General features: G+C 34.8%; 2 protein-coding genes and 2 long non-coding RNA genes across 7 annotated transcripts; 1 reads left to right on the top strand and 3 right to left on the bottom strand.

Moving 5' to 3' along the window:
• Nucleotides 1-7,001: 7,001 nt before the first annotated feature.
• LOC127835118 (uncharacterized) lies at nt 7,002-20,346 on the bottom strand. 3 transcript variants are annotated; one of them, XR_008028359.1, is made up of 7 exons: nt 19,859-20,346; nt 15,333-15,427; nt 14,911-15,105; nt 13,801-13,970; nt 13,197-13,297; nt 12,375-12,495; nt 7,002-11,745 (listed from the first exon to the last, which is right to left on the bottom strand). It is a non-coding gene; the product is annotated as an uncharacterized LOC127835118 (long non-coding RNA). The 3 variants fall into 3 exon arrangements; XR_008028358.1 differs by having other exon boundaries at nt 13,197-13,970; XR_008028360.1 differs by lacking the exons at nt 14,911-15,105; nt 15,333-15,427; nt 19,859-20,346 and adding an exon at nt 18,260-18,332 and having other exon boundaries at nt 13,197-13,970.
• Nucleotides 20,347-30,548: 10,202 nt separating this feature from the next.
• LOC127835126 (uncharacterized) lies at nt 30,549-42,648 on the bottom strand. The gene is made up of 4 exons (XR_008028367.1): nt 42,310-42,648; nt 39,580-39,645; nt 36,734-36,842; nt 30,549-30,744 (listed from the first exon to the last, which is right to left on the bottom strand). It is a non-coding gene; the product is annotated as an uncharacterized LOC127835126 (long non-coding RNA).
• Nucleotides 42,649-42,680: 32 nt separating this feature from the next.
• Nucleotides 42,681-68,407, bottom strand: LOC127835494 (uncharacterized). The gene is made up of 3 exons (XM_052361936.1): nt 67,805-68,407; nt 44,844-45,826; nt 42,681-42,694 (listed from the first exon to the last, which is right to left on the bottom strand). Exons 1-3 carry the CDS (start codon nt 68,278-68,280, stop codon nt 42,681-42,683), a joined length of 1,473 nt encoding a protein of 490 aa, XP_052217896.1. The 5' UTR covers nt 68,281-68,407.
• LOC127835100 (uncharacterized) lies at nt 55,820-60,190 on the top strand. Of its 2 annotated transcripts, none has more exons than XM_052361364.1 (2): nt 55,820-57,661; nt 58,880-60,190. In XM_052361364.1, the coding sequence occupies exons 1-2, from the start codon at nt 56,402-56,404 to the stop codon at nt 59,873-59,875; spliced, it is 2,256 nt and encodes a 751-aa protein (XP_052217324.1). In that variant the 5' UTR covers nt 55,820-56,401; the 3' UTR covers nt 59,876-60,190. The 2 variants fall into 2 exon arrangements, with proteins under 2 accessions (XP_052217324.1, XP_052217325.1); XM_052361365.1 differs by lacking the exon at nt 55,820-57,661 and adding an exon at nt 57,677-57,779.
• Nucleotides 68,408-72,089: the final 3,682 nt, after the last annotated feature.

Here is a 72,089-nt window from a genome sequence, read left to right as displayed (position 1 = left end):
CATATTACCTCTCGTAGTAAGTTACATTGTTCAGTCCTCAATCTGATTAAACAGTTCTTTGCATTTAAAATCAATGCCAAAACAATTTGCTAAATCAAAGAAATTACGTTATCTTTCAATGTAAATGCGAAAACATCGCCCCTTTATTATGGCAATATGTGAGCTACTTAACCCGTAGGCTTAAATAGAGGAAATAATATCACACATAAAACACACACATGGATTCTTCACGTGAAGATTGAGCACAAATCGCCGATCTCTTCTTTATATAATACGTTCAATAGACACAACTGAACCTTAACCACCTATCTACTTATTCTTTACAAAAACATACTTTCTTAAATGGACATTGTCACGTTCTGGAAAATTGACAACATTAAAAAACAAGTGTTTCAGACTCGCACATTTTCGTTGTAGTTATGAAATTTGTGAGGAAACATTAATACTGAACATTTACCATGCTCTAAAATATCCAGTATAGGCATCTTTTGACGATTTAAAAACCTGAAAATTATGAAGCGCTGCAACATCGATCAAATATAGTTTTTACTGGTTCCCGCTATCATACACTCTAAGGCAACACTTTTATAATATGTTCGTTTTTACTAAGATCCCTTCTAGGGGCGGCGGGGGGGGGGGGGGGGTAACTTCCTACATACGGGTATGTAGGAAAATATGGGGTGTGTTTTTCGACTACAATTATAGATATGGGTATGGTTTTGAGTATCTAAGTATAGATATGGGTATTGAAATCAGAAATTTGCTTGTATATTAATGCATAACGAAATTTGCTTGTACATAAATGCATATAGATTTGAAAGTATCGGTATCAAAATGGATATGATAAATTTTATTATTGTATATAAATGGGTATAAAAAAGTAAATTTCAGTAGCGAGAAAGATGCAGAAACTTGACTGTTTTTATCGGTTTGTACAATTTTGACGGACGGGATTGTGTGCATATCATTTCCTGTCGAAGAATGCAGTTTGATGGTTGACGGTAAGACGGCCTCACTATTAGGCTGTACAGATCGCCCAGGTTGGTCGATAAGCTTCGGGGCGCAGGACTTCGCCACGCCGTCTGTATCGCTTCCATTGGTTTTCTCTGAAGTAACGATTGGGGAGGCTATAGCTGCGTTTGAGTCGCAATCGCCGCGTTTGGTGATCCCTGATTTACTAGTGGCAACCTCAGATGGATGCAGTTTTGACTGGTCAAAATTTCCTGGACTTAACGGGAACAGTCAACAACGTTTGAACCAATGGATCACGTTCTCAATCTTTGTGACATCTTCCCAACATTTTCGGAAAAAAACTGGAATTTGCCTTTTAGTGAAACTTTGGCCCAGATGTTCTGTTAGCCAGTACTTCACTTTTCTTGTATTGAAATGGGTCCGCTTTTTCAAAGGTATCGTATTCAAATGGGTCTGCTTTTTCAAAAATCTTGTACAAAAATGGGTCACATTTCGGAAGTCTCAGTGAGACACCCCTACCCTAAAATTTGGGTAGTTACCCCCCCGGGCTAAAATCGTTTAACAATTTGTGTACGTAGGTCGGCTTTTGTTATGTTATTTTTAAGGAATTTTTGTCCCGACTTCAATAAAATTGTTCAATGACACAGATGTTTTAAATCATTTTGTTACATTATTTTTTTTATATGAAAACCTTTATTGAAAAAATACAGCGGTTTAACCTGGAATACCAAGTACCGGCACCTACAATTAAGTTTGGTGGACTAGTTTGGTTGGTAACTAGTGGAAACAAACAACACTTTATTTGCGTAATGTTCATTTCACCGTATAAAAGCATTATAACCCTTGACTAAACAATGTGTCGCTATCTATTCCCGTGCTCGTCTGTTTAAGGTCATCCTCTAAATTCAAGGTCAAGGTCATAAATTTTCGTTTCAATACGTCACTTCGTCACGCCTGGTTGAATTGTTATTTACCTTCGGATCAGTATTCCACTCGATGACTTATGATGGTAGAAATACTAAAGAACTGTATGTTTTGTGGCTAGAATTTGCTAACTTTACATGATTCAATCATGCACAATACAATTCGGCAATGTTCTTTTTTTTAATTTTTGTTTCAATACGTCACTTCATCACGCCTGCTTGAATTGTTATTTAACTTCGGATCAGTATTTCTCTTGATGACTAATGATGGTAGAAATACTAAAGAACTGTATGTTTAAGTGGCTAGAATCTGCTATATTTGCATGAACAATACAATTCGGCAATGCTTTTCATTCAAGTGAGCCTTACTCACAAATGTTTTTCTTACGCGTGGGCCCAGATAATGTATCACAATAGCTTTAGAAAACTAAGAAAAAGCACCTCTCTAAAATGCGCGTCTTTCTCTGGCTTTGTCTCAGAACGCGTGCATCGCTGTCGTATTCCAGAAAGAGGCCACCGGTAAGCTCAGAACCGGTTCTTCATTGTCTAGTCCCAATTCGCTCTATCTGGAAGACTGGTGGATGTCACTAAACATTCTAAGTAAAACACAAATACAATGAATCCTCTTCGGGCGCCCTCTCATGATGGCGTCTGGGGCAAATTTCCCCATCCACTGCCCTTCCCTCGCAACGCCTCTGCTTATCTCCCCAATTATACTTTGTGTGGCTCATTCTCAGGACAAACCCATTCAGAGAGAAGCTACAGTGTAAAAAGAACGCTGGATTTGACAATTCTGGCTGACCAAGAAATGTTATCAGTTAATATAAATAACACTTCCAGTTTAAAATACATTGTATATCAAATATGACTGTATATCAAATATGACATTGGCTTACAAAGAAAATAATACAAAGGTTGATATTTTCAATATTGACTGTTACAATTTGATACTGTTAAAGCTTCTCAGTATACTGTGTCTTAGCCCTTTACCACTTAGATATGTTTTTTTAACACATTTGTAGTCCCTAAACAAGATAAATTTATTTAAAGACCGATCTTATTAGATTAAAGTTTTAAAGACTTTATTTCCAATAAATACATACTGCAGCAAACAGCATAAAACCTGAACAGTTACTCGCAGGCATTTTTACTTTGCTTCTGAGTGGGAAAAGGTTAAAATAAAAAATCCTAAATTATGCAGTAGAAACATACATATTTTTATTACTAGTTTTACAAGTATATATTCATATATTATATTTTTATGAATGGTCGATCAAATTAAGTTTACTGATAGATCTATGGTTTGATTTGAGTTTTTTCCATTGGAACCAAATTTACATCACATTAGCTAGAGACGTAGACATCTATGTATCTGCATAAGCTACTTGCTTGTCTGTAAGTACTTTATAAATCATGGATTACTATTTTACTGAGTCAGCCAACATATTTATACTAATAGTGTTTAAACAGAGATTTGCTTGTGTACATTTCAACTGAAGATGCAACAATATTATAAGGATAAACGTATAAATTAATAAAGAATCAATAACAAAAACAAATTGTGCATTTTTTCAGTTTTTTGTGAAAGGATTTGAAGTAATTGTGTGTTTGTGAACTATAATTTATGAAAATTTGAATTAATAGATCAAACTTTGAATGGGCATCATTTTGTTGATTTTCTCAGACAAAACTGTTAATTTCCTATTCAGAATGTATTATTGTAATAGTCATTCTATTATTACAAGAAGTACAAAAAGCTATATTCTATGACTTTTTAATTAATAGTATTTGTAATGGCATATTTTATCATTCGACTGAATTTATAAACTGTGTCCATGCAAGCATGGACACGGTTTCATTTTTTGACTATTTAAAAATCTTATTAAACATTAAATTTTGATGTAGCATAGGTTTTATATGCAAGTGTCTATTACACTTATAAATTAAAATAGCATATTATACATTATTGAACAGATTATTCCAAGATTGATATCTTATTCTGACTTCGCACAGTGCAGTTCAACATTTGAACATTGTATTGAACTGTATAGGAAGCTATAGTTTTGAAGTACAGCGATACAAAATGCATAATGCCTATCACAAGTAGACCATATTAGGCCTAAATCATCTTGCCATAACGTTTTTAAACCATATTACATGAGTGGTGTCATATTACAAGTTAAGCCTATAATTTACCTTAACAATGTGAAATGTCATGTTAATATTTTTTTTTTACCTTTAAGTGGTGAAAAAAGTAAAAATGCAACATAGTTACTGTAATTAAGTAAATTAAGTGACAGTTAGTTTAACTGATGTGTTTGTTTGGATGCGCATGTAGATATACCATGTTTTATGCAGAGAAAAATAGCAAGAAAAGGAGTTTCACATTGTTTTAGTAAATAAGAAACAAAGTTTTTGGACAGAATCATCAACTATTATACTTATTGATTACCTATACAAAAGGTTTTGCTGGCATATTGGATATGGTGTCCATCTACCTATAAAATGGTCCCTGTTTGATCCCTTCTGGCACTGAGTTAGAGTTCGCTAAATCACCTTTAAAGAATATGCACCAGTAAAGATAGGACCATGTAAGAGTAGCAGGGTTTGGTGTAAGGAGAACTTATACTGCCTTGCTATATGAGCTAGCTTTTATGGCAGCGTGGTAGAATGTCTGCCTGATTTGGAATCGGGCGATCCCTTGTTCAAACCACATTTTGGTTGGGGATTTTTCTGGCTGGGTTACATTGGCGCCCAACAAAAAACATATAGCTATATAAGGAAAAATGCCCCGCCCCTTGGAAGCCATGTTTTGCAAGCAAACGTAACCATTTTCAAACTCATCCAAGATATCATTGAGACAAATCTTCTGACCAAATTTCATAGATTGAACAATAAATGTGGCCTCTAGAGTGTTAACAAAGTTTTACTAAAGCCATACATAGCCATATCAGCAAAAATGCCCCGCCCCCTGGTGACCATGTTTTTTAAGCAACCTTTTCAAACCCAACCGTCGTATCCAGAAAACACATGTTCTGACCAAATTTCAGGAAGATTGGACCAAAAATGTGACTTCTAGAGTGTTCATATGTTTTCACTTTACACATATAGGGAAAACTGCCCCGCCCCCTGGCGGTCATGTTTTTTCACCGATCTGGACCATTTTCGAACCTGTCTGAGATATCAATGAAACCAATGTTTTGACCAAGTTTCATGATTATTGGGCAAAGATTGTGACTTCAAGAGTGTTCACAAGGTTTCTCTATAGCCATATAAGGAATACTGCCCCGCCCCCTGGTGGCCATGTTTTCCAACGGACCGGAACCATTTTTGAACTCGACCAACATATCATTTAGACAAACATTTTGACAAAGTTACATGAAGATTGGGCATTAAATGTGACTTCTACAGTGTTCACAAGGTTTTTCTTTTTTTTACCTAGTGACCTAGTTTTTGACCCAGCATGACCCAGTTCGAACTTAGGCGAGGTATCAATGGGACAAATGTTCTGACCAAGTTTCGGACAATAAATGTGGCGTCTTGAGTGTTCACAAGGCAAAATGTGGACGACGCACGACTCACAAAAAGGGATTACAACAGCTCACCATGAGCACGTTGTGCTCAGGTGAGCTAAAAAACACCATGTGTGTCAGACGTCCCACAGATGTCATGGCAATAGGAAATTCCTGGAAAAATTTCACACTTGGAGGAGGTGTATGTAGAAGGGTTCGGTATAAGGAGAACTTATACTGCCTTGCTATATGAGCTAGCTTTTATAGCGACACAGTAGTTTCTGCCTGATTTGGAACCGGGAGGTCCCGGGTTCGATTCCCATGGTGGTCGGGGATTTTTCTGGCTGGGTTACACAAGTATTGTTGATTTGGGGCTAATAATCCTGGAGCCAAAATTGACCCAGGTTTAAGGCCGAGGCCAAATAAGCATGATCCTGCTATACACTGAACAAGTATTGGTTCTACCGAAGAAACAGGATTGAGTGTTCTAGTAAGCTTCAGCCTTTCAGTGCAAGTTATCTAAAATTAATAACTACCGGTATTTGTTGAAATAAACATTCTGCACAGATTCAATTATTTATTTTACCTGTATGTAAGAATCTTTCCAATCCTGAAAGTCAGTTAACTATTTCAAAAGCACCATAACTATGAAAAAAAAAAATATTGTTTTGAATATTGCATTCTTCAAAAATGATGCCGATGATAATTCGACACGATTAGGAATGATAAGATATTTCTAAATTTCATTTTCGCTAACAATTCCAATACCAATTCAATTGCTTTGAACACAGTTGAAAATAACACTCTTCTCTTACACTGTGGAAACGTTCTACATACTATATTTCCACTGTTTTTATCCCAGGGATTTAAACATTTTCTCTGACTTTTGTAAATATGCAGCCATATTGAAAATAGTTAAAAAGGGCGACCATTAGACCAGACGAGACAGATTCAAGCGATCAAAAATATAGGTCATGTGATATTTGAGAAAATACTTGATGCAATAAAAGTTCAGTTTTTTACATCCATCATTTAACCAGCTACTCTCCATTAAAAGAAATGCTACCAACGGTTAAGGTCTCATTATAAAGTGTCCAACATTAAAACGAATCTGTAGTACACAACGATGCTTTTTCTACCAAATTTTCAGATGAATATTCTACCCTAAAGTCATGGTAACAGTCCTCTCGGTTACTCCTTTCTCCATAGATTCAACAAGAATAGGGCTAATCTATTTAACTGTTCAGGGGTCATTATCAAAGTGGTGTGAAACGCTGATCACTGTTAGACATGATAACATGATGGTGGCCATATCTAATTTCAAGATACTGGTGTAGAATGCTGAGAATTCAGAGGGTTAAACATTGCTCACACACTAAATGAATAATTTGATTGTAGAAAAATACAGGGGTATGCAATTTAATAGGTATCAAAAAGTTAATATTAATTAACTAAAGCACATTTTAATTAAGAGCATTGTGCTTGTATTTGAATGCTGGATTAAAATATAAAGAACAGATCAGAACTTGTACATAGTTTATTATTGAATTGAACAACATATTTATTAATATTAATTAAACTATGTTATGGAAAGTATATATATACACACTTGGGGACTTTTTTAACGCATCACTTTTCAAACTTGAATATCTAAGTTATGAGTAAAGATATTGATTCAAATTTTTACAATCATTTGACTAAATAGTCTACGCAAGCTCACGATAAAATCATTCATCCGTGACGAATGGACGCTTTGGCACGTGGGGTAGGTGTGGTTCCATATTTTTGCACGTGGAAATGGTGAAACGCGATTTAATTCTTGTTTTATTTCAATTGAATTAATTTAAGTGGATTCTTACACAAGGAAAACATAGAATTAATTTACAAAACAATATAACTTGTATGAATATTCAGGAGCGCAATCGCCCACTTTGCATTTTACAGGCTACCTTTACCACTTGCTAAAGCGTCCGATCGTCACGGATGAATGATTTTATAGTTAGCTTGCACATATTGTAGTCAAATGACCACATATGCAATTTTAAATAAAAATATTTACTCATTACTGAGATATGTAAGATTTAAAAGTGTTGCGTTAGAAAAATCACCAAGTGTAGTAAAAGGCGATATACATGTTATTCCAATTTGATTTCAATGTCATAATTCTAGGTAAGTTTTTACACATGAAAAACATAACATCAATTAAAGAAAACAATATGGCTCGTATGAATATTCAGGAGTGAAACGGCTCAATCTGCATGTTGCAAGCCGGTCAGTTATTAATACGTGTAAGTTTTTGCGTTTTACTTTTCACATTGTTATTATTTAAAGTTGTACGAGTTTGCGAAATTGACTTTGAAGTGACGTATTTAATTTGTTAAGTTTTAGATTTTGTTGTTTTTCAATTTCAATTAAATTTTCAGGAATAATCAGAGATGTGTTGAATTATTCTTGGTCTAAACACAAGCCGTTCAAATTTAAGGGAGATATATATTGATCTGATTAGGTGATGCGTTAGAAAAGTCTCCAAGTGTATGCGAACAGTATACATTGATCTCAGAGCATAATTATAATTATGATATATATTATCAAATTATTCAGAAGTAAACAATTGAATATTCCTTATTTCAATGTACAGCTATAAATGTTCATATAAATAAGTTGAAATAGCATAAATAGTATGGCACATAAATTTTATAGAATTCTTGTCAATTTATAATAGAAATTTATAATTTTTATAGAATGATAAGCTGCTATATACATGTATATTTAGTACTGTCATGATTGTAACCCAAACTTTTCTAGCAAGGAAATTTCATGGAAAAAACATAAACTTTTACTCCAAATACTTCACCTTTGTAATTCACATAACAAATGTTCACATAATATACATACCGGGTAACTATGTTACTAATCAGTAAATTAAAAAACAAATTTTTTAACAATCGACTTTACAAGAATTATCAACATGGGTATCCAGCATGATATTTGCTAGTGGAGTGTTGAACTGGTCTTAAAATACCAAAATGTCGTCAACATGAATTTTCCAAATATAACACCTGGGTTCATTTATTATCGCCAAGTAGGTTGTTGTCATCCTGACAGGGGAGTGTGCTTTATGACCACAGAACAGTTAACACTAATTAGTTCTGCTGATAAGCTGATGGCTTAAATCTAGCCGTCCTGGGAGTAACTTGGTAGGGGTGGTAAGTGCCCATACATGAAATTATGTCAACCAATAAATGGTGTTGATTTATTTAGAAAGTAAAGCATATTGCATTGCACAACTGCAATATTAAGTATATTGTAACTTCTACAGACAAAACACTGGTTATAGAAATAGTGGACGAAAATAAACATGAAAATAAACATGAGTAAGGGAATGTGCTTTGTCTTATAACAACAACAATGCGAGACTATACACAATATTTCATTTAATTAGCAATACAAAATTAACAAATCACAATAACTTAAACAGACACCCGTTTACAGTTTAGAGAAACATGTACATGTTTACTATAACAAGAGCACCCAATAATGGGTGCCGCACCCAATAATGGGTGCCACGCTCGGATGCGGGTGCAGTTTTGAATGAATGAAAGTTTGTACGAATTAGTTTTTTTCAAGAGGTCACTGCAACCTTGACCTTTGACCTAGTGACCGCAAAATAGGTGTGGCGTGTAGAACTCATCAATGTGCATCTACATATGAAGTTTCAAAGTTTTAGGTGGAAGCACTTTAATTTTAGAGCAAAATTTAAAGGTTTTAGCACGAAGCGGACGTCAGACGACACAACTATGACAATACATGTACCTCGGTTTTTTTCCGAAAACAACCGAGCTAAAAATACCCTTAACAGTAATGTCAAATATTGAAGATATTTACAAAAGCAATTAAAAAGAAGTCTACATAAGAGTTTATACATCCTATATCTACTAATGAAAAATGTTTATTTAACGTAAATGAAAAAAATCACACATGATTGAAGCATTTAATCTTAAATTACAAACATAGTCCAATACCAATAAGCTTGTTTGATAACATTTTTGGGGGCTAAGCATGCATACAAATTATTGCAAATTTTGTATTTTGTTTTCTATTTATCAATTTGATATATCTAAACATGACACACAATTTATACATATAGTCATTTTCAGTCGTTCAACAAAAGAACAAACATGTCACATGCATTCAATAAAAGTTCAATATAAACAACCACAATTTTAGGGAAATCTGGATTTAAGACATACGTGTATGCTGAAGTTTTAAACTGGAAGAATTACGGAAATTGAACCCCAGTGAATTCACTCCACTGACAGCTATGTTGACTGGTCAACGTTACACAAACTGTAACAAAACTAGTTAAATGACACAATTCTCTAATAGCAGTAGATCTACGTCAATACTTATCAAGTACTTTAAATACAAGTATAATATTATTGTTGAAATATACACATTTCATAAACGTCACATTTACACAACTTTACACATTGTGTGATCATGCAAATGTAATTTTTCAAATAAAGTCATTACTGATGCATTTTGTTATTACACTTGGTGTTTATGTAACAATAAGTATCACATTTTACCTAAACTATTACTTCCTGAAACAAGCATATATTTTCTAAAGTGTTTATTCCACAAAACCCTTTTAGACATTCACCTATAGCCGAGTATATAGTGCGAAATAATTAGAAATGTATTTACTTGTTATGTAGAGTTGTAAAACACAATTATTATTTAACAAAATAGATATCTTTTGCAAACAATAGTACTCGCTTATATTGCCAATAGAGGCCATTGCAATTCTTGGCAATTGTTAGCATATGACATCACTCTCCCTTAATTTTAATTCAAATTTCAAGGTATTATTTTTTCTTTAGTTTATGTAAAAAAATACATTTTAAATAGTTGCTAAAATTCATTCGATGAAAAACATTGCATATAACAAGGTGTTTATATTGCCTTAACTATCTTTTTCTCTTCAAAATATGTCATGCTGCATTATTTAAACAGTTTAATACGTATATGAGCATTTACACAAGAAATGTTGTTTTAGAACAATTGTTCGTACAAATAAATGTAAACAGTGAGTTTATCTTATAAAAATGGCAACATTAAATAAACAGTTTACACTGAACATACAATTGTTTCGCAGTTGCTCTATGTATACATGGCAAAACATACCTATATACAGTGATCAGAAATCTTTGTTAAGTTACATGTGTACTCACTGATTTAAGAGGGTTGTCTAAATGTGCATATACAAATATATGGCATTATAAACTAATATGTCCAAAAACAAACTTTAAAACTTACCAGCATGTAAGTCTATGATATAACAACACAAACTAACAATCATAACTTTTGCCATTTTTCATAAAATACTTTCATCTTTGTTTAATTCTCATTTACATGAAAAGCTTTCCCAATAACACAAGAGTCATGCTCTTATCATTTAATAAACCACAGGCATTGAAATCAACCAAGTACTGATAGTAAATACAGAATCAATTATGTTAGGTACATTAAATGATTTTTCCCAGAATTTATTTATACATGTATTCCGATGAAATATTATGCTACTAAACAAGATTCTTGATCGAATACTGACCCGGGTGAGCCAATCGACTTATATTGTTTCAGAAAGATTGATAGACAGACAATTCCGATATTTCATAACTCTCAGCCTTTCTGAAGAATTTGTTTAAGTAGCACATCTATATTACTGGTAAAAACAGAAAACATGAACATGTTTCATTACAGGAAAATACTTAAATATTTTCTCAATTTTATCCAATTTACCACCATCATTTAAACAGCTTTGACAATCTTTAAATAAAATGTTATCATTATCAGGATCAAAGTCTGTAGTGAAAGTTTCATAATACAGACAAAGACATTGGATAGACTTGTTATATGTGTGCTTATGATAATAATGTACATACTATATTTCACCAAAACTTTCAACATAAAATGACTGACAGTATCATAATTCCCATAAAACATATACTTGTGTTTTCCTTTGAATACAACTTGGCTGGTCACATACAAAACGTGGCTGTCCACATGACTTTCTGGCTTTCCACTTCAATTGTTGTGATATGTCATTCTGCCATTTCGATGTGAACAAGCTCATTTATTTTCCATCCGTCACAAAAGTCAAAGATAAAACCTGTCAGAGTAAGTGCTGAACATACCAGGAGGTATGTAGAGTCTAGCACATCTTAAACAGTATATATCTCTGAGCTTCTCAGGTTTGACTGAGGAAAATATGGTAACAACTGCTGCAACAGGCTGTAATTCTGATTGGCCAGTTGTCTTTCTTCCATGGGTGTCTGATAAAAGAAAGACACATTACTGAAAAGTCAGTTTTTTATTATATTTTTGATACAGATGAAAAAAATTAACAAGCACTGCCTGCCGTAGGGTGTTAAAACATATCTGATTTGAATCCAGAGAGGAAATAATGGTCCTGAGACTATTGATAAAATAACAATCGACTATACATATTAAAGGTGAAGTGTAACCTCTTAATATACAAATACTATGGGATGGGATTTGATAAAGATAATTTTTTGCCATTCGAAAAATAGTTAATAATGACAATAAGCTGATGGCCCAAAACACGTGCATTGAGCAAGAGTTTTTATGAGAAAACTCGTATCTCTTTTGTGAAGTAGGAAACAAGAGTTGGTCACCATGGTCACGGACGCATCCACATTTTTCTTGTGTCACAAAACTCCACTAATGTCATAGAGAGTGAAAAAAGTTACACAGGAGGGTAAGTTCATATGATGGAACATATCTTTGATTTCATCACATAGGACGCAATACTCTTAGTAGACAAACAAATCCGTTAGCTGATGCGAAAGACGTATGGACGGACTATGTTAAATCTACATTCAACCACCCATCGCTTTAATTGGTGCCATGCAAAAAGCATGCACATGACTTGAAAACTCACCCAAGGTTCTCTATGTTCATAGACTGAGGGTCGTGCACCATGGCGATGACAGAATATCAAGACGATTATTGCAGCTGATGTTTGTGCCTTGTGTGCAAATGCTTCCCGAGCAGACTCTACGCTTTGGAAATAAAGTCAATCATGTGTCAAACGAGACAATACTAGCATGATTTGGACATTTTTTTTCAAGACTCCCAAGTACTGGTTCAACCCGGCCACACTTGTGATTTTCTTAATAAGCCATAAGCTTTCATATAAACAAGGTAAAATAAAGAGGCTTAACTAAAGCCTTGTGTCCACGAAGTTCCAGAGTTGGAAAGCCTCTTAAAACTTAACATACAGTCAATGCAATCACGCCAAATATTATAAATTAGTTTAATTTTTTGTTTGTTGGTTATGACCAATATTTTTTGAAGAGTTTTTATATAAAAACTAATAATATATTTTTTCTGAAAAAAGTGGTATATATATTTGATGATTCACTAAATACAACACATTTTGAAAAAGTTGATTTACATAAGTTGGGGACAATCACTCAGAGGTGGTTATCACGTGATAGTTAAGATGGTCGCGTCCATGCAGAGTAATTAGCGTTTATTTCGTATTAATATTTGCTCTATATCTCTGCTTTACTCGCAACAAAATTTCTTAGCTCACAAAATTACAGCCTCCGCTAAGAAAATACGCAGCGAGTCAAGTCGAGATATAAGCGTATATTAATACAAAACAAATACTTATCACTTTTTTCCTGTTATGACTGGAAATAAAGCGGCATTTAAAAATTAATAAAACTAGTAAAGGCTTTAAAACAGCGAACCATACCAGTCTTGGCATGGACGTCGCCATCTTGATTTGCACGTGATTACCCCCCCTGATCACTTCTTCCTTGCCATTGATGCCATGTTGTTCAGTCATCTTGTTAACTGCAAATGACGGAGAATACTGCAGGAAAATGTTCAAAGATAGATTCCAGTTCTGTAATAAATCCGTTTGCAGTAAAAAACATATTGAGATTTCTTTAAAGGGAAAGAGGTTATTCTTTCTGCAGACGTGTTTACTGAGAAAGATAGTGACATATTTAAAGGAAAATGTTTAAGACCTGTTCTGCAGTCATTTTGTTTTAAGATATAGTCGTCATCGAGTTCTCAATATATTTTTACAAACATTATTAAAACCAATAAAATACAGTTTATGGAATAACCTAAAATAACTATAATAATAAAAATTAAGGACGTAAAATAAAAAAAACTGCCTTTATTTGGATTCCAAACTGGGGTAATTTATATTTGTATTCAAGGCAGTAAAAGCATATTGCGATACTATACACTATGTACCGCAATATATTGGTATAAGTTGTAGAATTATGTTTATTCATTTAAAATTGTTGCCATTTTTTTAGTAATGCAAATGAGGTCTGTCAACTTACCCACACAATCTGTGAACAAGTCCCTTTAAGATCTTACATTTTCTTACTGCCGTGAACATTTAAGCTGATGTGACCTTAAACCTGACTCCCAGGTGTGTACAATAGTCAGGTCAAGGTGGCAGCTGATAATTTCATTGCTTGGCACCGAGTGGTTTTTGGTGATCCTCGACCTAGTAAGGAGAAGAGAAATCATAGGAAATATAAATCAAAGCAAAGTCAAATATATCAATATGTTTAGATATTTCCTGAAACACATGTTATTTAGATATATTTTGAAACAAATATAATGTGTTCATCATAACGTGTTTGAGGCAAAATGTTAAGAAATACATGTTTTGATGTTTGCCATTTATATAATAGTTATCATGCATATGCATCAGTGGTGTTAATATATTGTGCTATATAACGCTCTCACATTGAAATTAACAAATATTTTCAATAACTCAATTAGGTTTTATTTAAAACAATCCATATAGAGCGGACGGTGCAATAGACTGCGGTACATATTTATTTGTAATATAAGTTACACAGCCTCTGACATCCCATGTATGATGAGATACAGAGACAGTACATTAATATTGTGCAAGAGAGTCGTGACTGGGCCAATGATAAGTTAGAGCGTTGTCACAAAATGTCAACTAACCCTCAACCCACACTCCATGGGGTTCACACAATTGAAGTTTCATTATAATTCCCTTGAGAAATATGGACGTGGTTTAATCAAATACAATACAATCCTTTAACATTATATGCAGACAAAGCGCCACTCTGAATGACTAACCTTCAGAAAAATGACTCCATTAATATGACTCTGTGAAAATTTAGTAAAATGTATGTGTGAAATGTATCCACTTCGATAAGCCTGTGCAATCTGCAAAGGCTAATCATTGACAACACTCTGCCTAAACCAGATTTTTGAAAGAAGAGACTACCTAAATACACAAAAATACCATTAAAGCGGAAAGTGTCGTCCCAGATAAGCCTGTGTGGACGACACTTTAGGTACATGCGTTATTTTAGAGAAAAGCTCCATTTTAATTATCCAGTCAACAATTAAAGAAAACATTCACCAAAGGTGAGTCTCAATATAAGTTTTTCCAAGCCTCATACATTTGAAAGAGCTCAGCAATGGCACTGTTGATTGTTGAATTGTGGGTGTTGTTGCTGCTTTTGCTATTGCTGCTGCTGCTGATGTTGCTATTGAGACTGAAGCAGCAATATCTGCATGTCTTACTGTTGTGACCTCTATTTCTCTCTGTGGCCCTTCATCTTTAGCTTCGGTTGTTACACAAGAGACTCACGGACCTTTAAACATGAATGAAAAGAAAACATGCATATTTGTCTCAAATTAAACGCCACGCGTATTTCAAGTTCACTGACCAAAACACTCTGTATTCCTTAAATGTTAACATTTTCTTTTGAAACAATCTCAAAGTTCCTTAGAAGAAAACAATCTAAATGGTTCTGCATTGAAAATCCTCTGAAAGTTGTTAATTGAAACAAGAGGTTCATGATGGCCCTAAAGCGCTTACCTGAGTTAAACGTTAAACGTTGGTAGAAGACTCGACCTGGTGCAAGATCGGAATTCAATTTTGAACTTTGCTTAGATATTGTCATGACGAACATTCTGAAAAAGTTTTATCAAGATTGAGACATGTTTGTGACTTTTACTGCGAAAACAAGGATTTCAAAAGATTAACTAGTTTTGGATGCATGTCACATAAATTAAAACTAAGCCTAATTTGAAAAGATAAACATTTTGACAAAGTGTCATCAAATCAACTCATAAATGTGGCATTTAGAGTAGCAAGAAGATTTTTCTACCATAATAACTAGTGACCTAGTTTTTGGACGCACAATCCCTCATTCCAACTTGCCATTGTCAAGATATGCATTCTCTCAAAGTTTAATCAAGATTGAGTCATAAATGTGGCCTCTATATTGGCATCAAGGGTTTCTGAGGATTTGACCTGGTGACATAGTTACATGGTTTTGGGATGCAAGTGACCTCGATACAAAATCAGCCTAGATATTGTCCAGATAAACATTCTTACCATCTAATGCAAAGGTAAAAATACAAGTAACCCCTTCCCATATAAATGGCAGTTTTATTATGATAATTACCTTTTATATGGAACTTGATTTTGTAAAGAGATAAAAAGTCAGTTTGCTTGGTGCCTATAGATAATTTGTATGTTGTGTCTCTTGATGGTCAATTTTAATTTTAGGGTTTAGCGTGAAACTGTTGCATCTTCTTCACATTTCTATATGAGATGCAATAGTTTCAAACTTATTGAAATAAGATATAATGGTAAATTGAGTGAAGTGCAGAAAACTGAGTTTGCATTTGGATTTTACCAATTTGTTACAGCTTGATTACATCAAAGTTTTTTAGTTATAAGGGCCACATTCTGTGAATGTTGGGCTTAATGCACGAGCAGTCTGCACAGGCTATTCAGGGACAAAACTTTTGGCCAAGACAGGATTTTCATGTAGAAGAGACATCCTTAAACAAAAAAATCCCCAAAAATGGAAAGTGTAGTCTATTATAAGCCTGTGCAGACTGCACAGGCTAATCTGGGGCGAGACTTAAACCAGCATGTGCATTAAGACCAGTTTTCCCAGAACTAGTCTTATTATGAATGGGCCTCATGGATAGTGGTCACAGCTGTGCCACAGTGATCCCTTTTCCAATGGCATGGGACTTACCTCAGTTTTTTTATATATATTTATTTGGGGCTGGTATTCAGCCCCTTTTAAAATGTAACAAAATATAGAGTTTTCCAAAATGACTGAATAAAATTAACAATTGAAGGATTCCAAAACAATTATTATTTTTTTTGCAATATTTAGCTCATTTTCCTAATCAGCTCTACATGTTGAACCACAGCAAATATAATATTGAACACACATTTATCCTCACTATTAAAGCAATTGTTAGCAAAAACAACCACAACACCAATTTCTCCATTTTACTTAAAACAACACAGTTTTTCAGAATCCAAAGGGCCCCAGCCCCAATCCCAAAGTGGTGAAACAAGCAAATGGTTGAATTTATATCCCCCGCCAATATCAAAATTGTGACAGAGGGATGGACTGACAGACAACACCAATTCTATATCCCTCCACCTTAAGTGCAGGGGGGTGGGAGGGGGGGGGGAGGAATTAATGTAAATGTACAAGAAACTAAGAATGGTTGTTGAACATGGGCCCAACATGTGTGTATTATTAGTATTTGGGAAAATCAAAAACTTACAAAATAACATTTTAGGCATAAATTTGTTATAAATAAAATGCATTTATGTACAAACAAGTTTTATTAAAATGCTCAAAAGAAGTTCCACAATATGCTTCTGGACACAAAAGTTTTCTGGACGGACAACGCCAAAACAATCTCATCCAGATAAAATTATGACAGAAGGAAGGACAGACAAGTCAGCAACAATATGCTCTCTCTTGTTGGAGCACAAAATCTATAACCTGTAATTTCTAAGTACAAAGATGTATACATAATTCTGGAAAAAATGCTGGTCAGTTAAGGGGTTTAGCATAGGACCTTACATGAAGCATTTGTGTAACCTTGACCCTTGCATATAGTATATTGTGTGACGCTGACCTTAACCTTAGACATGAACCTTAACCCTAGACATGAATCTTACATACGACACACAGCAAGGAAGAAGAACGAAAAGAATTATAGAAGGTCAAAACAGAATCCACTGAGCATAGTAAAATAATGGCTAAGCAGTAAATATTTCTACAAATGTGTGACCTTTGATGTGTGACCTTGACTTGGGTCACAAACGCATAGGTCTTGCACTGCCTGATATTTGAGGACAATTACATCAGGCCATTTTGTGAATCAATTTAGTATGGCAGAATCCTTACCAAATAAGGCATATTTAATCAAAATGTGTGATTTTGATCTTTGTGTGTGACTTTGACCACGGGCCTAGCAACCTGGATCTTATATTTGACACTCAGCTAGATACTGGAGAACAATTGGACAGTTATTACAGAATCCCTTGATGCATAGTAAAGAAATGACTAAATAATGTGTAACCTTGACCTTAGCCCCTAGCATTATAAGGGTTGAATGTGAAGCACCTCCAGATGATTGGCAACAACTATGGCAAGTTTCATGGCTCTGGCTCATGTGTTAAATAAAGATGCAGCCCTAAGCTTATATTATAAAGCATTTTTTTCAAGATACAAAGGGTCATAACTCCATTATTAACAAATAGTGTACAATGCCCATTTGGGGTGCATCATCCTCTTATCCATATACATACTCATACCAAATTTTAATGAAATCAACCAAAGCACTTCCAAGATATAGCTCCAGACACAAAAGTGCCAGATGGACTGAAGGACGGACGGAAAGACGGATGGACAGACAACGCCAATACAATATCCCTCCGCCTATGGCGGGGGATAACAAACTATTACTGGGACTTACCTGTTGAGATGTATTGCCTGTGTTGCAGTTGGGTAACATTTTTCTCTGGGACTGAACTTGTGAGGATAAGGCCAAATATGAATCCAAGGGGTGTTGTGGTTTAACCAAATGTTTTTTCGAAGGTTTTACCTATATAAGTCAATGACCACTAGGGCCAGGTGCATTAATCAAACAAACTCTGTAGAGGACCTCTAGATTATGCTCCATACCAAATATGGAACACTTGGGCTTTGAAGTTGCAGACAAAGATTTGTTGTCCCTTAATATGTTTATGTGAAACTGGGAAATCCTAGGGCTAAGCCAGTTGATCCCAGAGACATAATTTGGTAATATTTTGAGAGGACTCACTTTACACTGTTGCACACCAAACATTAAACCTCTTGGCTATGGGTTTCAAAAACGAAGACAACAAGATGTGTTTGTGAAACACAATGTCCCCCTATATGACGTTTTAACTTGAAGGATGACCTTGAATTTGTGAAGGATGACCTTGACCTTTCACCACTGAAAATGTGCAACTCCATGAGATACACATGCATGCCAAATATCAAGTTGCTATCTTCAATATTGCAAAAGTATTCATAAAATAAGTGATTTGGGCCACATATATTTGACCTCTGACCTTGAAGGATGACCTTGACCTTTCACAACACAAAATGTGCAGCTCCATGAGATGCACATGCATGCCAAATATCAAGTTGCTATCTTCAATATTGCAAAAGTATTTATAAAATAAGCGATTTGGGCCACATATATTTGACCTCTGACCTTTAGGGATGACCTTGACCTTTCACCACTCAAAATGTGCAGCTCCATGAGATACACATGCATGCCAAATATCAAGTTGCTATCTTCAATATTGCAAAAGCATTCATAAAATGAGCGATTTTGGCCACATATATTTGACCTCTGACCTTGAAGGATGACCTTGACCTTGAACTTTCACCACTCAAAATGTGCAGCTTCATGAGATACACATGCATGTCAAATATGAAGTTGCTATCTTCAATATAGCAAAAGTTATTGCAAAATGTTAAAGTTGGCGCAAACAGACCAACAGATAGACCAACAGACAGGGCAAAAACAATATGTCCCCCACTACTATAGTGGGGGACATAAAAATGAACACCCAAGAAACATTCCTGTGAGGTTTCATTTAATTCTTTCATGTGCTTCAGGAGAAAATGTCCCTTGACAAAAAGTTGACAAACAGAAATACATCGCAAAAGGATGGACAGCAGATACCATGGTATCCAAAATGCATCCACAGTTTCAGGCCTCTAGTAGCAAAAAAAAACTGACAAAAAACATCACTTCGATTATGTCAAAGATATCAAATCAAAATATGGAGGTTCCCAAGTTCGCATGCTTTTTTAAATAACTGCAAAGTTTCAATCCCTCTTGCACAATACTTTTTTTAGCTAGGGCAGCCACACAAGGGAAAGAGATGGACGAAAGGATGGAAGGACAGACAAAATCACAGATGAGGGCAAATCTTTATACCCCCCCCCCCCTTACCTCATATAGTGGGGACATTAATATCCATACTCTACCAAAAATTATTTGGATGACTGTGAAACTGTTTGCATAACAACCTACCTTGTAGATGAGGTAGTCTTGGTCCCTGAGCAGGGAAGTTTGGAGTCCCATGGATAGACTGGCTGTACCCTGGGGGTAGGAGCTTTACCCAAAATTCCTGACCCAAGAGCTTGACACCTTTACCAAGGCATTGTCCTTGGATGTGGGGGCCCAACTGACCAGAAGGCCTGTTGTTGTTCAGCTGTGTAAAGATGTGTATTGTATGGGGTCCTGTAGGAACCAGAAAATCTAGAAAATCCCGGAATTTTATCAGTTTTTAATAGACCTCTACACAAACAAGAGCTGTCAGAGGACAGCACGCTCGGCTATTCGAGTGCTTGACAGTATAACGTAATCCATCAGGGGGAAATTGTTCATATTCAATAAGGTCAAGGTAATATAGTCATACTCTAAGTGGAAGAGGACCATTATTGAAACATATTGATCGCTTATGTTTTAAAGAAGTTGTACTTTATAGACGATTCTGAGTTCAGATATATTTTCTACAATCTCTTTAACATTTGTAAAGACATAAAACAAACTAATAAGATTTAATTTTAAGTTTGATAGCAATAGCTTGGGTGGGATGATTTGACAATCCTTCCAAAATAAAGTAAATAAATATTTGTGGATTTTTTTTACTATGTTTCAAAGAAAAAAATCTTTTTGGGTGTGGGGGGGGTTGGGTGGGGGTAGAGAGAGAGGGTATAATGTGGGTGTGTGCTCATTTATTAGATGATCTTTCAAAAATAAAAAAAAGGAAAAAAATATTATTTTTTTTATTTATTTTGTTTTTTTGGGGGGGGGGGGGGGGATTCTGGGGTGCGGCCTGGGAGATGGTTTTGGTGGAGTCATTGTGTTATGTCAGGTAAGTGTTGTTATGTCAAAGTATGAATCAAATCTGATCCTTAATAAAGAAGTTATGGCAATTTAATTAAAATTTATTAATTTGACCTTGAGAGTCAAGGTCATTCAAAGGTCAATGTCAAATTCAACTTGCCAGGTACAGTACCCTCATGATAATTAGAAAGTATTTGAAGTTTGAAAGCAATAGCCTTGATACTTAAGAAGTAAAGTGGATCTAAACACAAAATTTAACAAAAGCGCCATAATTCCGTTAAAATGCAAACCAGAGTTATGCAACTTGCCCTGTACAGTCCCCTTATGATAGTTTTCCAAGTCTGAAAGCAATAGCTATGATACTTAAGGAGTAAAATGGACCAAAACACAAAACTTAACCAAATGTTAAATTATCTAAGTATAAAAGGGGCAATAATTCTGTCAAAATGCCATTAAGAGTTACATAACTTTGCCTGCACAGTCCCCTTACGATAGTAAGTGAGTGTTGCAAGTATGTAAACAATTGACATGACGCCTTATCAGTGATCGCTCCGCCCACTTAATCACGTGGCTCAGCGGGAAGAAAACCTAGACAAGCTAACACCAAAATGGCTTCTTTGCCTATAGACTGCATATAGATTTACGCGATATTCCGGATGATTTTATGGACTTATTAAACAACATATTACGCTTGTAAAGGGGTTGATGCCATTTAGTTATTCTGTAAATGCAAAAAATATACGATTTTTTACAGTGTTGACGTTCAGTTGTTCGTGGTGACAACCGCATGCATTTATACATGTCTTACACTTCTCAAGATATCTTTTCGGCTTTGGAAACGATATAAATTCAATGTCACCAACTAATCTTTCAGGATATCGATTGTCTGAGTTACATAATCCCCATTGACACCGTTTAACCATTTTTAATCGTTTTTTTTAAAGAGGAAAACAAAAGAAACTTGTTGGAATAAACGTGAACCAAAACATGTAGCTTGTCTAGAAAATGGCTGACAGGTCGTTGCTAACGAGTGCGCCCGATTAATCGATCGCTGATTGGTGGATCAATTCTAGTATTTAAAAACACAAAATTACAAATTGGTAATAGGAACTTTTCTTCAGAAAGGTCAGAAAGGAACTGATGTTACGTAAACTTAATGTGCAACTCAACACTCTTTAAAAACCGGGCTAAATGCATAAGCGTAAAAAGTTGTTCAAGATTAGCCTGTACAGTCTGCACAAGCTTATCAGCCATGACACTTTCAGCTTTTATGGAATTTTCATTTAAAGGCCTATTCGGAAAGTGTGGTCACTGATAAGAGCGACAGACTTAACACCTTTATCTGGGACAACACTTTAAACACATGCATTAAGCCCTGTTTTCCCAGAGTGCAGCTGAAATACTTCCTGTTTTTGTTGTTGCTGCTGCTGCGATAGGGCCATAGCCAGAGATTGTGTGAGATTTGACGCCAAAGTCACCGCCCTGAACAGGGAATGTAGGACAACACTTCTCCTCAGTCAGGTTCACATTTGGAGAGCAGCATATGGAGGTCAGTCACGTAAACAGGCGAGTCACTCAGCGCCTGCTCTATCTGTGGATCAGATTGTTTCACCTCGAGTGACTCGCCCGATGAAAGTTGAACTCACCAAGGCTCAGCTGTTGGAAGTGTTGCCATATTTATCTGTACATTAAAAAACAGGAATAACTTAAGCACTTTTAGACGTGACACTTAACCACTTTAAATATGACGCAATACAACATTTTGCTAACGAATACTTACAAATTTAGAATCAGTGCTATAAATATAAATTGTACTTATGTTCAACTTATAGAGCTGAATAAGGAAATGAACTCAATGTCACAACCTATTAAAAACAGTATTTGTTTTTGCAAACATTTAATTGGGAATTAAGCCAGTAATTATCGAAAAATATGGAATAGACTTATTGAGATTAGGAATGCTTTGACCAAATAAATAACACTGTAAGGTCTCACCTGAAGCTCAAGATGCAGAGATGACATTCTAGCCTCGCTGATATTGCTAAGGGCCCAGTTTGAGTTCTACCTAACATCGGGTTGAGAGCCAAAGGGCATACTGGACCACACAACAAAACTGCTGTCATTTTTCAACGCCTTCTCAAGCGCCAACTCAATGCCAGGCTGTTTAGGATTGGAGTGGGTAGTTACAAACCCTGATGGGTTCACCTTTAGCACCTTGTTTCAGCTGTTGGTCTAACTTCCCGCCTGAGACATGGCCATGGATGCTATGAGTGTTCACAACAAAGTCGGTGCTGCCTTTCTTTGTTAGCAACTGCGTCAAAAGTGCGTTCTCTTTGGCCAGTTTGGACACCTGTGAGGACAAACCGGGACTGTCCGTAAAGTTACGACTGTCCAGGAGTATCCCAGTGGTAAGCATACGCTTCCGACTAAAACTACAAATATTCCTTGATGTTCTCTTGTTACTTTCCGTTGTATTGTTTGTCCGAAAAAGAATGGAACGAGTTATCCTACTTTGTATTTATCGTGATATTAGTTGTGAAGTCCAACATTGAGAACTGACTGTACATGTTGCCATAACTGCTGCAATAAGTCCTTGTGTCTGTAACCGTTGTCCCATCTCCGGCACTCGGGTCTAACAAACCAATCAGGCTCAAGTGCGGATCACTCGACACGAAAATTGTGGTTGATGAGAACAATGTGTGAAAACTCTTTGTGCTCAAAATTTTCTATTGGAGGAATTTGTTCAACGATGCTGACCCTTTGAAGCTGGATGTAAAATGGGAGAAGCTAGGGGTCAGGGGAGAGGTCGTGCTTGACTTGAGGCTTCTGCGGGCCCGACTGGTGCCGTTGCCGTACCAACTCTACATCAAAACCGGGGCTCTCCTAAAAACATGGAAAATATAAACTAGTAAAAAAGGTTTATATTACAATCTATAACAAACTATGTCTCTTGATAAGCGTTGAAGTTTTTCATAGGCAAAACTTCATTCTCATGAATTTTGAACTTGGCATTTCACTGGTTCCTTGTCCAAAATAACATGACAATTGATTCAATCAAACCATATCGTACTCAAACATCATTTAAATTGTTGGTCAATACTTTATTAATCTGTCAATGCATAATTAATATTTTTAACTTTTTTTGTTAGTGTCCGCTACAATGCAATCCCCAGACATGGAAAGGCCGCGTCCCCCCACATCACTGGACTGTAATACGGCCAGCCTTTCACCAGACAGTTGTCTTCTTTGCTGAGGAGTAGCTGTAACGTTGAGCGAACCAATATGGAATATGCAAACTGCACAGGCTAATCTGGGACAACACTTTACACACATGCATTAAGTCCTGTTTTCCCATGCAACCTTACATTGTTGCCATTGCATGCATGAAAACTAACTCTAAAACTTTTATTACACTGTTCTGGGAATGAGGCCGGGGTCCTTCTTATTGAGAACAAATGCATTCCATGGAATCATTATTATAAGCTTAATTAAATATCTCACAACTTTATAAAAACTCAAGGCCTTGTGAGGATGACAGAAATTCTCGGGGTGTTGTGTAACTAAGGTTCCTGTATGATAAGTTGGAAAGCATCGAGCTGAAGAAGAGTTTGAGTTTAAAACAAGTCCCGCTGTAAACATGATATACACAATAAAAGACGACATTTTATGTTTTGTTAAATCATATCATTCTTGTCAATTTCATCTTCAACATTCTCAATACACAGGTTACACTGTAAACCATTATTATTTGAGGGACATTATTTTTGTTGATTTTAAGGTTTGACTGATCCACAAATTTATCACACACAGGAAAATAACTGACACAAGTTCATCATTTATTTTTCTGAACTGAGAAATCCACAAAATTAACAAATATGTCCGTAAAAGTCTTTTTGACCACGAAATTTCGGATGAATATATATATGTGTTTACACTATACAAACAAGTAAAGAGGATATTTTATCTTAAGTAAATTCATACTGTTCTTTTCCACCTCATCTTGTTTGCATTCTGATTACATAGGGAATACATAAGGTCTTTTCCTGGCGTATTGATGGGTATGTGAAACGTACCATTACGCAAAGCGTTTTTCTTTCTTTAACAAGGGCTGTTTGTAAAACATGCATGCCCCCAATATGGGCTGTCAGTTGTAGTGGCTTCCATGGCGTGAATACGTTTTTTGTCAATGTGACCTTGACCTAGTGACCTGAAAATCAATAGGGGTCATCAGCCAGTCATGATCAATGTATCTATGAAGTTTGATGATCCTAGGCCTATGAGTATTCTTGAGACATCATTCGGAAACAATTTTACTGTGTCGAGTCAATGTGACCTTGACCTTTGACCAAACCACCTCACAATCAATAGACCAGTTGACGGGTGACGTCACGCGCACCTGCAAAGTTTAGACTCCGCCCACTGGTTGGCAAAAAGAGGTAGAATTCATATAAGCGCATACAGAGAATGTTGACAAAATCATCGTTTTTAGGGATAATCATGCACAATATCAAATCAAATTTTACTAATTATGTCTGAATACATTAGCATGCAAGAAAATGCATATTCGGAACGATTATATTGTTGTTGTTATTTGTTTTTACTAATAACTGGAGTGGAACACAATCTTAGAGCTCGATATGTGGTAACCACAAAAATCTCTCTACTTGGCATTTCTTCGCGACCATTTTCAGTTGAAACATTCTCAGAAATTGAAATTCTTTCGAATTAAATTTAATGAACGAAAACAAATAAGGATGATAACATACAACCAATATGTCAATTTTATGTACACAAAATAGGGTAACTGATTTGAACCTTTATATGTCTGAAAAAAAACAAAGACCCATAAAATGTATTTAATGGGTCTTTGGAAAAAACTTACCTTGTTACACATTAATTAAATTCTCTTGATTCATGTAATTGTTTGATTTAATTGTTCACACTAATTGTTACACTCTTTGTTGCAGCATTTATATCCCAGTGTTTAATTGCACCTTTGTTCATCACTTCCCGATTATCTCGTTATGATCGGATACTGTCCAAACAATTACAAAGAAAACATTGTGTCATAAACCCAGGGACCTATACTTGGATCCCTGCATAAACCACATGTGGCAGATCAGTGTCTGGTCATTCAACACATGTTACGATACCTCCATGTCATCTCATGGCATATTGAGCAGTCATTTTAGCCAAATTCAGAAGCTAAAATACTGAACAGTTGCTTCAATAAAATATTTTAACATTAAAAAAAAAAAGACATTTGTCGGAAATGGATTAACAGGAACTTGTGTATATATATTAGCCAGTTTAATCATAATAATACATTGTTTAATAATTATACATTTAAAATATTGTGCAATTTTACTGCTACGCAATTAAAGTATTTAACAGGAACCGGCAAAAGTAAACTCCACTATTACATGTAAAGATTGTTAATTACTGCAGTGTACAAAACACCATCATGAACACAAACAATCACAAATTGGTAAAAAAATTGCGTTAAATAAATTACATATATGCATTTTTCATAAAACGCAAAATTTGTATCACTCCTTATTACTACTCAAGAGATTTAAATATACATGCAAAGACAGTTAAATTTGCATAATATGCAGGGGTTTTTCGTTTGTATGCTAAATTATATTAATATTGCCATTCAATGAAAACGAAACGAAAATTCATTCAATGTAAAATAAAATTACCACAATTTATTTAAAAATTGTAATGTATTCCGCTTTTTAGGGCTTTGTTTTATAATTCATTAAATGCACCGCTGACACTATCGATCGCTGATAAAAAATAACACTATCCACACCACTTATAATTATAATACAATTAATATATGTTTTATTATTGTTAAAAACTAATTTGTTTAAGTCTCACTATCAGAAAGAATACGGCTTATGTATTGTTTTGTTTTGTGGATTGTCGGTATTTAGTCTTCCGATCACGTTTACTCTATGCTTATATCTACTTTGTATTTTTATGAAGAGGAAGTTTTATTTGTGAATATACATTTATTCGGTACTAAATATGATATATTGGCACTATTTTTTAATAGTTTTAATGTTTATTTCGGTTTTATTACCAATTTATTGACTAAACAAAAGCCCTTTATACATGTTTTACGTTACTGTAACCAGTGTTTTTTGCCAACCAGTCAGTGCGCATGCGCTGAAAATCCCGAATGCAAACAATAACATTCAACTGGTCTATAGGAGTCAAGTGCCAATCATGATCAATGTACCTATGAAGTTTCATGATCCTAGGCCTAAGAATTGCTAAGAATTGTTAAGTTATCATCCAGAAACCTTTTACTGCTTTGAGTCACTGTGTCCTTGACCTTTAGCCTATTGACCTGAGAATCAATAGGGGTCATCTGCGACATATGACTAATGTACCTACAGTACAGCTCACGCAAAACCAACAAACACATTCTTTTGTTTTCGAAGTTACTCCGCATGCACAACGAGTATTCCCTCGGCACTACGGCGCGTCTGTTTCTGCCTCGGCATCGATCCGCGGCATAACACCGCGTCTTTACACGCGGAGGTTCGCCGAGAAAAAAATATACAAATATTGATTTTATACTATAGCAAATGTTAAATAATTTATAATTAAACGATTATTAGAAACATATACAAATAATACGTTGATGTTTACTTCTGCGTGATTGTGTAAACCTTTCGTCAGCTTCTCTGCATACGGAACTTCATACGAAATGATTGTGTAGGTCATTATAACCATATCAATGAACCTTACACAGTTTAATCCCATACATGATATCGAAAACGAGACTTGCTTTAAACATCGAAAACAAAATATTGATTTTCATAAGATTTGCGAAAATACATATGAGAACCAAACAACTATACACATAGAAAACAAATATAAATAATGTTGACAATTTTAATAAAAACATATGTTGGTTTATATTTTAAAATGATTACTTTCACTTCGTCCCGATTTTCAGAAATGGACATGTACATGCTGCATCTAAATTTAAATTTACACATTGCATTAGGTGATATACGCGTGTAAGCGTAGTTTGATGGAGAATGTAAAACGTTTGTCTTAACACACTGTTCAACAATATTGACAGTTTTTGCTTTTAAAAATGGCAGTCGTAATGAACGGAATTATCGGGCAATATATTGAAACATTAAACGCGGCATAAATGTGACTACCAAAATAATATTGTGACGCAAAACAGTATCATTATTGTGACAATTAAATACACTTGTAAATCTGCTGTTCTCTTAGAATTTGCGTGAAAATAAAGATGACTTGTGTAATATCACGTTATCCGCCTGGAAAGCGTGAGCATTTTCATTGTAATTTTATGAACGCATCCTGCACTGTTCCAAACGTTCCAATACATTTAATAATTATGTAGAGAAGTGTGCGTGGTCCCCGATTTAGAGCTTGGAGTTTAGACAATATTCAAAACCGGTAATCAATATTTATAATTTGTATTGATGAATGCTAACGATGGTTTATACATAATATTACTTTCCTATCACAACTTTGATATCTTGCATTGTCATTACTTATTTTGTAAATATAAAAGGATGAATAAAATACTAGTGTTGTGTTTTTGATTTCAACAAACATTCCCATAACATTCTTCGAGCGAATTTTTAGAATCGCCGCGTACAGAAAGACATACGTTTACTATCCAGGAAAATAACAACAAAGTCGTTCTTTTATAATACTTATATTTGTTCAACAATCAACACATATAAAATGAATACACTCATAGCCATGATTTCTTTTCAGCAGTATGAAAGAAAATAATGTGGGTTTGAAGTCAAGTATATACTGCTTTCTAAAATTTTGTTTCTTTCAATGAGGTGTTGAAAAACTTAATTGAAGGAGATTTTTTTTTTTATTTGTCGGCATTGTGTTTCATTTCAAACTCCATGCAGTTTTCAGATCAAAATCTCTGTGCTTTATTACTCGAACTCGTAAGTTTCTGAACACGTTTGCTACTGAAATTGCCATCAGAATTGCGTGTTATGACCTAAAAAAGCACAAAATGTGTAGAACCCATGTTTCTTATCCCTAAATGTTAGATAAGCACGTGCGCTATTCATTATTATGATGGTCAGTACAAAAGGCATATTGAAGACCGCCGACTGCGTCTTTGTTTTATTGCCCAATCAAGCACCGATAATCCAATATCCTGTGTATTACGAAACAAAAACTTTAGATAAGCACGTGTCGTTTGTAAAAACAGTGATTGTACATGTCAGTAAACATATCGAAGTAATTATCGTATTTGATCTAGGAAACGGGACTTACTTTAAACATTTACGATATAATGGGATCAAACAACAATATAAGAATGAAATCGATTTACACCCCAGTCATATAATGTCCCTATGGAACGTGTTTATTTTCACGGCAATTCATTTTTAACGAGTTCTTAATACGTTTTCGGAAAATGTCTCAAATTAAATACGGTTCGAGAATGGCAGTTATTTTAGAACATTATGAAATGCCTGATGCGCGCTCATCCCGGAACGTGATTTACGCATGTTCAAATGGAAAACCCTCATCTTGATTGGACGTCAATTGCATCATAACTTTAAATTGCAACATAACCGAATGTTTAATCAACAGTTTAGAAAAATGATGATCGCATGTGTGCATGCAATTCTGATACACTTAAAACGTCATTTTTAAGCATATAAATAGCAAATTTAATCGTGCCTCGTAAAAATGCGTATATATCAGGCAGTCAAGTCATTGTGACCTTGACCTTTGACCCAGTGTCCTGAAAATTGATAGGGGTCATCTGCCAGTCATGATCAATGTACTTTTGACGTTTCATGATCCAAGGCCTAAGCGTTCATGAGTTATCATGCGAAAACCATTTTATTGTTTCGAGTCACTGCGACCTAGACCTTTGACCTATTGACCTGAAAATCAATAGGGGTCATTTGCCAGTGATGATCAATGTACCTGTAAAAATATGTATTCCTAGGCCTAAGCGTTCTTTAGTTATCATCCGGAAACCATTTGGTAGACGGACGGACAGAGTGACCGACCGACGGACAGACTGGCCGACATGTGCAAAACAATATACACCGTCTTCTTCGAAGGGGGGGGGGGCATAATAATAATCATATCCAATTATATGTAAAATAAATAATTGTTATAACGCCAACTTCAGAATAGTAATACAACTTAGGGAAATAAGCAAATTAAGCCCGTTATTTTTGTCAAATATTTTAAAATGTGCTAGAACTAGGGACTAGCTATGTGCAGAGTTTATTTTAACCAGTTTTGGATTGAGACAATTCGGAAAAAATCATGCTGTTTGAATTAAATTGGGACAATTGTTACTGTTTTTGGTTTACAATTTGAAATAAAATGAGAAAAAGGGCTATCAATATTAATTGCACTAAGGTTCAACTTATAGAACTTACTTAACTCAATGCTGCAACCTATTAAAACATTTGTATGGGCTAACCTTGAATTAAGCACTCTGGACAGTCAATATGGAAACATGTAGACTTTTCGAGATTAGAAATGGGACTGAATTTTGGCCGAAAATCGACAAAATAAATAACACTGCAGGGTCTCACCTGAAGCTCAAGAAGCTGAGATGACATGCTGGCCTCGCTGATATTGTTTAGGATTGAGTTTGAGTTCTAAAGAACGCGCATTGAGAATCAAAGGGCATACTGCATCAAAACTGTTATCTTTCTTCAATACCTTCTCTATCGCTGATATTGCTTAGGGCCAAGTTTTAGTTCTGATTAACGTCGGATTCAGAGTCGAAGGGCGTACTGGACCACACAACAAAACTGCTGTCATTTTTCAAAGCCATCTCTAGCTCGATTCAATATGAGGCCCTTTGGTCGCGGTGTGCGAAGTGCTCGTAACAAAGCTAGGCGTGTTCACATTTTGCGCCTATCTTCAATCTTGGGCGAAATTTGCATTTGATGCATGTCCCATGGATGTAGTGTGCTCTGGGTGTTCACAGCCAAGTCATTACCGCCTTTCTTTGTCAGCAACAGTGTCAAACGCGTGTTCTCTTTGGACAGTTTAGACACCTGAGAGGACAAACAGAGACGGCCTGTAACGCTTTTACGGCCCAAACTATCAACAGCAGAAGTATCTACTTTTGAAATCCTAGCTTATGAATTATTCCCTTCAATGTTCCTTGATTGTTTGTCATGTTTCTCGCTGAATTTATGTTGGTTCCATAAAGAATGGAACAAGTAATTCAACTTTTTATTCTTTGTGATATTCGCTGTGATGTCCAACAGCTAGAACAGCAAGAATTGACTGTTAGTATTACCATTTCTACTGCTTATACTTAACTAAACTACTCAGGCTCGGGTGTGGAAAACTCGACGCGGACATTGCTGTTGTTGAAAATAGCGCGTGAAAACTTGACGTGCTGAGAATTTCCTGCAGAACATAATTGTATAACGATGCTGACCCTTTGAGGCTGGAGGTCAAGGGTGAGGAGTTAGGGTTCAGGATGGGGGAAGGGGCGTCCTTGACTGCTGCTCATGCATGCCGGACTGGTACTGTTGCTTGGCCAACTTGATATCAATGCTGGTGCTCTCATGAAAACAACAACAGCACACTAGGTGATATGAACTTGTAACAAATGTTTATATTACAATCTACAACAAACTATGCCTCTTGGTTGGGTGTGAAGGTTTTCAACAGGAAAAAATTCATTCTCATGAATATCTAATCTGGTATTTCATTGGTTCCTTGTCCTGAATAGCATGAACATTTATAAAATTAAATAAACCTTTTCGTATTAAAACAGTAAAGGTGTTGGCTATTGCTATACTAACCTGTACATTTATAAAAACAATTCTCAACTTTCAGAGCTGTAATTTCATAAGCCAATCATATAATGCAGCTCATCAATATTAGGAAGTGTCGTCTCAGATTAGCATATGAAGTTCAAATAAGCTAATCAGGGAGGCCACAAAAAGGAAGAAGGAGAACACTTTCTGACTAGACTGAATTTTCATAAAGAGGATACGTCTTTCCAACAAAAAAAAAACTTTAAAGGGAATGTCAACCACGACGACGAAGAAAATAAAGTTGTAAAATACCGTATTTTTTACATTTATTAGTTTATATTGATTAAAATAGCAGGACTGATATATTACCTTACTTGAAAAAACATTGTTAAGTTTTCATATTTTCAGTATATTTGGTAATACATTTTACTGGGTATGTCTAACAGGTAACTACCAGCTCACTATAAATAACACCAGTAGATTGAGCATCGTCGTCACGTGGTAAACCCAGGAATGCAATTTGTACATGCGTAGTGAATTATATATATTTTATATATAAAATGATCAATCTACTTGCGTTATTTATGGTGTGTATATCGTTATGTCACATATTTTTGCACTTTTGTACTTTCGAGTTCCCATCGCAAAATTTTTATTACCGAATTTACTAAAAATATGAATTTTTTTCAAGTAATGAAATATACTATTTGTGATATGTCAATCAATATAAACTAACAACTGTACAAAAAATACGGTACTTTAGAACTTGTCTCTTTTCGTCATTCTTGGTTGACAGTCCCTTTAAAGAGAAAAGTGTTGTCCGTTATAAGCATGAAGCCCCATTTTCCAAAGCATGGCTTATTCATCCTTTTAGCCAGTTTTTCCTGCATAACAACAACAAGGAATTGAAAATCATCAATATGTAAAATGTAAAACTGTTTGATTGTACATATTTTATTAATCACTTTACTTTTACAAAGCATTCACATTTGTTTTACTGTTAATATATGTTTCAATAAATGGGAGGCAACAACTAAATATTAATGTCTTCCCAAAGTTGAAAAGAGACACATACATTTTTTACCACGCCTTTCAATATCTTTGATTGTTAAAATATGTATAAATTCACAATAGAAAACAGGTCCAAAGTAAATCAACATCTAACAAATAAAATGTTCAGTTTCAGCGCTCATTGTATTAGTCCACTAGCATATAAGGAAGCACCTATTACGTCGTACTTTATAAAGAAGGAAAGAAAATATGTTCAGCGTTCACATACACCTGGGAGTAAAATTATGTTACAGGCCACTTGCCCTTAATTACTTCTAGCTGATAGCACTACTTTGCTCTTACTTTGATGACGCCCACAAATCCACATTTTCACAGTAACCAATACCAAGACATGAATTTTTTCTAAACTTGAAAACATTTACTTTGTTTTAGTTTAGGGAAAATAAAAGTATCAGTAAAATATTACCCAAACGCCCTCAAACACAAATCATATAACAGGGCGTGGTTGGTCTAATCCTTGTGAAGCGTTTTGGTCCATTTCGATTTTTTTTTAGTTGTGAACAAATGAGGAGCAAACTTGTTAAAATTGCCAAAATGTCAGTGACAAACTTCTTTAAATTGTGAAAATTTGAGTAACAAAATTCTCCAAATTGTTAAAAATGGCCATTCCCTAAGAAGGAAAAAAAGCCCCAAATCATGCTCTATGAAGACAGACTTCTTCTTCTTCAAAAAAAGCCTTTACTGATAAAACAGAGCGAAATATTAGTCCCCAATTCAAGCTGGAGACTGGAATGTTGCACGCCTGATACTGGAAGGTCATTTATATTCGTTGGCATAAAACACAAGTTTTTTTTTCAAAAAATAAATTTTTCGTGGACACGTAAATTCGTTGATTTCTGATTTTGGGAAAAATAAAACATTAACATTGGTCATTTTGTTATGTGTTTGAGTTAATTCCGTGGATCAATTAACCCACCAAATCAACATTAATTTATGTCCCACAAATACTAGCAAATTTACTGTACATGTTCCACATTTGTTCAGAAATCTGTTTGTTTTAATTTATAATTTTTAATATGAGTGTTCATTTAAAAACATAATTTTAAATATTTTTAGTCAGGTCCTAAATTTTAATCCAATGCAAACTTTAATTGCTGAATACAGTCAAAACCAAATGGCTCGAACTGGCTATGACCGACAACAAAAGTTCAAGCTCTCTGGAATTCGTGCCAACTGATTGCTCATAAACTTATGTTTACTAACATAAACCTGCAATAGATTTACATCTTTAGTTGAAGAGCATTAATACTGCCTATACGCAGTACTACTTTCTGCTTTTTAATTAGCAAGAACAAAATATATACTAACTTTTTTAAGTAATCAATATTTTAAAACAGGTACACATACAATAAAAATATAATTTAATAAATGAATATTACATCAGCCAGTTTTTAGTAGCACTTGTATATGGGTGCATGTAAGAAATAACGCTAAGACACAAATATATCATAAGCAATATATTGCACATCGCCAAAATATTTAACAACTCAACATGTATTGATGTATTTGTTTGTGTCATTACTTAAGAATGACATGATGTATAGATACACAGTTTTCAATTCCATCACGTTGACATAGTACATATTTTGATGCAGCCGTTCCAGCCATTATATTATAGCATCTACAACAACGCCAGATTGTATACAAAATGACATCTTTTACTCAAATAATAAACTATTGAGTCAATGACAAGTTTGAAATTATAGCAAGCCTTTAATCAAGAGCTCATAATCAAGTAACAGCTTTAACCCTTGCAAATTCGAGCCATCCGACTGGACTGTATATGAATATGTATCAATAAATAATTGGTGCTTCGATGAGCAAAGTGGTTTCAATTGTATATCATATTTTATATAAAATTGCCATTCTTCTGATCCATGATTATGTCGAAATACAACAATAAGGTATACCCCATACATTTTGTATTGTATTATTGCATTTTTGTCATTATCTTGATTTCAATAAATTTGTTTTTCACAATTATATATATATATATATATAAGTGTTCATGTTTGAAATTCACATTTAGTGTAAAGTATACATGTATTGTAATTTCACAGCTGTGAGCAAAGGTTAAGATTGCACAGAGCCTTTCAATGTTTAGCTCTCTAAATTGAATCATACATTGCTAACATTAGTATAACTTAAAAAGTCATATTAATGTGCATGTAAACGTACACCATTGTCTCAATAACCACTTTTTATTTTATGCTTTCCGATGGTCTATAGAGAAATGTTAGTGAATTAAAAGTGATATTTCACTGTTACAAACAGTAACAAGGGACAAAATTGTCACAAAACCAGGTTTTCATTGTGAAAAAAAAATCTGATAAAGGGAGAAAACTCAAACTGAACTTTTGAAATGACCAAAAAAAATTAACCCCCTTTGTAATTTTTTTTTTTTTTAAATCTATTTTTAGTTGTGGCGACCTTGACATTGGAGATATTGACGTGATTCTTTCGTGGGACACACCGTCCCATGATGGTGAACAAATGTGCCAAATGATTTTAAAATCTCACAATGAATGACATAGTTATGGCCAGGACAAGCTCATTTATGGCCATTTTTGACCTTTGAACTGAAAGTGTGACCTTGACCTTGGAGATATCGACGTAATTATTTCGCGCGACACACCGTCTAATGATGGTGAACAAATGTGCCAAATGATTTTAAAATCTGACGATGAACGACATAGTTATGGCTCGGACAAGCTCATTTATGGCCATTTTTGACCTTTGAACTCAAAGTGTGACCTTGACCTTGGAGATATCGACGTAATTATTTCGCGCGACACACCGTCCAATGATGGTGAACAAATGTGCCAAATGATTTTAAAATCTGACAATGAACGACATAGTTATGGACCGGACAAGCTTATTCCGCCAGCCCGCCAGCCCGCCAGCCAGCCAGCCAGCCCGCCAGCATTCGCCAATCTAATAACCAGTTTTTTCCCTCGGAAAACCTGGTTAAAAAAGAGCAGTGAAAATTATCGATTTTTTTCATTGTTTTACTGGAACTATCTTTTTTTTAGATATCTTTTGTTTCCCATGGTTGCCCCCAATTATCAACAATTTTACCAAGGGTGGCTACTCTCATTGATATTTATAAAAACATACGGATAAGCTTCCTTTTAAAATACATGAAAAAAACATTACCGGGTGCCAAACAGGGTAGTTTATGGAACGGAATTGGAAACAATACAAAACTAATCATTTGTAAGCATACACTACAAAACTAATCATTTGTAAGCATACAATTTAATGAACATTGTTTGGCTTTGGTGCTATATCTATTTTAATTCTCTCACGATCATGGGAAAATAATTATGTTCTATGATCACTCGTGAATTAAAATCGATATTACACCAAATCCAACAAATACCATTTATTTAATTATATTCTTTGTTATACCATATTTGTTCTAATCAAAATTTATAACACCAACAGACTGAAAGCGGACTAAACTTTAGCCATATTCCTTGAAAACTGGGCTTAATGAATGTGTATAGTGTCGTCCCACATTAACCTGTGCAGTCTCCACAGTCTAACCTGAGATGACACTTTCCACCAAGACTTGATGCTTTGTTAAGAAAAAAATCCATTAAATGCTGAAAGTATTATCCCTGATTAGTTTGTATTCACACTGCGCAAGCTAATCTGTGGATGACATTAAAATGCATTAAGCACTCATTTCCCAGAACGAGGCTCACCTGGTATCATGTTGTACAACTCTTTAACAGACTGTAGGTGGACTTACTTTGAGCCTTATTCTGAGAAAACAGGCCTTTATAAATTGTGCACTAAGTGCACTAGCCTATACAGCCACACAGGCTTATCAGGGACAACACTTTCCGCAAGATGGAATTTCGTAAAAAAATGTGTCTTTCTATATACAACAAAATTCATGAATGGGGAAATTGATGTTCCTGATTTGCATAATCTGGGACGACACGTAACGCACGTGCATTTGGACCCATTTTCCCAGAGCTAGGCACATAAAAACACTCAAAAACAGAATGCAGACTTACATTTAGTAGACTGTTGCTGGGTGTCTTACAGTGATAAGAATGTTGCTGGTTTTATTACCTTGAGTAAAATATTGATGGGTGTATTACCGTGAGTAGAATGTTGCTGTGTTTTATACCTCGAGTAAAATGTTGGTAGGTTACGTGCCTTGAGTAAAATTAAGTGGTTGTATTACCTTCAGCAAAATGTTGCTGATTTCTTTGCCTCTGTCTTGTTTTTGTCAATCTCAACTGATGCTGATGACTGATACTAGACGGGACGGTCTCCAGTAGTTGGTGGAGCACCTGAAGAGAACAAGGCAGAGAATTGGGACTTGCATGCTTGGAAAATATGAATTAAACTTGAGTTGTTGTTAAAACAGTAATTTTGTCACTCTGGATTAAAAGCCAATGTTTTTTTATGATTGGATTAATAATCGTTGCAGTGTGAACATTGGAAGCAACAAGTGGCAATCTCTAAATTAGAAATTATATGGTATTGATTTTCCATGTACGAAAACCTTCAACCTAATAGTGTTGCAATTGCATGCATTAAACAAGAGCTGTCACCATATGATGACATATGCCGCCTATACATGTTTTGATAGAAGTTATGAGAATTTTTCGAAACCTTATAAACGCAGATTTCGAAACCTAAACGCGGACCCTAAGTTCAAGGTCAATGTCACAGGGGTCAAAATGTTAGTGCATATGAAAAGGCGTTGTCAATATACACATGCATAACAAATATGAAGGTTATATCTCAAGGGACATATAAGTTATGTGCATTTTTCGAAACCTAAACGCAGATTTTGAAACCTAAACGCCGACCCCAAGTTCAAGGTAAAGGTCACATGGGTCAAAATTTTTGTTTTGGGCTTATGGAAAGGCCTTGTCCATATACACATACATACCACATATAAAAGTTATATCTCAAGGGACATAGAAGTTATGAGCATTTTGAGAAACCTTAACGCAAAGTGTAACGGAAAGACAGACAGACAGACAGACGGACGGTCAGATCACTATATGCCCTCCTTCGGGGGTATAAAAATCCAACTCTTAAGCTTGTTTTCATTGTTTTTGGAATGAAGTCGGGGTCCTTTTAATAGGGAACAATCGGGGTGTTTTGTCTAAAATTGGGACATTGGTGGTTTTGGTTCTTTGCTTACAAATACTATGCAATAGAGAATAAGCACTTTCAATATTATATTTAATAAGGATCAAGTTATAGAGATGGATAGGGAGTTGAACTTGATTAATTTCTTTTTCTCTTCAATTGGGAATTTAAGGCAGTCGTTTGGGAAAAAAAACACTGTTGTAGGATTGGATATGGGGCCAATTTTGAACCCCAAGTTTGACTTCAATCATATATACACACCAAGAACTTAACACCTTCTCGCAAACAGGCTCTATAAGACCAAGGCATTGGATGGAATAGATTCCAATCACATAAGCTTTATTAAATATCTCACAACTCTATACAAACTGAAGGCCACATGGGGATTACACAAATTCTTGAGGTGTTGGGTAACAGAGGTTTCTGTATTGGTAAGTTGGAAATCCAGCTGAAGAAGGTTTGGAGTTATTGATCTTCAAATAAAAGAAGTCGTGCTGTAAAACAGGACATACACAAGGCAATACGGCATTGTACCTTCCATGAAATCATATCATTCTCATCCACTTCATCTTTAACATTCTGAACACACAGGTATAATACTGTAAAAACAGTATTATTCAAGGGACATTATTTTTCAGTGATTTTAAGGGTTGACAGATCCACACATTTAACACAAATGTCACATATTAATTTATTATTATTTGATTTTGATTGAATGCATTATAAATTCATACAATATCATAGTTACAGTTTGAAAGAGATTGAATGGATTTATGTGAATATGTTTGAGTATGATTTCTTTGTCTACTGAATGGCAGTTGAAGGTTACTTTGAACCACATGTTTAACTTGACAGTGATTACATTGTGTCAGTTACAGTCTTAGAAGTCTTTTCCTATCGAATTCACATAAAATAATGACTGTGACTAAAGATCTAAAGATTTTTTGACTAGGCGCTAATTATTTACAGTCTTATAGCAGTAAGGAAGTAAGTTACTCTGTGGTGAATGAAAGATAGAGATGATTGTTCAGTGAGAAGTGTGGGTTCGACTTGGTATTAGGGATAAAAGGGTTTCAAGAGAGCAAGAAAGAGTTAAAACAAGAAGGAAGTAAGAAGTCAGTTTAAAGTTAGAAAGTCAGTTACAAGTTAGAGAGACAGTTGGAAATAGGTTAGAAACACGTTTGAAATAAGATCCAAAAGGAATTTAATATAGTTAAGAAGGGGTACTTAAGAATGCAATACAGGAGGATGGAATTTGTGGAGAAATTTTAAAGAACTATGAATGAATAAAAGAGTAAACGCAGCAAGCGAGTTGTGTTGCGCTATTTATAACAAGGTCACAAGTTTCCCCCTGGTCCGGTTGCACAAACACACTGGACAATAACTGACACAATTTCCTCATTTATTTTCCCTAACTGAGAAATCCACGCACTAACTCATGTACCCAAGAAAGTTTTTTTTAACCACGAAATTTCGTGGGTTCGAATATACATGTAAATGATTTTACAGAATAAAAATAGTAAAAAAGGATATTTTACCTTATGTAAATAAATAATTAATACTGTTCTTTTCTACCACATCTTTTTGCATTCTTTATAAACAGGAAATACACACGCAGGTTGTTTTCTAGCGTATTTATGGGTTTGTTAAACGGACCCATACCCAAAGTTTTTTTAATAAAAGCCTTTTGATTATTATATCTCAATCATATTTAAATTATATTTAACAAAGTAAGTAACTTTTAAAATATGATTTATTCCTATAATTTGAAGTATTAGACAGATTTAAATTAAATTAGTTTTTCCCAAGTCAATGGACTTTTTTGCGTGAACAATTTCCAAATTCCAAAATTGCACTTGCCCCCTAAATGCCGAAGAAAAGACATGCCAAGTCCTGCTTATTTATGATTATAGTCTCTTTTACCTTCTGCCTATTCCGGTTATTCATGTCCATCACATCCTCAGCATCGTTGATCTGCCTCAGCAGCCACTGGAGCAGCAGAATAGGTTGATGTATTTATTGTATGTATATTTAGGACATCAATGCACTTAAAAATCAATAACAACTAGAGCTTTGTCAGAGACATGACTTATACCCCCACATGATGAATTGACACATAATTTTTTGCATGCTGTCTTCATAATTCTAAAAAAGCTAATTTATGGTGATTTTTAAGAATTATTTTGATTTTATCATTTATGACCATTTTGATCTTTGAGCTCTAGAATTATTTTGCATGGCACACCGCCCAATAACTGCAAACAAAATACATGTACAAAGTCATTTTAAAATCTCACAATTAATGAGATATTTATGACCCCCACAAGATAATTTATGGTCAGTTTTGACCTTTGAACTCAAAATGTGACCTTGACCTTGGAGATATTGACGTAGTTCTTTCGCATGACACAACGTCCAATAATTGTGAACAAATGTACAGAGTAATTTTAATATCTCACAATAAATGAAGTTATGGCCCGGATAATCATTTTATCTTCGCACTAGAAGTGTGATCTTTACCTTGGAGATATCGATCTTTTTCTTTTGCATGACACATCGACCTATGATGGTGAACAAATGTACCAAGTCATTTTAAAATCTTAAGATAAATAACATAGTTATGGTCCGGACTACCTTTCGGTTTAATACGCACTTAGTGACCCCGTGACCTAGTTTTTGACTCATATTCAATCTTGGCCTAGACATCATCTAGATACAACTTGTGACCAAGTTTGAAGATGAGATGAAATTTTGGGACAGACAGACCGACGAAGTGACTCCTATATAGCCCCTAGGGATCATATTTTTTTCAGTTGTGTCGGTCCTAGACAGATTGGGGTCATGAAAGACCGATTGAAAATCCCAAACAGTCGGTCCGAATCTGTTTACTAAAATTCCCATGCCATGAAATCGATTACACAGTGCACATGCTAAGACACCCTAAAGACATTCTTATCTGGATTAGGTGTGCTAAACCATTCGCTGCAGTAAGGTCTCTTAACCGGTCAGGACCGGTTTATTGCACGTCAGACAAAGAATCGAAAACTTGTGAACAGCGGATTAAAGACGCGTTCGAATTTCTTTAGGCCTGTGATGTACATATCGATCGATTATCGGTGTCATTGTGTGTCTATTGATAGTTATCATAGTTATAGCGGTATTTCTGCTTTGTCTGCTAAGGTGACTGCGTGCACTGGTTTTATTATAATCGGTCTTCGATGTTCATTGACGTGCATGTGATACAAAACAATATGTTGCGATTCTAACACGGCACGTGAAAACTTTCATATAAACAAAGAAGAAAATCGTCTATGGGTTATTCTGCAATAATTATGGGCGGATCTTATACACTGAAAGCACGCGCTGAAACTAAACAAAACATGCCGATACAGTTTCCACCAGCGTAATAATCCCGTAATATAATTATGCATGTAAGTCGCGGATCTGATCGACAGAACAGCCGAAAGTTATTTTTAAGGGTGGAACTTCACATTAAATTGTACACAAGAAAAATAATATACACTGTATAAATATTTAGTAAAAACCGTGTTAGAATCGAATTAATTCGTGTACTTAATAGTTGGTTGTTGAATAACTCACGACCAGAAAATTAGATGCGTGGTTTTAAATCACTCGTGCATTGCACTCGTGATTAAATCCCTACACATCTAAACTATCGGCTGTGATTTATTTGACAACAAATTAAAACGTACACCAATTATTTGGTTTTGTTATTGTCAGTAGCCAACCTACGCACAGACATTTGTTTGGTTCAAGGCATGTTTGTAAGCTATTATCGAGTCGACAACGATTTTAAACATCGGCATAGACTTACACAGATTAATACTATTTAGAACAATAAAAAAATCTGATAAAACAGCGCACGAAACAACTATGAAATAGCAAATGATAAAACCAGCTGAGAAAACTCGTATGTTCTGTTTAAAAAAATGCCTAAGGGAATTTTACTTGTGCATTTATTGTACCACCTTAATGAATGGCAAAATCAATGGTATATATTTTAACGTAATTTGTCATGATTTCGGATATCAATTTTCGGATATTTTTCCCCATTTATATCCAGACCGATTGATGTTGCGGAAAAATATGATCCCTGATAGCCCCGTTTACAAATGGAAATGCGGTATAAATATTTACGAGCATAAAACTCAGTAAATTAATACATCTCACATCATTGTGCACATTCTGTAAACATTACTCAAAACATCAATATATATTCCTCCAAAGATTACTACAACTATTTCATATTTTATGAAAAGTATTCATCGATATACATTTTTTACATGCCATGGGGTATGAAGAAACGCAATTAAAAAAATAGCATTAAGAGATATGTACATAATACATGTGCATCTATCTTCAAACATTAAAAGTGCAGTTGAAATGCTTCGTTGTTGCATGCAAAGTTAACAACAATTTGTGAATTAAAAGACAATGATGACACAAATGTTATGACAAAATAACATGTATTAGATTAATGTTCAAAGAAACAACCCTGTGTACATACATTATTTGAATCTGCATATACAAACACAATTTTGTTTTGTAACCATAGCACACTACAATTTTCCTGTGCCCAGCAACAAAATGATATTGATATATGAATCACCAATTACAACAACTTATACATACATGTACACATTATTCCACTCTGAACACCAGGATTGTGTTGCTGTCCCACTGTCCCACAATGATGGATGAGGTGGTGCTGCTGTAGCACACTGACCATGGTTTCCACACTGTAGTCAGAGTGGCCAGCTTCCTCCTACCCTCCCAGTCCACCTGTAGGATAGTGTTGGACTGGCCTCCACAGAGAACCAGCACATGGCCTACAGGGGACACATTTACACCCTCTGGGCATCGTAGTTCTGGGTCTGTGAGTGAAGCCAGGAGTGTTCCATCCCTGGCCAGGGTGAGGAGCTTGTGCTGGGAGTAGCTGGTAATGTACAGCTTGTCCCCTGTGGGACTCACAGCACACTTACATACTGCAAAACAGAGTGAGATCAAGACATGGAATCTGTAAATGTTAAATAATCTTATCAAACATACTGCAGTGATATTGTATTACGCATATGTTGCTATAAATAGGTCTTTACACATCTAAAATATATGCATACATTCCAATAATCTTATAGTTAAGTGTGACAATAAAGTTGAAATGCGACTGGTCATTTATAAATTAAGTGGAGCACAATCACATGTACGGAAACCATTGCACAATTAAATCAATACAAGTATATTCTGAATGTTACTATATGAGACAATAATAGATTTCACACACATGTAAACATGCGATAACAACGTAGTGACATAAGTGAAAATGACAAAAGCAGACATACTTCATACATGTGCAGTGTTACGACTGTAGTTGTGTTTGTAAAGTGTTTAGAACAAGAAAAATAATATTTCAAACAACAAATATTGAGGCTTTTCTATCTAGTTTCTTACCGAACCAATTACAACAAAAAATGTTATAATTAATTATTATATTTAAAATATACCTTTGAAAATTTCTTAAAATCCAAAAAACAACAATTTAAAGAGTACCTATTGTGTATGATTTTATTAAAATTTTCAATTCATAATACATATTATACATGTACAGTAATTTGATAGCCACATAAATGAAGACCAGGTCAGAAAGTGTCTCTTTCCCAGGAACTGAGTTTCTATTGATAGACATGTCATGTAGTGACGGTCAAAATACTTCATTACTCATGTTTACAAATCAGTAATTCTGAATCAAAGTGCACATATGAATTATATAACAATTACTGTATAATACATCCGCTATGTAAAAATGGCCTTAAAATGGACCCGATCCCAAACCAATATTGTAAAAAATAATCCCAATTAAACAAAAAATATGTTTTTTATTTGTAGAAAGAGTGTCTAATGATTTTTACACACGTATTGAATTTAAGGGGTGTTGCTGCAGTTTTGCTGTTTTTTTTTCCACCAAATAGATGTCGTCAAAAAACTATATTTAAGATATACATACAAATACTATATGAAAATGAAATAAAAACATAGGGTCACCGGCTTCACCATTATATAACATGTACTTTTTCAATAAAACTGAAAAATCTCTATTTGCGTAAAAATAATAAATAACCTATTAAATTGGCAATATGTAGATATTATTTAAGCTAGGATACATCATATACCATTTGATAAAACCACACACTACCAAAACAATGGAGTACACAAGTTAAATTTTAAGATTTTTTTTTTAATTGTTATGTCACCCAAAAAACATCATTTTTTTACTATTTTAACCACATAAATGGAATTTAAATCATTTCTGCCAAATAGAATTCTGCGAAACTGCTCAAATATGTTCATCTACGTATTTTCATCATAAAACAGAAATAAAAAAAGGGGGTAACCTCACTTTTAACAGATTTTTTGTTTTAATTATCCCTACCGTCTAGACGTCATATTTAATTTAAAAAAAAACAGCAATAAGACAAAACCCAAGTACCAGTACAAAGATTGTCAGAAATATGCATAAACATTAGAAATTGTTTATAATCTTAACTGGGATCACAACAGCTTACCAAAAGACATTAATGAAAAACAATATTTAATCAAAAACATAATGTCATACAGTATCAAACTCGACCTTAATCATTAATAACTTACATGCTCACAGATTTCGGCATGTTTTGAAGTTTGTGTTTAAATGCTTTAAATTGATAAATGTAAACATCAGGACTAAAGAGATCCAGTATAAAACAAGTATGAAAGTAAAGAAAGAAAAAAAAATAAAAAAAAAGTTAACCCCGCCTGGGATCGAACTACTAACAATTGTATTATGAACCAACTCGGTCATTTCTGATGATACTGATAAAAAAAATATTGAGTTGTGATAAAAGCATCATCGGTATTGCTATAAATATATCATCGGTTAAATAAACTGCAGCAACACCACTTAATAATCATCTAACAAAGTATATAACTATAATTTATATGACTGTTTCCAAAATGGTACGGTAAAGGCCTGATGTGTCAATATTTGTCGATACAAAAAACATTCGGTCCATTTATTCCATAAAATAAATCCAAAATGTGCCATTTAATCGATTTAAAAAATCCTAATTCGACCAGAAAACCATCTTTACATATTACGAATGTTATCAGGATGAATCGACCTTGATTCTTACCTGTATAAGGTGATCCACCTTTATAGAGTCTGCAGACCTGGTTGCCATTCAGAGTGTATTTGAACAGAGCAGTACCAGAGCAGATAAACAGTTCACCCTGATGGTGTGCAATTCCATAACAGCTATGTTGTAACTGAAACTTCCTGGCTATGGCAAGCTGGCTCTGGCTTACTGTGATAAACAGGACCGTATGTATGTTACTAAGATTCTCATTCACAGCCACTGCAACATCACTGGGTGTGATCTGACACATGCCCTGTATAAATGAAGTCACACAACAGTGGCTCACCACCTGGTACCACTGGTTCAGCAGCTTGACTTTATAACTGTGATAGTCTGCAACCAGGACCTGTCCATCTGGGAGAGCACACATCGCTATGATCCAGCATGTGTTTGAATCACTTGGCATTTTCACATTGTGCACAGACTTCCCACTCAGAGTTAACACATCGTTTGACAAGTTCTCTTTTATCAATATATCAGACTGTTGTATTTTTTCCAGACATTTTTTACTGGCAATAAAAGAGAGTTCAGGTTTACCCAGTACTTTCGGTACGGCTACATGGAGATGTAACAATTCATAATGAAGCCTCATGCAGCTGTGTCTCACAACCTTGAGAGGAGCTTGTTTCAGGTTTAGTTCTTCTTTCTTCTCCTTAATAGTGCTTTTCTCACAATCTGCTAATAAATATTTGATTTGCTCACGCATTTCATTGATTGTGTATTGCATATGTTCATGTGTTGTATTAACTGTGCTGTTTTCACATTGGAGTAAAAACGATATTATACCCAGACGCAAACCATCCACAATAAGCCTCTCATGTTCTTTGTATGAAGCCTTAAGAAATTTCATTCTGCCCTCGAGATAGGTCTGCAACTGTGTTATTTGTGAAAGAGTATTTTCCGTTCTGACAGACAGGTTGTTGAAATCGGATGACTTCTCTTTGATAGCCTGAGGTAATGTGGTCACTTGTAAGCATAGTCTGAAAAAAAAGACAGCCATGTAAGTAATATTATAGTAATCAACTGGGCAATAGCCATCACTTACCCCTTTATTATTTTAATTATAATACAAATTTAAAAGGGAATTATAACACAAAAAAACAACAAAATGTAGGCTCATACAATAACAATGCATGTTCCCATAATTCACAATGTTACTTTTCTAGAAGTAATACTGTATTGATTACAGTTAAAATATATAAAAAAACATATAAATATAATCAATCAACTTTGCGTTGGGAAATAATGTATACCGCATTGAACAACACATTGTGCATTATACTGATACTACCACTGTATAGTTATGTCATACATAGTAAGCATATGTATAACAAGAAGCTATGTGTATTTCATTTATCATTATTTTACTTCTTTTGAATTTCCCACCACATTAAAGTGCCATGGGACAAAGTGTGTTTTTTTATTAAGACTTTAAGTGTTTTCAGTGTTTCAAATTAAAATCATTCATACACAAGAGATGTGTTTGTCAGAAACACAATGCCCCATACTGCGCCCCTTTGAAGCCATCTATTTGACCTTTGGCCTTGAAGGATGACCTTGACATTGACCTTTCACCACTCCAAATGTGCAACTCCATGAGATACACATGCATGCCAAATATCAACTTTCAATATATTGCAAAAGTTATGGGCAATGTTAAAGTTTTCGGACGGACGGACTGACTGACTGACGGGCAGACAGACTGACGGACAGTTCAACTGCTATATGCCACCCTACCGGGGGTATATATATGACAATCTAAGTATAAATGAAAATATGTTTGTGCATAAGCCGTTGATATTACACTTTTACTATTATATTCTACTTCTTTTAAAGGTTATATTTTATGAGAACTGCATTGCTCTTAACTAATCCCGTTCTTGCATAAAATGATATTAGCTTTATTAATACATAGATGAAGATAGTGTTGTTTTTTGTGTGTCAAAATCAGGTCCGGTAATCAGCCCCATTCCCAATGAACAAAGTATATATTTTTCCCAACCGGGAGCTAAACATTCCCAATGGAAGTTTACCAAAAATGAAAAAAGTTTTTTTTTAGATCTCAATATTTTGTTCCACTCCTATCCATATAAGTTCAAACTTAATAAATATACTAATGATAACACTAATGTATTCTCATTTTAAGCAATTTTTTAGCAAAACAACAACATTAATTACCCAATTTCAGTCAAAACCCCGCAAATTTTCCCTATCTAAAGGGACCCGGTCCCAATCCCAAAATGGTGAAAAAAAAACAACACTTTAAAAAACAACACTTGAAGAAGGGTGTGATATCATAATTATTGTTAAATACTGTACAAATAAACACTAGACTAGCACATACACACATACACTCAACCATTTCGACAGCTTCATCATACAAACTACAAGTATATTGACACAAACTGCAACTCCATAAACTTGAATCAAGAGAGAAATTCTTGTTACCGTCTGATGTTAGGCAAGGGACAAATTGCAAGTGGTTTTTCAAAAGTATTCTTAATCCTGCATTTAAACATGTAATCATTTATGAAACAATTTCTCTGAATCTAATATTTTCAAAACGTTTGTTTAGTTCCTTTCATACTTGTTTGCAGAATAGCCCACATTCGACTATCTTCTGTGGATAAAGACTGTAGGCCTCATGTCATATTGGAATTACAGTAGCGTTACCGATTGTGTTCCGAATTTAATCGGTAAAAAATCGCTAACAAGTAAGCGTTTTTAACCGATTTAACCGCTTAATAGATTTTTAGCGGGTATTATGCGTTTTAAACGGATTTCATCGGTTTTTAAGCGTTTTTAACCGTTGAATTGCGCAACCACTTTTGTTAAGCGATTTTACGCAATTAATCGCTACGCATGCGCATTTGTCCATACCGCTGAAAAGCGCTGAATGGGCGGAGCCTAACAGAGGTAGGTGTGTCATACAATATTTATTTATAGATCCTTGCTTATACCTGTGGTATCCATTTTCAGTTTGAAAGATATAATTATTTTTTACTTGTATTGTCTATCAAACTAAAATATATGTTATTTAAGAAAAATCTCTTATTGCAAAACCTAACACAAAATTATGAAAAAACATCTGTAGGATACTGTTCGTGGGATAAACATCATTCAATATTAGATTAGAGGATTGACGTGAAACACGCTGACACTTTTATTGTCCGACTTAATTCTGGTGTTTGATAACGAAGAAATGTGTCGTAATTAATTGTCGATGGAAACAGTATTTTTCAAATATAATATTTTAAGAATACCTTAATAGTGAGCGTGCAGATCGAGAGAAAAAGCAGAAGTGTCGTGTTTTTGTTGTGTTGGTTTTTATTCTATGAGAGCCGTTATGTTCGTTTATATAGTAAATAAGTACATTATAATGACATGAGAATTCATTAAAATGTTAGTCAGTGATAAATCTAAACACACAAATATTGTTTTAAAACGGCAACCTATTTTCGTGAATGGTGGGACGATCGTCGTTTAATTAAAACGCGTTGGTTATAAGTGTTACTATTACTGTTTACTTCTGTGTCTATTTGAATCATTTGAAATAACTGATTATTAATTAATTGGTTATGACGGATTAATATGTAAGTTGAAAAGTTTACATTTTAAAACTACACATCTTCATGACTGCATTTGTGACTCAGTAAGCTGTCTGTGAGCTGTTATCATTTATTAAATTTCTAACAGGATTGATTGTATTGTATGTTTTTTTTAATATACATTTCACACAAAAGGTAATATCTCGACACAGTTGTGCTTCCCTGAGGATGTGATTTTAAGACAAGTTGATTGTTATTGTTTACAATCGGTATTTTTCGCGCATGTGCAGTCACTTGGTTGGCAAAAGTGCTGGTTACTTATATGGACAATATTTGCAATTAGTCATGTAAGTACACCCAGTGGGCATCAAGCTGAAACGTAATATTTAGGTCGCAACGTCGGAAAACATTACCGAACGTTGCCATAACGCTGCATACACAACAATACTACAACGTTTCATCATAACGGTGAAAGGAAGTTTCAGAAATAATCACTTCCGAACGTTTCTGTAACGTTGCACGCGAAACGTCGGTCAAACGTTTGAGAAGTATGTTGCACAACGTTGCTTCTAGGTAATTGTTGGCACCCAAACGTTGTTGCAAGGTTATATTTAGGTTGCATTCAAACGTTGCAGTTTGGTTGTCACAGTGGTGTATATGAAAGATTTCTCGACGTTTTTTCCAAACATTGCTGCAATCTTTGCATTCAAAAGCAGTGTTTTTAAATTCTTTTTTTATATATTTTTTTACTGCCACTGCTCTTTTGAGTATTATTGGCACATATGCACATTGTCGAGTCCGTTTCCTAGAAAGAACCAGTACTTGGTGTCTATAGAGAAGATAATGAAACGCTCCTCGAGTAGGAATCGTACTTTATACAAATTCAGTTCCTGCATAGCATCAATAAAATATGATTTCTTGTAAATTTTAGAAATTTAATTTTTCTAATTTTACAGATCAGTTGCTTAAACTTAAAGATGCTTAAGATGAACTTTAACTCAAAATCGCTGGATAAAATATATTTTTTAAGTTGTGTTATGCATTAAAATGGTAGAATCTAGTTTCATAGTTTCAACTAAAAAGTAATAGTCATCAAAATTCGCTGAAAATTTCAACTGTCGCAGTGGTGTATTGGATGACGTGTCCGCTTAGCGATCGGGAGATGGTGGGATCGAATCCCACTCGGGGAGCTTTTCAATTATTTCTCTATAGATATCAAGTAATGTTTTTATCTAGGAAACGGACTCGAAAATGTCTATGACTGCAGATAATACTGAAAAGAGCGGTTGGCAAAAAATAGTTTGTTTTTTTTTATTATTATTTAAAAAAATATATAATTAAAAAATACTTCGTTTGAATGCAACCTAAATACAACGTTGCAGCAACGTTTTGAAAAAACGTCAGAAAGAAAAAGGTCAGGAAAACTTTCATATACACCATTGGTACAACCAAACTGCAACGTTTAGATTGTATTGTTATTAATTATTTTGGTAATAATTAGCGTAAATGATCAAAATTTATTAAATGTTATCGATCTGATCATCACATAATAGCTTGTGTTTTTTCATTTTTTTATCAGTTATAAGGTTAGTAATAGAAGCAAGGTTAATCTGCATTATCTTAAGAGTAATACAACTCAGAACGAATTAGGCCATTATACCTGTTATTAGAATTTGACGTGTGATATATTATCTTTATGACGGTATCTACACATGTGCAGACATATGGTGACATCAATTCTTTGAGATCAAAAGATAAGTTAGCGGAATTGAATATATACCATTTCCAACGCGGACATGTGGTCTTGACAAGTGCGAGTGTAAGCTTCAATGTTTAGAATTACCGAAATCCCCCTTAAAGAACATTAATTTATTTCAAATTAAGAGTATATGAACAACAATAGGCAATGGTACCCTCTTTGCGTAACTTAACGAAATCCACTTTTATACGTTAGAACATGGGGATTTCGATACCCATTCGGCGTCGAGAGAGTGTAAAATCTAACCGAAATGCCAGGTATACAGCGCTTATTCGTGTACAAAACATGTGGGGAAAATGTGTCGTTAATATTTTCGTACATAACATGTGTACATACCAGTGAAGACGTGTTAATTTACACGTAGTAACATGCTAGATTTCGGTAAACCCGCACGAAATACCCGTTATAGATAGCTAATTTTTTTTTTAAACGAATAATTTCTGTCATCCCCTTTAACCAGCGTAATAGTGGATTAAAAAGTCCATAAAAATCACCCGCAATATCGCGTAATCTGTTGGCAAAGAAGCCACTTTTGTATTTTCTAACCGCTTAGCCACGTGATTAAGTGTCCAAGCGAGATGTCAATTGGATTTACTGCCATAATGAATGATGTCATTTATTGCTAAATTGTTGAGTACATTAAAATTTAGGGGACGTGTTACACCGTCATTGTGGTTTGATTTTTCATTTAGAAAACACGCTGAAAACAAACGCATAAACGTTTAATTAGATCCGAAGAAGTATCAGTTAAATTTACGTACACAAGTAAGCAGTTTGAATATACGCGTACACGTACTTGATATTGAAATCAGGATATATGAAGAACATCATTTTTAAAAAAGATATTTCTTGCTAGCATTACCGTCGTTTCATTAAACATATAGTATAATATTAAAATCTATATAATGATTTAATAACTCGAGTACTTTGAATTTACTAATACGAAATGATAAACTTTACTGTATACACTATGTAATAGCCTTTATGGTATGAGATCAAGTGAAATAAAATCATGTTTCTGCGGCAATTGCGACTGACTTCAATACAATTATAGGGCAATCGTTAAAAAGCAGACGATAAAACGCTGACCGTAAAGATAATATGGTATATATAGATAGACAAATATATGTATTTCCCTCTTTTTATAAAATGGCACGTTTGCCAGATCTTAACTTTATCTTCTTTAACGAAATATTTATTATGAAAAGTTGAAAACTTATGGGCGTTATTTAGTTACCAAATGTTCATAAATGAATCATTAGTCTGTTAATTTGCAAATCAATAATTAAATTTGTATAACAAATAATACACGTTAAACAAATACATGTTTTGCTAAAATTAAAGTGAGCTAATATTTCCTTGCTAATTTCACGGCGCAGTGTGATTTCTTTGCCTTCTATTAAATTGATTTAAATCATTTAACATTGATCAGTTGCCCTAAACTTGTAAATCTTATATTTTATAAACAACGTAAGCATATTTTATCCATCGTGATAGTGTTGAGGAAAAACATTGAAAGCGGGTGAAAGTTTACAAGTACGCGTTTAATAATGCTTCTTTTTTTTGTAGAAAAGAAGTATTAAAAAAAATCTGAAAATATAAGTGTCTCTCTCTCTCAATCTTTATTTACAATTGCACGTTTATCAAATCTTATTTTATTGAATATAGCTTCTTTAACGAAATATTTGCGTTTACAATATCTTGTTTAATAAGCGAACATTCAAAAATGAATCATGAATGTGTTCATTTGCAAATAAATAATGATATAGTTTGCTGTGTTACAAATAATACACGATAAACCAACACAATTATTTGCTAAAGTTCAAAGTTTAACATTAACGAGAGATATTTTGTCTTGCTAATTTCACGGCGCGTCGTGATTTCTTTGCTTTTCACTAAATGTAGTTAAATCATTAATTAATTTAAATAGAAGATATTTGATGGATTTGGTGGAATATCGATTTTACTTCAAGAGTGATCATAATATATATTTTTTATATGAATTAAAATTGATATTTCACCGAATCCAACAAATGTTCTATTTATTTTATGCTTACAAATGGCTATTTTGGTATTTTTCCCCAAAGAATATTTCCGGTAAAACAATGAAAATTATCAATTATTTTCACTATTAATTGTACGGTTTTAAACGGTGATTTATCAGTTTTAATTCACTGATATTTTTCGATTAAACCACCAGAAAGCATTAAAAAACATTTATCTGTTCCCTTACACTTGTAGATCGGATTATATTAACAATATAGCATATATTTTCGATCTTACGGATAGTTTTGAAATTTAAACGGGTAAAAGTTTACAAGTCCGTATGTAATATTATACGGGTGTAATTATTCGTTGTTTGCGTCTGAGACGTCTCTGTTTGTGTGGAACTGAGATATATATTTAAAAATAGAAAATATATATGTTTTTCTTAGTGTTTATATTGAATTTGTTTCACGACGCTGTGTGATTTCTTTGCCTCAAAAGTATTATTTAATATTATATATTACAAATACTGCGATAATTGATGGCAATTAATTAACTTAAGGGTCTCATTACATGAGCATTTTATGTGTAATATGTCCTCTCAACGGACTTATCAATGGTTTAATGCATTTTCCAGTACATGTTTTTATTGATTAACCCTGATAATGGTCACTGCACTGTGACCACAGCAGGGTGTCAATAAACAGAGGTATGTGAATGCCTCTGTAAGGGTGTGCGGCAGAAACCCCTTCGGAAGAAACCCCCTTCCCTAAAAACGGCATAGCGGAATAAACCCTCTTTCACATTTTGCATACGCGGAATAAACCCCCTTTCAAAGCTGAACAAACCCCCTTCAAGTTTTCAGACAGGCGGAATAAACCCCCTTCCTAAGTGTTATCCAAAATCCATTATTAAAGTGTTATGCGCATCTAACAGTATATGCTATGTTTATAAGTGTATATCGCAACCGTTGTTTATTTTTGGTGTTTTCACTTCATATACACTTATATTGGTTAATGCAGCATCAACATATCAAAACAATATCCGGGAAAGAGAAAATAGTGCATTTGATTATATACCATACTTTCGTTTTGACAACAGACGACAGAAATGACTCGATGTACGATGTGAATATTAATTTAGTTTTAATGCAGATTCATTCATACGACACACAGACACAATTTTGTTATATGGATCATTTCGGCTTAGAGGACTGGCGCAGACTGTTGACCTGTTAATTCTTTTCAGCTTCAGCTCAATTCTACAGTGAAACAAGATGTGTTTGTGAAACACAATGTCCCCCTATATGATGTTTGACATTGTAGGATGACCTTGACCTTGTGAACGATGACCTTGACCTTTCACCACTCAAAATGTGCAGCTCCATGAGATACACATGCATGCCAAATATCAAGTTGCTATCTTCAATATTGCAAAAGTATTCATAAAATAAGCGATTTGGGCCACATATATTTGACCTCTGACCTTGAAGGATGACCTTGACCTTGACCTTTCACCACTCAAAATGAGCAGCTCCATGAGATGCACATGCATGCCAAATATCAAGTTGCTATCTTCAATATTGCAAAAGTATTCATAAAATGAGCGATTTTGGTCACATATAATTGACCTTTGACCTTGAAGGATGACCTTGACCTTGACCTTTCACCACTCAAAATGTGCAGCTCTATGAAATACACATGCATGCAAATATCAAGTTGCTATCTTCAATATTGCAAAAGTATTCATAAAATGAGCGATTTTGGCCACATATATTTGACCTCTGACCTTGAAGGATGACCTTGACCTTGATCTTTCACCACTCAAAATGTGCAGCTTTATGAGATACACATGCATGCCAAATATGAAGTTGCTATCTTCAATATAGCAAAAGTAATTGCAAAATGTTAAAGTTGGCGCAAACAGACAGACAGACCAACAGACCAACAGACAGACAGGGCAAAAACAATATGTCCCCCACTACTATAGTGGGGGACATAAAAAGCGCATAATATCACTTTAAATTAATGTGCGAAAATCGGATGAAGGAAGTGTACCGGCTTTTTGTTCACAAGTTGTTAATGATACACATTAAATATTCAATCTGTGAATCTCAATTCAACAGTGAACAAGGGCTGTTTGCAAAACATGCATGCCCCAATTTGGGCTCTCAGTTGTAGTGACAGCCATTTTGTAAATATGTTTTTTGTCACTGTGACCTTGACCTTTGACCTAGTGACCTGAAAATCAATAGGGGTCATCTGCGAGTCATGATGAATGTACCTATCAAGTTTCATGATCCTAGCCATAAGCTTTCTTGAGTTATCATCAGGAAACCATTTTACTATTTCGGGTCACTGTGACCTTGACCTTTGACCTAGTGACCTGAAAATCAATAGGGTTCATCTGCCAGTCATGATCAATGTACGTATCAAGTTTCATGATACTAGGCATAAGCGTTCTTGAGTTATCATCCGAAAACCATTTTACTATTTCGGGTCACCGTGACCTTGACCTTTGACATAGTAACCTGAAAATCAATAGGGGTCATCTGCGAGTCATGGTCAATCTACCTATCAAGTTTCATGATCCTAGACATAAGCGTTCTTGAGTTATCATCCGAAAACCATTTTACTATTTCAGGTCACCGTGACCTTGACCTTTGATATAGTGACCTGAAAATCAATAGGGGTCAACTGCGAGTCATGATCAATCTACCTGTCAAGTTTCATGATCCTAGGCATAAGCGTTCTTGAGTTATCATCCGGAAACCATTTTACTATTTCGGGTCACCGTGACCTTGACCTTTGAACTTTCTTATACTGATATTTATACCCCAATATACAATTAGTGTATTGACCATAAACATACATTTAAAAGGCAATAAAAATAATATTTAAACAATTATTTTTATTTGCTAACACCATTTAGCATGTTTTATTGAAATATTCACAATTAAATATAATGCGTTAAGGGTGCTGTGTATTATTCAATAAATATTTTGGTGTTAAAATGACTGCCTTATCAGTATTTCTCAAATTATGTAATTTTTGGCTTAGACACAGCATGGAATCAGATCAGAAATTAGCCAGTCCATATCAGTCCTCCATCTAAGCCTAACAAAGGGGTGTTGATATACTTTTGATTGGTTCAGGCACCATCTATTTGAGAACCACAGAAAGGAAGTTCTTTTTTGAAAACAAGCAGAATCAGCAACTGACTTTAAGCTATATTTTAGGTACATGTATAAAGTGAACAACATTCAGACTTATTATTCTAGTGTAAAATGTCTTGAAAGACTTTCAGCATGAAGTATTGTGTGATGAAATAAAATGTGTATTTACTACAATGCGTAAATCAACAATATTAAAGTTTGTTGCAAAGGAGATTCAAAGTGGGTGCAGGTTAAAGACATATAAAGTGATATGGTCTAGTTCAACAACTGCCTGTATTTTTGGAATACTGAATAACAGTCTGTTGTAACAGGTTTGTATTTTCAATTCTGCATCCCTTTTTAATTTAGTTTATTAAATTAATTATGATCATCATTATATTTATGTATTGTCACTGGGAAATGTAAATGGATGAGTAAATGAAATGCAATTTTAAGGAAAAACAACACCGTTTGAATTATTATGGCTGTATTTTATGGTTATTGTCATCTTAAATGTTATTTAATATTGTTTTCGTCGTTTGAGCACGTGCGAATTAGACGAAAACTACTTTCCCTTGTCAATGTAGTTTCCGATAGGTGGCTCTGTAAGAGAGCGTTTTACTCGTGGCCGAGTAACTCTGTTCAGTCATTCAGCGTTGGGATTGACTGATCGATACATGTGTTAATTTGCACGGGATAAACTTGCATATGAAAATGACCACGCGGTCTGGCGAAGAGTGTGCTTCTCAGGAAAATATGGACTTAAATAGTTCAATTAGGGAACTTTTAGTAGAAATGCGCGAACAGAAAAGAGAAATAAGTTCTCTAAAAGAAGAAGTTCGAGGGAATTCGCTTTCCGTGCGTTCTGAAGTTAAAAAATTGAAGACGGAACATGAACTAAAATGGCGATACGAAAGCAACAAAATTCAGCACGATTTCAATTCGGAATTGCACGAGAACATTAGCCAGGTGCTTTGGGCATTTGATAACAACAAACAAGAGTACGCTCGCGAGCTAGTTAATGACGCTTGTGAACAGTTAAAGCGACGAAACAAGCTTATCCGTATAGCAGACACGTCTGAGGGCGGATGGGAGACGGTACGCCAATATGAGGCAAACCCCGTGGCTAGCGACTCGAGTGATGAATCAAGGATCAACAGAGCGGAGGCAAGAGCAGCAAAGAAGAAGAAGGCGAAGTCAAAGAAAAGTGTTAAGCCTTCCGCTACCGTCACTTCCGGAAGCTTGCCACATGGCGGAAACACGTTTTCGTTTCCGGTGCAACAGCAGCGCTCAGGACCCATGCAGCAACTGCATTCTTTTCATCCCCATTATTTCAAGGGCAATGCAAGAGACGGAATTGGTCCCTGTTTCGCTTGTGGAGAAACCACCCACCTCAGACGCCACTGCCCCTACACCCGGCGGATCCCGCAGCTTGACGTCCCTACCAAACAGTAGTCACAGACCGCAGAACCCGGTTATACCAGACGTAGATTTAAAAGATGAGTATTTATCGTTTACTGATAACTTTGCTAACAGTCAGGAAATATTTACTGACGACTATTATGAGTACGAACAAGGCCAGAAAGAAATACTGGTTAAAAGTAGATTAAAAAATCATGTGCAATTTTGGAAAGATATTGGAGCTAACCAATTCATTTTAGACACTATTCAAAATGGTTATAAAATTCCATTCTTTTCTTTACCAGACCATGTACATTGTCGAAACAATCGTTCAGCTTTATATGAAAATAATTTTGTGACTGAAGCTATAAAAAGTTTGTTAGATCGCGGTCTTATTGTGAAATGTACAAATGCTCCACACGTTGTTAATCCGCTGACAGTTTCTTGTAATAATAATGGGAAAAAACGGCTTATTTTAGATTTACGAAAGGTTAATCTTCATGTTTGGAAGCAATCAGTAAAGTATGAAGACTTGCGTTTAGCATTGATGTATATCAAAAAAGATTGTTGGATGATTAAGTTTGATATAACGTCAGCATATCATTTTGTGGATATTTTTCTGCCACACACAGATTATTTAGGTTTTGCCTGGGAAGATTATTCAGGTATTCTGGTCTATTACAAATTTTTGGTTCTTCCTTTTGGTTTGTCGTCTGCTTGTTATATCTATACAAAATTAATGAGGCCATTAATTGCAAAATGGAGAGGCGAAGGTAAAAAGATCATCATGTTTTTAGATGATGGTTTTGGCACCGCAGAGACATACGATAAGACAGTAATTATGTCACGGGAAATTAAATCAGATTTGTTGTTATCCGGCTTGGTGCCTAAAGTTGATAAATCATGCTGGGAGCCAGTGCAAGAATTACAATGGCTAGGATCTCAGTTAAATACAGCTAATTTCACCGTGCGAATATCGGGGTGTAGAATCGATAAAGTTCTACAGACACTTAGATTTTTACAAACTTCGGACTATGTTTGTGTGCGAAGAGTTGCTAGTTTTGTGGGACAAATTATATCTATGGGTATAGTATTGGGAACTGTTTCTCAGATTATGACTAGGTGTTTGAGCATTGACATCCTTAAAGCAAAAACGTGGAACTCTTATATTAAGTTGTCTGAAGGAAGTAAGGTTCAACTTTCGTTTTGGAATGATCATTTACAAATTATAAATGTTAGAACATTGGCAATCAGTCATGGCTGTACTAGAATTGTTTATAGTGACGCTAGCAGCACTGGTTTAGCAGGGTATGAGGTCGAAATGCAAAGCGGTGTAGTGCACGACACGTGGTCGCCGTCGGAAGCGGCAAAATCCTCCACGTGGAGAGAATTGTGTGCTGTTTATAGAGTACTGTTGTCGCTTGAGCATGTATTGGTAAATCAAAGAGTTAAGTGGTTTACTGATAACACAGGTGTATGCAGCATTGTTGCTAAGGGCTCCATGAAGCCTGAATTACAAGATTTAGCGATGAAAATATTCGGGTATTCTTTAGTTCATTCTATTCATTTGGAGGTTGAATGGATACCAAGGGGAGAGAATTATGTGGCAGACTATTTGTCCAAAATAGTAGAAAAAGACGATTGGGGTATTTCCCCTTACATTTTGTCAATAATTCAGTCTTCATGGGGAAATTTAGAGGTCGATTTCTTTGCCTCGAAACATAACGCCAAATTACAGCGATTTTATTCTAGATTTTGGTGTAAAGAGTCTGAAGGAGTTGATGCTTTTACTTACCCATGGACGCATAGTTTTGGCTTATTTGTACCACCTATAATATTAATACCAAGGGTATTGCTTAAAATGCAATCTTGTGGGGCAAAAGGTGTTTTGATTGTCCCAGAATGGAAGTCGGCTAATTTTTGGCCTATGATTTGGACAAGTGATGGACATTTTAAGTCGTTTGTAATAGACTATATGGAATTACCAACGGCAATAAGTTATTACATACCTTGTAAGAATGGTTCTGGGTTGTTTGGTGTTGAAAATCTTAAATTTCGCATGTTAGCACTTTTGATATCATTTGTGAATCATGAACATTGATAGTGTTGCTTACTGTTTGTAAATATAATGTGTTAAGTAACAAACTTTGTCAACTTTAGTGCTGTTACACATTTATTTTTTCAGAGATACGGAAGTGAAGTTGATGGCTTGCCAGAGGTCTTGGCGGAGAAGGTATCCTTGCTGCCCGAGTTGCTTAAAGTCACCAAAGCGGAAAACACGCACCTCAGTTACAAAAGGGGCTTCAATCGATGGCGTCGTTGGGGGTATGCTAATGGGCTTTCAAGCGGGGATGCCTTGCCCGCCAAGGCTTTTCAAGTTGCGCTATATTTAGCGTCAATTATACAAACAGCTAGTAGTGCAAGTCCGATTATAAATGCGTTCTACAGTATTAAATATTATCATGATTTATTTGATTATGTATCACCTACTGATTCAAGACTTGTCATTAATATGTTAGAAGCTGCAAAACGGCGTTTAGCGAAACCTGTGAATAAGAAAGAACCAATGACTGTTGATTTACTGCAACAAATGTACACACATATGTATGTTGAAAATGATGTTATGAATCAAAGATTTATTTGTATATGCCTTTTATCATATGCTGGGTTTTTAAGAAGTGCAGAGGTACTAAAGTTGAGAAGGAGTGATGTTTGTATTAACAGTAGTTACTTAAGTGTATTTATTAAATCTAGCAAGACAGATAAGTTCCGTGAGGGAGCATGGGTGCTTATTGCTAGGACAGGCACACAGTTGTGTCCAGTAGTCAATTTACAGAAATACCTTACTTGGACAGATTTTTCATCGGAATCTGAATGTTACTTGTTTCGTCGGTTAAGTTCAACGAAATGTGGACATAGGCTCAGACAGGAAAACAAGCATTTGTCATATAGTAAATTTAGAGAATTGTTTTTGATTGCGTTTAAACCGCATGTTCAAGACATAAGCAAATATTGCCTTCATTCTTTGAGAGCTGGTGGCGCAACTGCTGCGGCTAATAATGGCATTCCTGACAGGTTATTTAAACGTCATGGTAGATGGCTGAGTGAAACAGCTAAGGACGGCTATGTTAAAAGCTCAGTTGATGAGAGGTTAAGGGTTTCAATGTCACTTGGATTATAACCATCAATGCATTTATAATAAGCCAATTATTATTTGTACTATACTTACAAGCCCGTTCTTTTAATTCAGTCGGTCATACCAATGACTTACCAAAAAATATGTTGTATTTTTGTTGTTTTTTCCCTATCGGGAGCGTAGTTGTAAAGGGAAATATTGTTTTCGTCGTTTGAGCACGTGCGAATTAGACGAAAACTACTTTCCCTTGTCAATGTAGTTTCCGATAGGTGGCTCTGTAAGAGAGCGTTTTACTCGTGGCCGAGTAACTCTGTTCAGTCATTCAGCGTTGGGATTGACTGATCGATACATGTGTTAATTTTTTATTTTGTTTTGAATAACAGTAAGAGTAACATTACAAACGTTATTGTTTAAAAGTGTAATCTACATGCTTTTTACCCTGGTACGAGCTAATTTTGAAATTCAGGAATGTGTTTTTTACAACAGGTCATGCGTTTATCCACATTACGTACGCATTTAATGTATTCAATTTATACATGTATACCAGTATCATAATAATTATTATTTATCCCACTGAGGGATTCAGTCTCCGGAAGAGACGATAGGCGTGGCTGCCTTTATAGTTGCTTACGAGGAGGGACTCGTGTAGGCATACAGTATGCCTGGTGATGTAGCAGTCTACGTTGATAGGCGTGGCTTCCTTTATAGTTGCTTACGAGGAGGGACTCGTGTAGGCATACAGTATGCCTAGTGTCGTAGTTGTCTGTTGATAGGCGTGGCTGCCTTATAAGTTGCCTACGAGGAGGGACTCGTGCCGGCATACAGTATGCCTGGCGTTGTTGTAGACTATGTTGTATGTTGTAACAAAGCTTTTGTGTGTATTCATGTTTTTTATGTATGTTTGATGACTATGAAATAGTAATACACGGTATCAGTCAGTCGGTCATACCAATGACTTACCAGTCGGTCATACCAATGACTTACCAAAAAATATGTTGTATTTTTGTTGTTTTTTCCCTATCGGGAGCGTAGTTGTAAAGGGAATACCTATTTTTGGTCATTAATGAACAGATTTTTTCCCCCATATTAAATGAGAACTTTAATATTTTAAATTTAAAGGTTAAACCCCATGGTGACCTTGAAATTTACATTGATCAGAATATCCTTTGGAAAGAATGTGCAACATCGCATCACCTGCCAATAAAGGGAGCAAAAGGGAGACTACCTGATGTATTGACTTGAATACCAGGTTTTACCCTGCACAAGCTGGCCAACATGAGGAAAACAGAAGTGGGAAAACCCAGCCCTCTCCTTGACCAAGAAAAGCTGGATTTGTTTAGAGGTAAAACTATACAGGGTACTGGTTATTGCATTTTAAAGGAGTCACTCTTCCGACCAGTCCACACAGCCAAATGAGACCACGTATCTTGGTACATTTTCAAACAGCATTTTCTACCAAACATATTTATTTATGAAAAGCGTTAAGTCACATGTGATCAGGGGATTAAAATTGCAAAAATAAACAACCCAAAACAACAAGCAAACAAACTAGTTTTTATTTAAATCTATAATTTTTATAGCAACGAGATTACCATAACAGCAATATTCAACACTTACATTATAAAATATCTTTCAGGACCTTATCAAATGAGATCATGCACGAGACGCACCGCGCAAAGGCCATCACAGTATAATAGTTGCAAAGAAGTTTGACCAGCTGGTGGCAGACGTGGAGAGAAAGATGAAAGCCGCACTCCGCCGCCTCAAAGAAATAACAGGCCTTGATTGATTCTCATCTTTTTTATGTATATAGATGTTCCTGTGTATATTCTGTACATGTTATTTATTAGTATGCTATTATGTTTTGTTTATTTATAATATAATTATGTTAATATTTATTTCATCAAATTGTCATTGATATTTAATTTCCTGTGTATGTTAACAAATGTTGGTGTACATTAAAGTATAAAATTGAATTATCTTGTAATTATTTAAAATACACAAATATATTTGTGTATAATTATTGGTTTTATTGTGTATCTGAATTAAGAAAAACTTTTAACAGCACATAATTGAATCAACTGTTAAGGCAAAAGATGCACCTTTAACGCACATGTGTGCTTTTTGTGAGTGCGTTTTTTACTGCCATTCATGTTCGTAAATTGTGCGTTTTATGTGGCTTAAAACTGCGTTTTAACCCTTTCCCCGATAGATGCGTATAAGCCCGAGTCTATCGATTTCCCGATACATGCGTTTATTACCGTCTCTATCGATTACAGCATACATGCGAATTTTTCCGTGTCTATCTATTACCCAATAATCCCGTATATTCCCATTGTCCAATTTCAAATGCAAATTCTGATTAATATTGACAACAAAAGTGCTCAAGAAAACTCATTAACACAGACATCCAACATTTTTCTAAAGTATCAAATGAATTTCGGCATATGTTTCTATTTAAAGATTTGATGAAATAGGTGTCCAATCGGGACAAGGATAGTCCAACACGCGTAAATAACTTAATGAGGTGTGCGCGCATCGTGTACAGTTCATGTCCTTTTACAAATTGTAGCAGCAAATAAATACATGTATATGCCCATGATATTTTCGTGTCCAGTGTTGGTCTTGACAAAAAGCTCGCGAAAATTGGCGTGGGTGCATTTATTTATACACAAAAACTGCGTAGCGCCGACAACATTGTAAAAGCTTTGTAGTAAATTTCCATTTGAGTATCGGAATATCTCGCAAATGATTTTGACATTTTCCTGAATAAAATAAAAGTAATAAACACTGTATCATTTTCATAATGTAGTTCCTTCAATATTGCAACAATTATTGTACTGTATCTGAATGCACGCAAAGTGCCGTGTACAGTTCATATTCTTTTACAACGACCAATTAACAGCGTCATCTATATTTAGATTTTATGCAACATGTACAAGTCATTTTCTGGAAATTCAGGGCTCGGCCTAGGTTCAAACTTGAGTGAGAAGTGACTTCTCCCTAAGCTGAAATTAGGGAGAAGTGAGTCCAAATTATGAAGAAGTGGTTTTTGTTTGACGTTTAATAAAATCTTAACTTGTTTTAAACACCTCATTACACCAAGCCTAACATAATCAATGACATACAAATACTATTTTCAAATTCAATAAATCCTTACATATTAAGTCACATAAATCAATTCATACAAATAAAACCTGTAATTTCCATGTGCATCATAAAAATCAACAGTACTTTAAAATTGTCATGCCAATCCAACACCCTATTTACATTTCAATGTACATGATAATTACATATTGTAGAGCTTGCGTCAAATTAGAAATCAAATTTTACTACACTGTTAATTTAATTAACAGGCAAAATGCCCGCCGTACCAATGTCTTCTGTCACATACAGGCTTTAATAAACCTACCACACTCATTGGTCCCTACGAGTATATTCATCCACGAAAAAATTATGGCCAATTACTTTAACTAATGATGACAAGCAGACTAGCAGGTGTAATCCTCATGGATATTTAGCATTTCATGCATAAATAAATTTTCTATCGAAACACACTTCCGAATTATAATGTTAACGTGATGTAAAAAAAAAACGTTCGTGCTTCAAATAAACCATGTTCATGTATATTGTGTTGACCCATAGTCCTGATTAAAAGCGCGCGAGACATGTACAAATGTTACGTTATCCGCATGGAAAGCGAGGGTGTATTGAATTGTGTGCACTATGTCGATACCGACGCATTTATTCGCATTCGTTACAGACCCACGTGTCTTGTTTAATAAGAACCAATTTGCACATATTAGCTTGAATGTTAAATTATTTTTTTTGAGCTCGAGTGTTTTGATTCAATTGATCACTATATTTTAAAAAATATTTTGGTTTGTATGCATTTACTTACATATTACAATAAGAGGAATATAAAATAAACGTTAACATATGGATTTATCAAATTATGGAAATTAGCAATATGCATGGGTTACTATAGATGTTATTGTACTGCTTAACTACGCCTGCAAGGTGGTGTACTAATTGCGCTTGCAGAACCGAGAACTATCAAAACTGTCTGCAAAATGACACTCGTTTTCATCTTTTTATCTAAGCCTTTATTGTTTGGAGTGTATGCCGATGTATATTTGAAGATGGAAAAGTTGGAAAAAACGGCAATGTTGTAAAAAAAGAAGGCGAAGTTGACTTCTCCTTCGTGTTATTTAAGGGCGACATCTTTATGTCACGGGCGAAGTTATCGCCCACGTTGCCCTCATGGCCGAGCCCTGGAAATTGGGAGAAAGTAAGTGATTTTTCGAAAATAAACCAACGTCTTTTTTCCATTTAATTTGTCATAATTATTAATATTTTGTGTTGTCTGTGTATGTTTGTTTGGTTCTCATTTGTTTTTAGCAAATCTTTTGAAAATTAATATTGTAATGGTTAATGTTTAAAGCAAGTCCCGTTTCCGAGATCATATACGAGAATTACTTCGACATGTTAACTGACGTATACAATTATTGTTTTGACAGACGACACGTGTTTATCAAAAGTTTGTGTTTTTGTAATACACAGGATATTGGATTATCTCTGCTTGATTGAGCAATAATCAAAGACGCAGTCAGCGGTTTTCAGTAGGCCTTTTTTACTGACCAACATAATAATTAATAGTGCACGTGCTTATCTAATATTTAGGGATAAACACACGGGATACTAGACACTTTGTGCTTGTTTGGGCCATAAAACGCAATCCCGGCGGCTTTTTTCAGTAGCACACGTGTCCAGAAACTAACGAGTTCGGGTAATAAAGCACAGAGATTATGATCTGAAAACTGCATGGAGCCTGAAATGAAACAAAATGCCGACAAATCAAAAGATTAACTGCCTAATGTTTCAGTATTTATTGTCTGTCAATAAAACACTGAATACAATTATGTTTTACTTGAAACGAGAAATATCTTTTAAAAGGATATACGGCGTTGATTGTGGTTGCAGTTAAATGAAAGGTAAAGACTTCAATGAATGAGATCAAAGATAGAGAATGTCTTTTTCTGTGCAGTTCTTAGCTGCAGCAAACGCAGTACGGGATGATACGCGGAGTTTTCGCGGCTTATTTTACATTATTACATATTGCTGGTCATAAACATATAGATACAAAACAGAAAACCAAAAGAAGAATGGAAGTGAAATTAAAACATATGAGTCAACCGGCCACACGCGAAGTATCCGTACATATTTTAAATATTTATATGCGCGTTCTTCGAACAAACCTGTTTTAGTGGTTTGTCTGACGTTGCTATTTGATTCGATTATTAACAGTATTGAGAATCATTGCGCTCATGCTTAATTCATTAGTCAATATGATGGCATAATTCTTGTTAAATTAATTAAAAATAATATTTGTCATGGTATTGTTGTAAAACACATTAAGAATCTATTATTGACATACCATATGATATCGCTGGATATCTTCATTTAACATCTGTCTGGTCTAAAGAAAATTCCAGTTCACCTAGTTCACGCTATAGTGTCTTTATTATGTAACGATTATTTTCCTGGCCGCGAACTCCGATCAGCACATAGGGTAGAGATGCAGCGATGACCTGTATGTAAACTCTGACATTCACACACAGTGGCCGCAAATTGACCCGATATACCTCGCGAGTTGAAATGCAATGCATTAAAGTGAGTCTTCGCTTCCACTGCTCTCTATACTTTAACATGTTAACATGTTGACAGGAATATGGAAGTAAGTACTAAATATGAGAACATTGCCTTTAAGTGCAAACGTTCTCGCGCTGAAAATAAAAGGTGGACGCACAAACTGTATTGATGTCGAGATTGAGTGTAAAACTGTTCTATCTATTAAGCCTTTTCATTAGAAATAAAATTGTTTCATGCTGAACACGCAGTAAAACAGTGTTACAAAGACGCGGACATGTTTCCAATGTTCTGGTCGTATTCTCAAATCAGCCAATGCAGTCAATGAAGTGTATTCATCTGTACTTGGCCGCGGGAAGTTTTATTTGAATTCTATTGGACGCTAACAAAGGTCAGGCTAAGGTGAAAAGCTGGCGTATACAGCTAACGCCGAAAAAGTGTGGCTTTGACTTGTTCATTCAACATCATGCGTTGTTTAGAATACAAACTTAAAATTTATATGGTTGGAAGGAGAATTTATTTCTCTACAATATTTACATTGACACAAATGATGTGAAATGCAAGGAACTAAGTGAAAATTAAGCCTAAACAAGATAGGTGTAACAGTTGAGAAATTTTCCAATATTTTCCAATTAACCCTATTGAGATGGTGTAGTCAGGCTTATCAGCTGTATATGGAGTCACTGTTATCAGAACAGCAGGACTGGTATTGGCCTGGGGTGGCAAATCAGATACATGTAAGGGGTCTATCAGGGAAAGGGTTAAACAAAATTAAATGTGCGCTTTTTATAGTCAGTTCCTATAAAAAGCGCACATTTAACTCGCGAAAAGCGCACATTTAACCCACTTAAAAGCGCACATTTTACACACATGTGCGCTTTTATGTAGGTTATAACTGCGCTTAATGTGAGTTAAATGTGCGCTTTTTAAATAAAAAAGCACACATTTAACTAGTGAAAAGCGCACATTTAACCCACTTAAAAGCGCACATTTTACACACATAAATTGCAGTCAAAAACGCACTTATAAAAAGCGCACGTTTAACGCACATAAAAGCACACATTAAACACACATGTGCGCTTTTATGTGGGTTATAACTGCGCTTAAAGTGAGTTAAATGTGCGCTTTAGAAATAAAAAAACGCACATTTAACTCGCAAAAAGCGCACATTTAACCCACTTAAAGCGCACATTTTACACACATAAATGGCAGTCAAAAACGCACTTATAAAAAGTGCACGCTTAACGCACATAAAAGCGCACATTTACCCACAAAAAGCGCACAGTTTCTTGTTTGTTTGTTTTTGTTAAAAACTCACTTGATAAAAAAAAGCGCACAAAAAACGCAGTGCAAATACCGCCACGTTTAACACACGCAAAACGTACTTAAAACGTACATTTCACACACTTTTTTGAGAAGGGTTGTATAATAATAATTCTCCATTAAAGTCATTCACTGTAAAATCAAATGTATTCAGAATTATTATAGTGTTGTTTACTTCGCTTTTTAAAATGATTGGCAGTGGGGGTTTTCATTCAAAATTGGGTCTGGTACTATTCCCCATTTCCAATGGAAAAAAGTGTATATTTTTCCCAAATAGGAGCCAAAATTCCAAATGGAAGGTGTTTTTTCAAATCTCAATGTTTTGTTCAACTCCCATCCATATCAGTTTATCCTTAGTAAATATAATACTGAAAACACTTGTATTCTCAATTTTAAAGCATTTTTAAGCAAAACAACAACACTAATTTCCCAATTTTATTGAAAACATCGCAAATTTTCCCAATCCAAAGGGAACTTGCCCCATTCCCGACATGGAAAAAAACAACAACACTGCAGTTTGCCTTATGGTTGATTCAACACAACTCTTACCAACCAAAGGATCATTCCTGTGACAGGGCACGACTTAATTATTTCTGTTTATTATTTGAACATAATAGTGAGCGGCTTTTATTCCTATTATCACAATAATAATCTTTCTTGCAAAGATGTGCTGTCTAAAATGGCAATTTGATTTTTTATCTAATACATGATACCAGCAAAAGATATTAATCCCAACTGTAATCATATTTTTATTAATACATATAATTCTATCCATTCATCAAAAAAACACTCAAGTCACAACGTATTATTTCAAAAGCAAAATCCGGCCAATATTGAAATTACATGTGCTCATGTATTTATAAAAAATCGCTTTCACCATTTTTTGGAAGTACATGATGTATAAGTTGAGCTTAAAGTTATGTTATTTTGAAAACAATTAATGCATAAATCATGTATCTTGATTATTACAGTATTGACTAAAGAAATAAATGTGTCAGATACCTGTGAATTTTTACAACACAATCAGAGCAGCACAGCTGACTGTGGTCATGGCAAAACTGTGACAGTTTTTTATCCACATGCTCGTCACACTTCCAAAGAAAATCCTCCAACTCCTTTGAAAGAAAATTCCCCTCCTCCTTCGAAAGAAAATCATCCTCTTTATTTGAAAGAAAATCTCCCTCCTCCTTTGAAAGAAAATCATCCTCTGTATTTGAAAGAAAATCTCCTCCCTTATGTAAAAGAGAAGCATCCTCCTTTGAAACTGGCCATTTCTGAATATCTCCCCTTCCACATGTTCGATGTTTCATAAACAATTTTTTATGAGGTTTGATACATTTTTTACAAAAAAACCTTGAGCATTCCTCACAATAAATGACCGCCAAATTCTGAAGATTATTTTCCTCACAAGATGTGCAACAAAAGTGTCCAACCGTCGACGAACGTTCAGCTAAAGTAGAAGAATTACCTACGCCCATTTTATTATTCTGTGTTTCAAGTAAAACCTATTTGTTTAAATAGTTTAAGTATTTTTCTTTTAAACAAGTCCACAAAATACTGGCATTTAGCTACCTTTAAAAGTTGTTCAGCTCAAGAAGTTTACATGAAAACTAAAACACAAGTGCATTCAAATACAAATAAAGTTCAAGCTCAATATCCTTCAAGGTTTACATTCACTTAACGAACAGTAACTATGTAAAACACAGCATGACTTTGACAGTAAGAGTAAACCAAATTGTTAGACCACACTTAATTATGCAAGTAAATTGAACGCTGTGTAGAAGTAAATTGGAAGTATATCTCACTGGTTTAAGTAAACCATGTATTTAATTGTTCAATCAGTCAGTATTACAAATGTAATTGATGAAAATAGTATTGATAGTCGTCTAATGAGTAAAATAGAACAAATAATATCATGTTTATAAAATATTCATACATGCAATCAAATTGTCTCATTGATTGATTTAAAAATGTCCCATTACATTTTGTTCTTTAAGGATTTTTCACATTTTCCCTCATCTCAAAATAAAATAAGAAATCGGTGTCACTGAATTATATTATATGAGTAAACAGGGCCTGATAAATTTAACACTACAATGAGTTTTCAATACATTATTCGAGCTCATTGTTTAGTTTGCCCTAGTGTTAAACATCTAACAAAAATGTTCATAGCTATGATTTCAAAAGTGTTATTTTGACATTGTGATCTAGCTTAAATGTCTCAAATATTTTCAAGCTTATTTTAAGAGTACCTGGCTCAAGTCATGTATTTCATTGATTCATAAAGTACCGTATTTTACCACGTAAATCGCCCCCATGTAGAGCGCGCATGCAATTTTTTCAAGACAAAATGGAGAAAAAAAGATTTCAAGACCAAAAAATCTGAAAATCTTAAAATGGCCACCATTTATATATTGCACAATCATTTGATCCAAGTTTTTCGAGCGCTGTTTTTGTTTTGAAGAAGCGAGCGTTTATACGATCAGGAGCATGGGTTGCATAGCACTATATTTGAAACTACTTTTAAGATTATTCTCTCGAGAAAATGGGGGCTGTTGTCATCATCGTGATGGTATGAAAATAGTCTATACTCGTTTTCCGTCGATGTCTGATGCATCAAAACCTATAGCACATATCTCTCGATGAAAGCTGTCAATACCGAAGTGCAAAAAGATCCCTTTCACACCTACCTTAATCAGCGAAGCACAACTCCTTCACACAGAACTTTATCTGCTTTCATTTTATGTCGACAACAGCCCAAAAAAATGCAGTCAATGAAGAAGTGTGAAAGCACAAACAAAGACAATTTTTCAAATTTTAAGTTTTGTCCAAACTATTACTACCCCGTTCATACCTACCCTAACCCGCTATTTGTTTTATATAAACCTTCAGTCTATAACATTTTAGGGTGTAGTTTTCTGCAATAACAAAAAATGGCGACTATTATGAAGATGTGCGATTACGAATGGATTTTTCAAAATTTAGCAACCAGGAAAGCGTTGTATCAATGTGTCACACGCACCAATTTTTTATTTGAAATTTGGAGGCAAAAAACTTTGCGCTATACGTGGTAAAATTTGGTAATATTTTTAAGTCAAAGTAATGTACTGAAAATGTACAAAAAAGTATAATGGTGTTTATTTTATATAGAAATTTCATTTTAAAATGATTTTAAAAGATTAAAATTATTTAACAGTGAATAGTTTGCACATTTTGTTGTAAAAACCATAAGTCTCCTCCAGTGAAAATGGTAGGGGACTAATTAAAACAAAATTAACTAGAGCTTTGTCACAGACCTGACGTATACCTCCACATGCTGCATTGACACAGACTATTTTGCATGCTGTCTTCACAAAACAAGAGAACCTAACTTATGGCAAGTTTTAAGAATTATTATGCCATTTTCATTTATGGCCATTTTGAACTTTTAATTCTTGAATTCTTTCACATGACACGCCGTCCAATGACTTTGAAAAAAACATTGATATAGTTATGGCTCGGACAAGATCATTTATGGCCATTTTTGACCTTTGAACTTAAAGTATACTGACCTTGGCCTTGGAGATATCCACACAATTCTTTCGAGCGACACACTGTCCAATGATGGTGAACATATGTGCCAAATGATTTTAAAATCTCGCAATGAACGACATAGTAATGGCCTGGACAAGCTCATTTATGGCCATCTTTTACCTTTGAGCTAAAACTGTATGACCTTGACATTTAAGATATCGACGTAATTCTTTCTCAGGACACACCGTCCGCTGATGGTGAACACATATGGCAAATTATTTTAAAATCTCACAATGAACAACAAAGTAATGGCCAGGACAAGCATTTGACTTTTGAACTCCAAGTATGACCTTGGCCTTGGACATATCGACGTAATTCTTTCGCGCACCGCACCGTCCCTTGATGGTGAACAAATGTACCAAGTCATTTTAAAATCTAACAATAAATGACATAGTTATGGTCCGGACAAAATTTCTGGACAGACAGACAGACAGACAGACAGACCGACTGACAAAGTGACTCCTATTTAGGCCCTATTACCAATGGTGAAATTATAATGTTAATTGCAGTAAAATTTTTAACTCATTAAAATTCACTTATGACTTCAATTAGAACCAACACGTTTGCTCAAGACATTATTATAAGGCAAAAGGGACATTATTTATTGTATCTAGGTATGAAAACCATTGACATAAATGATAACAATTGTATATGCAGTTATATGCAAGTACTATACTGTCATAGATGATCTAGGAGAAAACATAGCACATTGATATATTTTATGTTAACATATACATGTCCATCAATTACAATTTGTTTGCAAAGTTTATTGTGGGGCTTCTTTGAAACTGCATAATAAGAGTGCGGATTGAATCTTCTAAATACAAACCTCTTGAACCAATGCTTAGTAATACTAAAAATACTTTTCCAAGTAAGAAGTAACAATGAAAGCATTGTTAATTGAGTGTGTCTTTCAGTTTCAGTTTAAAATTTGTCATTATTAATAGACTAGCCCGCCTAAAATCTTCCTTGTTACGGAGAACACTGATTGTTATAAACTAGTGGCTGAAGTGTGTATTCTTGACTCTGTATTGAACCACTAAAGGACAATGTACCATACATCCTCCTCAAGTCTGAAGGTTTAAATATCAAAAGTGCTTTTTGAAAGAGGCAATAACAAAATTTCCAACTAAAAGTGTTTTTTTATAGATTGAACAATTTCAAGCATAAATGTTGTAAAAGAAAAGTTGGATTTCAGACTGAAATCTGCAAACAAAAATAGAGCTTTGTCACAGACGTGACGTATACCCTCATGTGCCGCATTGACACAGACTATTTTGCATGCTTTCTTCACAAAACAAGAGAATCTAATTTATGGCAATTTGGAAGAATTATTATGCAATTATCATTTAAAGCCATTTTGACCATTGAACTCTTGAATTCTTTTACATGACACGCCGTCCAATGACTGTGAACAAAATTAATTTACAGAGTCATTTTAAAATCTAAAATAAACCACATAGTTCATGGCCCGGACAAGCTCAAAGTGTGACCTTGACCTTGGAGATATCGACATACTTTTTTCGCCCGCCACACCGTCCAATGATGGTGAACAAATGTGCAGAATGATTTTAAAATCTCACAATGAATGACATAGTTATGGCCCGGACAAGCTCATTTATGGCCATTTTGACCATTGAACTCAAAGTGTGACCTTGACCTTGACGATATTGACGTAATTTTTTTCTTGCGACACACCTTCCAATGATGGTGA

This window comes from Dreissena polymorpha, chromosome 6 (assembly GCF_020536995.1).
Source record: "Dreissena polymorpha isolate Duluth1 chromosome 6, UMN_Dpol_1.0, whole genome shotgun sequence".
In the NCBI taxonomy this organism is placed as follows: domain Eukaryota; kingdom Metazoa; phylum Mollusca; class Bivalvia; order Myida; family Dreissenidae; genus Dreissena; species Dreissena polymorpha.
This window is presented reverse-complemented; position numbering and strand designations above follow the sequence as displayed.

Coding starts and splice junctions, on each gene's coding strand:
- LOC127835100 (XM_052361364.1), top strand. CDS start 56,402: ATGAGGCAAACCCCGTGGCTAGCGACTCGAGTGATGAATCAAGGATCA. Junction 57,662..58,879: donor TAAATACAGCTAATTTCACC/GTGCGAATATCG, acceptor TTATTTTTTCAG/AGATACGGAAGTGAAGTTGA.
- LOC127835494 (XM_052361936.1), bottom strand. CDS start 68,280: ATGGGCGTAGGTAATTCTTCTACTTTAGCTGAACGTTCGTCGACGGTT. Junction 45,827..67,804: donor TGTGTTGTAAAAATTCACAG/GTATCTGACACA, acceptor CTTTTTTTTCAG/ACTATGCTTACAAGTGACCA.